Source organism: Salmo salar, chromosome ssa08, assembly GCF_905237065.1.
Source record: "Salmo salar chromosome ssa08, Ssal_v3.1, whole genome shotgun sequence".
NCBI lineage: Eukaryota > Metazoa > Chordata > Actinopteri > Salmoniformes > Salmonidae > Salmo > Salmo salar.
The window spans coordinates 20,217,680-20,289,768 of NC_059449.1; the positions used below are offsets into that span (position 1 = coordinate 20,217,680).

At 41.2% G+C, this 72,089-nt stretch overlaps 2 protein-coding genes across 2 annotated transcripts; both read right to left on the bottom strand.

Annotated features, from left to right (window-relative positions):
* Positions 1 to 2,006: 2,006 nt before the first annotated feature.
* Positions 2,007 to 9,108, bottom strand: LOC106610446 (CD209 antigen-like protein A). Its single transcript, XM_014209824.2, has 6 exons — positions 8,873 to 9,108; positions 6,455 to 6,556; positions 6,142 to 6,345; positions 5,882 to 6,024; positions 2,776 to 2,876; positions 2,007 to 2,501 (listed from the first exon to the last, which is right to left on the bottom strand). Exons 1-6 carry the CDS (start codon positions 9,012 to 9,014, stop codon positions 2,360 to 2,362), a joined length of 834 nt encoding a protein of 277 aa, XP_014065299.2. The 5' UTR covers positions 9,015 to 9,108; the 3' UTR covers positions 2,007 to 2,359.
* Positions 9,109 to 32,628: 23,520 nt separating this feature from the next.
* LOC106610443 (C-type lectin domain family 4 member M) lies at positions 32,629 to 59,068 on the bottom strand. Its single transcript, XM_045722960.1, has 6 exons — positions 58,867 to 59,068; positions 34,472 to 34,573; positions 34,102 to 34,377; positions 33,840 to 33,964; positions 33,657 to 33,757; positions 32,629 to 32,970 (listed from the first exon to the last, which is right to left on the bottom strand). Exons 1-6 carry the CDS (start codon positions 59,051 to 59,053, stop codon positions 32,823 to 32,825), a joined length of 939 nt encoding a protein of 312 aa, XP_045578916.1. The 5' UTR covers positions 59,054 to 59,068; the 3' UTR covers positions 32,629 to 32,822.
* Between the last annotated feature and the right edge of the window lie 13,021 nt (positions 59,069 to 72,089).

Consider the following 72,089-nt stretch of genomic DNA (forward strand, 5'->3'; position numbering starts at 1 on the left):
TACAGAGTACAGTATGTCTACGTATTCTCCTCTAAAACTAAAACTAACAATTATTTGTATTATTTTATCTCTCTTCCTCACGCTCTTAATTTTCTTCCCTCATCTATGTCTCTCTCTGACACGAAGGCTCTATCTCAATTAATTTTTACTAGAGTCCTCTCCGCCTATCTCCTCTCCTCCTTTCAACCCTAATAGAGAAGGTTCAAGGTCCATCCCCTTGGATTCTATTCTCCAATATGTTTTGAGACAGTGTCATACCACTATTTCACCTCTGTTGAGTTCATCTCTCACTTTAACCACTAGGTGGAATCACTTCTTCAGGCTAGGGGCCTTTTTCTGAATTTCTGCCTGACTGACGTGCCCAAAGTAAACTGCCTGTTACTCAGGCCCAGAAGCCAGGATATGCATATAATTAGTACCATTGGATGGAAAACACTTTGAAGTTTGTAGAAATGTTAAAATAATGTATGAGACTATAACACAATAGATATGGTAGGAGAAAATCCAAAGAAAAACCAACCAGAATTTTTTTTTTTGAGAGCTCATGCTCTTACAATGGAAGGTATAGGGTCATATACAAATCCAGCTCATAGATTGCAATTCCTATGGCTTCCTCTAGATAAACAGTCTTTGTTCAAGGTTTCTGGCTTTTTTCTTCCCAAACGAGGAAGAATTTTGAGTTTTAGTACTGGCAGTCTGAGTTGAAAATCAGTCTGGTGCGCGACGAAGAGGACACGCACCTGCTAATTTTGCTTTTCTATTGAACATACTTCTTTCCGTATAAAATATTGTAGTTTAATTACATTTTAGGGTACCTGAGGTTTCAATAGAAACGTATTTTTACTTGTTTTAAAGTTTAGCGGTAGATTTTTGGATTCCTTTCGCAAACCTTTGGATTGCAAATCAGAGGAAGATTTTCCAAAAGTAAGTTAATATTTAATCGCTATTTGTGATTTTACGAAGCCTGCGCTGGTTGAAAAATATTTTGATGTGGGGCGCCATCCTCAAACAATTGCATGGCATGCTTTCGCTGTAAAGCCTATTGTAAATAGGACAATGCAGTTAGATTAACAACAATTTAAGCTTTTAACCGATATAAGGTACTTGTATGTACCTAAATGTTTAATATATTTATTTGAATTGCGCGCCCTACAATTTCCCCCGGAAGATGTCGACAGGTGTCCAGCTAGCGGGATGCTTAGCCTTAAGTGTTAACCATTCAGGACCTTTTCCAACTATTAAAATAATAACTATATGTGAGAGAGAGAGAGAGAGAGAGTAAATCTGACAGTAAATCTCAGAAAGACCAAAATAATGGTGTTCCAAAAAAGGTCCAGTTGCCAGAACCATAAATACAAATTCCATCTTGACACCGTTGCCCTTGAGCACACAAAAAGCTATACATACCTTGGTCTAAACATCAGCGCCACAGTTAACTTCCACAAAGCTGTGAATGTTCTGAGAGACAAGGAAAGAAGGGCCTTCTATGCCATCAAAATGAACATAAAATTCGACATACCAATTAAGATCTGGCAAAAAGACATATCAGTTATAGAACCCATTGCCCTTCATGGTTGTGAGGTCTGGGGTCCGCTCACCAACCAAGAATTCACAAAATGGGACAAACACAAAATTGAGACTGCATGCAGAGTTCTGCAAAAATATCCTCCTTGTACAGTGTAAAACACCAAATAATGCATGCAGAGCAGAATTAAGCTGATACACGCTAATGATCAAAATCTAAAAAATATCCATTAAAATCTACAACCACCTAAAAGGAAGCAATTCCCAAACCTTCCATAACAAAGCCATCACCTACAGATAGATGAATCCGGTGAAGAGTCCCGCAAACTGGTCATGGGGCTCTGTTCACAAACACAAACAGACCCCACAGAGCTCCAGGACAGCAACACAATTAGACCAACCAAATCATGAGAAAACAAAAAGATGCCACAAGACAAGGGCAACTAGTGAAGAACAAGCACCATTGTAAATACAACCCATATTTATGTTTTTTATTTTCCCTTTTGTACTTTAACCATTTGCACATTGTTACAACACTGTATATATACAAAGTATGTCATTTGAAATGTCTTTATTCTTTTGGAACTTCTGTGAGTGTAACGTATACTGTTCATTTTTATTGTTTATTTCACTTCTGTAAATTATCTACTTCACTTGCTTTGGCAATGTTAACATGTTTCCCACGCCAATAAAGCCCTTGAATTGAATTGAACTGAGAGAGAGAGAGACACAGAGAGACACAGAGAGACACAAAGACAAACAGAGACACACAGAGACACACAGGGACACAGAGAGAGAGACAAAGAGAGAGAATGTTTGTTACTGTGCGTTATTGTTATACCACTTTCTCACATATCCAGTCATGATATTTGAGACAATTGTCATCATTCCATGTCTGTACAGGGTCATCTTGTCCATAGTATATCTCAGCACAGTCCTCTTGCCCATTATCATCAGGCTGTCCTCCCCTCCAGTACCTAAACAACACAGAGAACCAGACAGTCAGACAGTCAAACATCCTCCTCAATTATACACATAGTTCTACATATTAAAAGCACCCTCTGTAAAATGATCATACCATTATCAAGAATGGGCAATCAACACATTTCGATACCTCATTTCTATAATCTATAGTTCTCATGAATGACATTCATGATTGGAAATATACCTTTTTATGAACATGATTGGAAGCAATATATCTTTGTTGTTTTTTATCTCCATATCACAAGGTAAAATGGTAAAATATCTCACCCTGTGGTCAGTGATGTGCCGTCCACCCACTTCCAGGTCCCCTCAGTAACAGAGTCAGTCAGACCAATCCAGGCTCTCAGGTGGAGGTTGAAGAGAAATGTCTGTTGTTGAGAAAGATAAAAAACTGTAACTTTTAATATATTTATAAATACCGCACACATGTTATCCTGTTAGGACTAGGGGGCAGTATTTACACGGCCGGATAAAAAACGTACCCGATTTAATCTGGTTATTACTACTGCCTAGAAACTAGAATATGCATATTCTAGCTTTGGATAGAAAACACCCTAAAGTTTCTAAAACTGTTTGAATGGTGTCTGTGAGTATAACAGAACTCATATGGCAGTCAAAAACCTGAGAAGATTCTGTACAGGAAGTGCCCTCTCTGACCATTCCTTGGGCTTCTTGGCTCTGTTTATTGAAAACTTAGGATCTTTGCTGTAACGTGACACTTCCTACGGCTCCCATAGGCTCACAGAACCCGGGAAAAAGCTGAATGATGTAATTCCATCCCCTGGCTGAAAAACATTAGCGCCTTTGGTAAGTGGTCTATCAGAGGACCATCAGACTGAGGTGCGTGCACGGGGCGACACCATGTTTTTATTTTCTCTCTCTTTGAACGTCGGAATATTATCGCTTTTTTACGAGAAAAATGGCATAAAAATTGATTTTAACCTCTTATGGCTAGGGGGCAGTATTTTCACGGCTGGACAAAAAACGTACCCGATTTAATCTGATTATTAGTCCTGCCCAGAAACTAGAATATGCATATAATTATTAGCTTTGGATATAAAACACTTCAAAGTTTCTAAAACTGTTTGAATGGTGTCTGTGAGTATAACAGAACTCATTTGGCAGGCCAAAACGTGAGAAGATTCTGTACAGGAAGTACCCTGTCTGACCATTTCTTGCCCTTCTTTGTCATCTCTATCCATTACAAAGGATCTCTGCTGTTACGTGACACTTCCTACGGCTCCAATGGGCTCTCAGAGCCCGGGAAAAAGCTGAATGACGTAATTCAAAGCCCTGGCTGAAACACAGGAGCGCTTTTGCTAAGTGGTCTATCAGAGGACAAAGGGCTTAGGCTCGTGCACTGGCCGCCCCCGTCTTTCTGTTTTTCCCTCTATTTACCGAAACACAGATTCCCGGTCGGAATATTATGACTTTTTTACGAGAAAAATGGCATAAAAATTGATTTTAAACAGCGGTTGACATGCTTCGAAGTACGGTAATGAAATATTTAGAAATCTTTTGTCACGAAATGCGCCATGCGTGTGACCCTTATTTACCATTCGGATAGTGTCCAGAACGCACGAACAAAACGCCGCTGTTTGGATATAACGATGGATTATTTTGGACCAAACCAACATTTGTTATTGAAGTAGAAGTCCTGGGAGTGCATTCTGACGAAGAACAGGAAAGGTAATCAAACTTTTCTAATAGTAAATCTGATTTTGGTGAGTGCTAAACTTGGTGGGTGACTAAATAGCTAGCCCTGTGATGGCCGGGCTATCTATTGAGAATATTGTAAAATGTGATTTCACCGAAAAGCTGTTTTAAAATCGGACATATCGAGCGCATAGAGGAGTTCTGTATCTATAATTCTTAAAATAATTGTTATGTTTTTTGTGAACGTTTATCGTGAGTAATTTAGTAAATTCACCGGAGGTTTGCTAGTTCTGAACGTCACATGCTAATGTAAAAAAGCTGGTTTTTCATATAAATATGAACTTGATTGAACAAAACATGCATGCATTGTATAACATAATGTCCTAGGGTTGTCATCTGATGAAGATCATCAAAGGTTAGTGCTGCATTTAGCTGTGGTTTTGTTTTTTGAGACATTATATGCTAGCTTGAAAAATGGGTAGTCTGATTATTTCTGGCTGGGTACTCTGATGACATAATCTAATGTTTTGCTTTCTCTGTAAAGCCTTTTTGAAATCGGACAGTGTGGTTAGAGTAACGAGAGTCTTGTCTTTAAAATGCTGTAAAATAGTCATATATTTGAAAAATTGAAGTTTTCGGATTTTAGAGGAATTTGTATTTCGCGCCACGCCCATCATTGGATATTGGAGCGGGTGTTCCGCTAGCGGAACATCTAGATGTAAGATTAAACAGCGGTTGACATGCTTCGAAGTACGGTAATGGAATATTTAGAATTTTTTTGTCACGAAACGCGTTGGGCGCGTCACCCTTCTTTACCCTTTCGGATAGTGTCTTGAACGCACGAACAAAACGCCACTATTTGGATATAACTATGGATTATTTTGAACCAAACCAACATTTGTTATTGAGGTAGAAGTCCTGGGAGTGTATTCTGACGAAGAACAGCAAAGGTAATAACATTTTTCTTATAGTAAATCTGACTTTGGTGAGGGCTAAACTTGCTGGGTGTCTAAATAGCTAGCCCTGTGATGACGGGCTATCTACTTAGAATATTGCAAAATGTGCTTTCACCGAAAAGCTATTTTAAAATCGGACATAGCGAGTGCATAGAGGAGTTCTGTATCTATAATTGTTAAAATAATTGTTCTGTTTTTTTGTGAATGTTTATCGTGAGTAATTTAGTAAATTCACCGGAAGTTTGCGGATGCTAGTTCTGAACGTCACATGCTAATGTAAAAAGCTGGTTTTTGATATAAATATGAACTTGATTGAACAAAACATGCATGTATTGCATAACATAATGTCCTAAGATTGTCATCTGTAGAAGATCATCAAAGGTTAGTGCTGCATTTAGCTGTGATTTGGGTTTATGTGACATTCTATGCTAGCATGAAAAATGGGTGTCTGATTATTTCTGTCTGGGTACTCTGCTGACATAATCTAATGTTTTACTTTCGTTGTAAAGCCTTTTTGAAATCGGACAGTGTGGTTAGATTAACGAGAGTCTTGTCTTTAAAATGGTGTAAAATAGTCATATGTTTGAGAAATTGAAGCAATAGCATTTCTAAGGTACTTGAATAACGCGCCACGGGATTCCACTGGCTGTTACGTAGGTGGGACGAAATCGTCCCACTGGCCCTAGAGAAGTTATTGTACTGATGAAAAGTATTCTCTCTCTCTCTCTCCCTCTCTCTCTCACTCTCTCTCACACACTCACCTGTTCCTCTTTGCTGTTAATGATCACCAGGTCTGCTCCTCTGTCCAGACAGTCCTGTCTGCTCTCCTTCCAGGTTTTCTTCTCAGAGGAGAGGAAGTACAAACTGGAGTCAAAGTATCTCCATCCCTCCTGACAATGCTGCTCTGTTGAAGAGTAAAGTTGAACACATTGAGAAACTTAGCCAATATCTTTATACTCATAAACCCATTGATACATAATTATTGTTGATTTTACTTCTAATTTATCAGTTTATATCCCACCTATCACATAAAGCTTAGCCTGAATATGGCCTTTCTCTTTAGTCAGGTTGTTGTATCTGGTCTGTAACTGGTCTCTCTCTTCAGTCAGGTTGTTGTATCTGGTCTGTAGCTGGTCTCTCTCTGCAGTTGTGTTAGTCTTATAAAGGGAACAACTCTGTGACAAGTTGTTCCTTTTATCCTCAGAATCTTTGATGGCTCTGTTATCTACAAAGTATAAACATATAGTTACCAGCTAAAACACCAGTTAAATAGGCTTAGTAACCTACACTTCTTACAACTAGGTGATAAGCAATGAACTTGGACACAAACTCACAGTAGACAGACAGGCCTATGATCACAGCCAGTAGGAGAACACACAGCAGCCCCAGACACACTGCAGCAACTAGGAAGGGTCTCTTCCCTGAGCTATCAGGCTCTGTGGACACATACAATGTACTGTTATGTTTTGTGTGTGTGTCTGTGTGTGTGTGTTTTACCTGAGTGCTGGTCTCCTGGTCCATTATTAGGAGCAGTGTCTGCTGTCTCTTCTCTCTTGGTGCTGGTCTCACCGTCTCTCAGGGTGTCTGCACTGACGTAGATATGCACAATCCTCTCCTTCATCTCACCTCTGTCAAACTTCACCTTCTTGTTCATATCTTTCTCAGCATAGATGACCTTTTACATCTTTAACAATGCCTGGGTCTTTCTTTCTATGTGGGTCTACTATACATTAAGTCTCTGCTTCTAGAATTAATGTGGTGGTCTTCCAACATGGCTGCCAGGAGGCGTCGTTCGTCAACTACAGTACAAGCCCTCTGTACTTTTTCTGCTTATAGTGATGTCTCTGTTTCTGAGTCATCTGTGTGTCTCTGTCTGTGTGACTACTGTAGGTGTTAACTCTAAGGAAGTATCAACAAAATGACACGGGAAATTGTGGCTATGCTAATACAAAAATGTTTACAAGTTTGAAAACGTGTGTGCGTAGTTGTGTGCATAGTTGTGTGAGTGTGAGAGATTGTTACAGGGGTTATTGTTAAAGCATTTTCTGCAGCACAATATAAATCATTACATGTCTCTACATGGTCACCTTGTCCAGAGTATATCTCAACACAGTCCTCCTGCTCAGGGAACAGGACATGCTATTTGTGATGATGGACAGAACACTATCATACCAGGAAGATATAGATCATAGAGGGGAAATGAAGAACAAAAGCTAGCTTTTTACATATATTAAAGATAATATGGAACAGTCAAATATGAGCATTTGATATTGTCCTTATATGTAACTTGACAACAAAGACTGACTGTCAAAAATTATTAGAACACACAGCAGCCCCAGACACACTGCAGCAACTCCAGAGGGTCTCTTCCACCACTGAACATTTACTGAATAACACATTATTAAAGTAAGATCTTTGGTAATGTGTGTGTCACGTCCTGACCATAGAAAGATTTTATTTTCTATGGTAGAGTAGGTCAGGGCGTGACAGTTTTTCTCCTTCTATGTTTTCTATTTCTATGTTGTCAGGTTCTAGTTTTGTATTTCTATGTTGGGGTTTTGTTTGGGATAATCTCCAATTGGAGGCAGCTGGTCCTCGTTGTCTCTAATTGGAGATCATACTTAAGTAAGGGTTTTTTCCACCTGGGTTTGTGGGAGTGTCACGTCCTGACCAGCAGAGGGAGTAATTGTATTAGTTTTGGTCAGGGCGTGGCAGAGGGTTTGTGTTGTGTATGTATTTCTATGTTCTGTCTAGTTTAGTTTTTCTATGTTTAGGATTGGGTGTTGGACTCTCAATTGGAGGCAGGTGTTTCTAGTTGCCTCTGATTGAGAGTCCTATATAGAGGTGTGTGTTTGGTTTGGTTATTTTGTGGGTAGTTGATTTTGCACTGCTGTATGTAAGTACCTAGCCTGTAAAACTGTCGGTATGTCGTTCTCTTTTGTTTATTGTTTTTTCGTGTTCATGTGTATTGAATAAATTATCATGATGAGCACGCAACCCGCTGCGCCTTGCTCTTCTCTCCAGTACGACAACCGTTACAGGGAGATTGTTTTTGAGTATGTGTATGTTTACTCTGCGTCCCGGTTTGTTTTTGTTATTCAGTTTATATGTGTTGCATAGTTTCACAGTGTAAATAAAATGTGGAACGACACACATGCTGCACTTTGGTCCGCTTCTCCTTATGTCACGTTTGTCGTCGGTGAAGGAGGACCAAAACGCAGCAGGCATGCGGTTGTTCATTTTGAACATTTATTAAATCAAAAAGAACACTCCAAAACAACAAAACGAACAACGAATTACAGACAGTCTGGCCAGGCACAAGGCTAAACTCAGAACAATCTCCCACAATAAACAGACAAACACACCCAACTAATATAGGACTTCCAATCAAAGGCAACACCACACAGCTGCCTTCAATTGGAAGTCCACCCCAATTAACCAAACATAGACATACAACTAATTAGATCAACATAGAAATACGTGAAACTCAAAAAGTGCCCAAAAACCCCGTAATACTAAATCAAATGCCTTACAACAAAAACACCACCCTGAACCACATAAAACAAATACCCTCTGCCACGTCCTGACCAAACTACAATAACAATTAACCCTTATACTGGCCAGGACGTGACACCTTATGACAGTGTATTACTGTATCATCCAGGATTGAGACAAAAAAAGGTATAGAAATACTGAGTAATCTCACCTGTTTAATATATTGTGTGTGTGTGTGTGTGTTCGTGCAATCTTACCTGAAGCAACAATTCCATTACTTGGACTGGGCTTGAAGGCTCTTACATTGGAATACAATTGGCCATCGATGTCTGTGTTCTTCATTGCATCAGGCTCATTGTCTTCAAATCCATCTGGGATTTCATAGACTCCCTTTGACATCTTAACACACTTGTGGTCAAATACAGTAACTTCTACTTCTTACCTCAACTCTATATGTCTTTAGCTGTGTCGTCTCCCTGCACTGTCCTGGGTCTGTGTGACTTTAGGTAGTGAAACTCTATATCAGTCAACCACAGTGAACGGGAAATTGTGAAATCAACACACTGGCCACCATGTGACTTCCACCAGCCTTAGTTTGATAATATACTACATTATGTGACTATATCATGATGTATGTGTGAATTCACAGGGTCCCAATTGTTCATGTTCTAAAATAAATTGGTATCCTGTTAATTGACATATACACTACATATATCCTGACTGAGTTTAATAGCCTTCCCTGTAGCTCAGTTGGTAGAGCATGGTGTTTGCAACACCAGGGTTGTGGGTTCGATTCCCACGGGGGGCCAGCACAGGAAAAAAAAAAAAAAATGTATGAAATTGTATGAAATGTATGCATTCACTACTGTAAGTCGCTCTGGATAAGAGCGTCTGCTAAATGACTGAAATGTTTAACTCACCACCAGCCTTCAAATGGAGAACACATTATGGCTCTCACTCTATGACCGGTGGTGTAGGGAGAAGCCCTAGATGCTGATCTTAGGTTGGTTTTACATTTCCACCACTAATGGTTAAGGTTAGGAATGGGGGAGGGAAACATGATCCTAGATCTGTAGCTAGGGGAAACATCCCCCTGAAGTGTGATCGGCAACCGATGGCCATATATGGGTCTTTGTTCTATCTATGCTGACTGTGAAGAATTACTCAGAATGAAAAAGCAGAAGTTCTGACAATAGCTCCATAGTTTCAGTTTTAAGAGAACAGAAAGATGAATAAAAAGCCTGCAGCACAATATAAATCATTCCATATCTCTACATGGTCATCTTGTCAAGAGTATTTCTCAACACAGTCCTCCTGTCCAGGGAATGGGACTTGCTATTTGTGATGATGGACAGGACACTATCATACCAGGAAGATATAGATCATAGAGGGGAAGTGGAGAGCAAAGACTAGCTGTTAACATACACTGCTCAAAAAATAAAGGGAACACTTAAACAACACATCATAGATCTGAATGAAAGAAATAATCTTATTAAATATTTTTTTCTTTACATAGTTGAATGTGTTGACAACAAAATCACACAAAAATAATCAATGGAAATCCAATTTATCAACCCATGGAGGTCTGGATTTGGAGTCACACTCAAAATTAAAGTGGAAAACCACACTACAGGCTGATCCAACATTGATGTAATGTTCTTAAAACAAGTCAAAATGAGGCTCAGTAGTGTGTGTGGCCTCCACGTGCCTGTATGACCTCCCTACTACGCCTGGGCATGCTCCTGATGAGGTGGCGGATGGTCTCCTGAGGGATCTACTCCCAGACCTTGACTAAAGCATCCGCCAACTCCTGGACAGTCTGTGGTGCAACGTGGCGTTGGTGGATGGAGCGAGACATGATGTCCCAGATGTGCTCAATTGGATTCAGGTCTGGGAAACGGGCGGGCCAGTCCATAGCATTAATGCCTTCCTCTTGAGGGAACTGCTGACACACTCCAGCCACATGAGGTCTAGCATTGTCTTGCATTAGGAAGAACCCAGGGCCAACCACACCAGCATATGTTCTCACAAGGGGTCTGAGGATCTCATCTCGGTACCTAATGGCAGTCAGGCTACCTCTGGCGAGCACATGGAGGGCTGTGCGGCCCCCAAAGAAATGCCACCCCACACCATGACCGACCCACCGCCAAACCGGTCATGCTGGAGGATGTTGCAGGCAGCAGAACGTTCTCCACGGGCGTCTCCACACTCTGTCACGTCTGTCACGTGCTCAGTGTGAACCTGCTTTCATCTGTGAAGAGCACAGGGCGCCAGTGGCGAATTTGCCAATCTTGGTGTTCTCTGGCAAATGCCAAACGTCCTGCACGGTGTTGGGCTGTAAGCACAACCTCCACCTGTGGACGTCGGGCCCTCATACCACCCTCATGGAGTCTGTTTCTGACCGTTTGAGCAGACACATGCACATTTGTGGCCTGCTAGAGGTCATTTTGCAGGGCTCTGGCCGTGCTCCTCCTGCTCCTCCTTGCACAAAGGTGGAGGTATCGGTCCTGCTGCTGGGTTGTTGCCCTCCTACGGTCTCCTCCACGTCTCCTGATGTACTAGCCTATCTCCTGGTAGCGACTCCATGCTCTGGACACTACGCTGACAGACACAGCAAACCTTCTTGCCACAGCTCGCATTGATGTGCCATCCTGGATGAGCTGCACTACCTGAGCCACTTGTGTGGGTTGTAGACTCCGTCTCATGCTACCACTAGAGTGAAAGCACCGCCAGCATTCAAAAGTGACCAAAACATCAGCCAGGAAGCATAGGAACTGAGAAGTGGTCTGGGGTCTCCACCTGCAGAACCACTCCTTTATTGGGGGTGTCTTGCTTATTGCCTATAATTTCCACCTGTTGTCTATTCCATTTGCACAACAGCATGTGAAATTTATTGTCAATCAGTGTTGCTTCCTAAGTGGACAGTTTGATTTCACAGAAGTGTGATTGACTTGGAGTTACATTGTGTTGTTTAAGTGTTCCCTTTATTTTTTTAAGCAGTATATATTAAATATCATATGTAACAGCCACAAGATAATTCAGAGAGTTTCTAGAACTCCCGCTTCCTTTCACCTTTCTGCTGATTTGGACCCTCTGTTTACTCCCAAATATACATCAACATGTTCAGGAGGTCCAGGACTACAAACATGTGTCATTAGAATGTCCATACAATAGATATGACACTACAAACTGATCCAAGTGGATATTGAGGGTGGGTAGTCTTAATCAGTGAGGATGAGATGACAACTGAAACCACCAAGGCTCTCCACTCTCTTAATGAACCTGATTGGTTTAGTTTTTGAGTGACAGCTGGTTGAACCACTGAAAATATCAACTTCACTTCACTCTTTTGGGACCCATATAGGGGAACAACAGTCAAGTATGAGCGTTTGATATTGTGCTTATATGTAACTTGACAACAAAGACTGACTGTCAAAGATTATTAGAACACACAGCAGCCCCAGACGCACTGCAACAACTCCAGAGGGTCTCTTCCACCACTGAAAATGTACTGAATAACACATTATTAAAGTAAGATATTTGGTAATGTGTATTACTGTATCATCCAGGATTGGGACAAATAAAGGTATAGAAATACTGGGTAATCTCTGACAAAGAGACTGTCAAAGATTATTAAGTAACATCCTTTGATATCTCTACTACACTCGTTGATTAGTGATACAGTCAACTCCTATACAGTGTATGTAATGGTGGTTTGGTACAGTCTGGAATGTTTGCACCGGGCCTAAAATGGAGCATGTAAATATCTGTAGCAAGTGAGAAGAAGGTATTAGAATTGGAATTGATGAAATGTACTGCATACAGTGTGGACAAAGTCAAACGTACTAACTTCATGTTGACTCTGTTAAACAGGAAGCTACAATGTTGGAAATAGGTCAGACCTTTATTAATATACTAATACAACATGTGTGTCTTTGGTTTGAGAGAGAGAGAGAGAGAAGTTGTGTACACTGTAGGCTGCTGTATGTGTTACAGTATGCTGTCATTGTGATGTTAAAACACTTTCTCACAATCAAGTCGAGTTTACTGTCACATGACAAGTCATTCCATGCCTCCAGAGGACGCTGATCATTACGTATCTCAACACAGTCCCCAGTAGGACCTGCATTATCAGGCTGTTTGTCATACCTGTACCTACAGGGTTAACAACAGTCAGATACCATGGTTAATACCAGTACCTACGGGGTTAGCGAGAGTCAAATATCATGGTTAATACTAGTACCTACAGGGTTAAAAACAGTCAGATACCATGGTTAATACCAGTACCTACAGGGTTAAAAACAGTCAGATATCATGGTTAATACCAGTACCTACAGGGTTAATAACGATCAGACGTCACAGTTAGAACATCATAATCCTAAATAATATACAGAAATGTTTCATAGTTAATTGTCTTGACTGGTATAATCAATGACAGTATAGAAAGAGGTTGAATGGAGCCTTATTGATAGAATAGTTATCATCTCTCACCCTGTGGTCAGTGGGGTGTCGTCCACCCATTTCCAGGTCCCCTCATTAACAGAGTCAGTCAGACCAATCCAGACTCTCTTCTTGAGGTTGAAGAGAAATGTCTGTTGTTGTGAAAGATACATATATATTCATATCATTGATCATATCTACCCGTCTCTCTGTCTCTCTCTCTCTCTTCGAACCTGTTCCTCATCACTGTTTATGATCACCAGGTCTGTTCCTCTCTCCAGACAGTCCTCTCTGCTCTTCTCCCAGGTTTTAGTCTCAGTTGACAGGAAGTACCAACTGGATTCAAACTTCTGCCAGCCTTCAGGACAGGTTTGTTCTACAGAAGGTGGAAACATGAATTTCCTTCAACTTATCACCCTGGACACTTAATGAAAGAATACAGACACACTATCAAGTTTGTGGGATTAATTATAATTTATTACTGTAGGTTTACTCACTGCAATTGGCAAGCCTCCCGCTAAGAAAATCTCTCTCAGTCTGTAGCTGGTCTCTCTCTTTAGTCAGGTTGTTGTAACTGGTCTGTATCTGGTCTCTCTCTTTAGTCAGGGTGTTGTATCTGGTCTGGAGCTGGTCTCTCTCTTTAGTCAGGGTGTAATAACTGGCCTGTAACTGTTCTCTCTCTGCAGCAGATTTCTTTGGGACCTTGTTATCTGCAACAACAATAAAGAAATAGCTAACTGAAATAGATCACATCAGATCTACTAAAGCTGAACCGTAAGAACTATATATGCACTGAACCAAAATATAAACGCTACATGTAAAGTGTTGGTCACATGTATGTTCATACGCACAAAAAGCTTATTTCTCTAAAATGTTGTGCACAAATGTGTTTACATTCCTGTTAGTGAGCATGATCATTATACAGGTGTACCTTGTGCTGGGGACAATAAATGACCACTTTAAAATGTGCAGGTTTGTCACAACACACAATGCCACAGATATCTCAAGTTTTGAGGGTGCATGTAACTGGCATGCTAACTGCAGGAACGTCCTACAGAGCTGAATGTTCATTTCTTTACCATAAGCTGCCTCTAATGTCGTTTTAGAGAATTTAGCAGTACGTCCATCTGGCCTCACAAACACAGACCATGTGTATCCACGTCAGCCCAGGATCTCAACATCAGGCTTCTTCACCTGTGGGATCGTCTGAGGGTTGGGGGTGCTGAGGAGTATTTATGTATGTAATAAAGCCCTTTTGTGGTGAAAAACACATTTTGATTGGCTGGGCATGGCTCCCCAGTGGTTGGAATCTGGCTGCCAAGTGGGTGGACCTATGCCCTCCAAGGCCCACCCATGGCTGAACCTCTGCCAGTCATGTGACATCCATAGATTAGGGCCTGATTAATTTATTTCAATTGACTGATATGAACTGTAACTCAGTAAAATCTTAGAAATGTTTGCATGTTGCGTTTATATTGCTGTTTAGTATAGATATACTGTAGACTTACACTGGACCGACAGGCCTATGACCCCAGCCAGTAGGAGAACACACAGCAGCCACAGACACACTGCAGCAACTCCAGAGGGTCTCTTCCACCACTGACAATGTACTGTGTCACAAATGATTAAAGTAAGACCTTTGGTAATATATTTTACTGTATCATCCAGGAATGGAACACGTAAAGGTATAGTACTACAGGGTAATCTCACCTGTTTAATGTGTGTGTGTGTCATTTATTTGTGTGTGTGTGTGTGTGTGTGTGTGTGTGTGTGTGTGTGTGTGTGTGTGTGTGTGTGTGTGTGTGTGTGTGTTACCTGAGTGCTGGTCTCCTGGTCCATTATTAGGAGCAGTGTCTGCTGTCTCTTCTCTCTTGGTGCTGGTCTCACCGTCTTCAGGGTGTCTGCACTGACGTAGATATCCACAATCCTCTCCTCCATCTCACCTCTGTCAAACTTGACCTTCTTGTTCATATCTGGCTCAGCATAGATGACCTCAGACATCTCCAACAATTTACTGTGTTTTCTGTCCATATTCAGGTTCTGGTACTGTTGTTGACCCTCTGTCTGTGTCTGTCTGTTTCTGTCTCTGCTCTGAGTGTGAGACTAACTGTTTAAGATGCCATCCCCAGAATAAAAGGAAAATGTAAAAAGAGGAAGATCATGAAATAGTAACATGGTGGTTGAGGTTGGGACATTTTATTCTTCTTTAAATCTTGACACACAGGGTGCTGATATGTAGTGATTACATTAATATGTTCATACAAAAAAATAAAGTGAGTGAGTGTGTGTTTGTGTGTGTGGTTTGCTGTTGTGGCAGTGGCGTAGCTCAGTTTATAGCTAATCTCCACATTTTGCCATGAGGCTGAGAGAAAATGTTGCTGTTTTAGAGCTCAGGGATTCTTGAAAGACGGGACAATTACAACTTTCTTTCCACAAACATTTGTCTTAATATTAACCACCTTGCGGGGGCTGTGGGGGCGTGTGCTACGCCAGTGTGTTGTGGTCGCAAAATGGTCTGTTTTCATTGTTAAATCTAATCTGTTGAGTCTGCTGTACTGACTTCACTGACTTCATGTTGTGAAACATACTGGTAAACAGGAAGCTACAAACAGGAAATAAGTAGTAAACATGTTCATATGCAAATAGAAACCATGCAATGTGTGGGTGTCTATGTGTCCCCCCATTTCCAGGTCTCCTCTTCATCTATGTTAGTCAGGCCAATCCAGCCTCTCTTGTTAAGGTTGAAGAGAAATGTCTGTTGTTGACAAAGATGTTGTTAACTGAAATGGTCTGTATTTGTAAAATAAAATACACTACTGATCAAGGAATGTTAGATCAGAACTTTATCCCCCTCTCTGTCTCTGACACCTGTTCCTGTTAATGATCAGCAGAGGCCTCATTTATCAACCACAGATAGACACACATCTGTGTGTAAACCATGCGTAGCGTCATTTCCAAGCAAAGTCTGAGATTTATATGAACGTTTGCTTGAATTGATGCACAGCATGATCATCCATAGGAACAGTGAGTGCCAAGTGGTGGAATAAGGGAACTGCTTGCAATTGTGAAATTAATCATTTAATTTGATTTGCATTGTAAATGAATGCAGCAGATCTTGACAGGATGTGTGTAATCAAATCAAATCAAATTTTATTGGTCACATACATATATTTAGCAGTTGTTGTTGCAGGAGTAGTGAAATGCTTGTGTTCGTAGCTCCAACAGTGCAAAGATGTCACGTCCTGACCAGTATTAGAGATTATTTGTAATTGTAGTTTGGTCAGGACGTGGCAGAGGGTATTTGTTTTATGTGGTCCGGGGGTTGTGTGTATTGTAGAGGGGTGTTTTATTTATGTGTTCCAGGGTTTGGGTGTATGTTCTGGTTATTGGTATTATAGGGTTTTCTGGTTTGTGTATTTCTTTGTTGTCTGTGTGGCTCTCGATCAGGAACAGCTGTACTTCGTTGTTCCTGATTGAGAGTCATATATAAGGAGCTTGTTTTCACCTGGGGTTTTGTGGGTAGTTGCTTTTGCACTGCTAGTTGTCATAGCCTGCGAAACTGTCTTTCTGTCGTGTTTCTTTGTTTGTTGTTTTTTCGTGTTCACGTGTTTAATAAATTCATGATGAGCACGCAACCCGCTGCGCCTTGGTCGTCTCTACATTACAACAGCCGTGACAAAAGACTGCAATAATGGAATTAGAGATGCCTGATGTTGCTCTGTTAAAAGATTTGCCGCATGCTGCATTTTACAAACAATTTTTTTAGAGACCAATGGGACTTTTTTCCAGAAAGTACAGATTGGCTCATCAGATATCTTTTCCCAAAAGTAATTGTATAGAATTTTTGAGGATACAAGACCTACCTAAGAAAGGCAAAAACATGCCATTCTGGTGCACATCGAGGGGTTTTTATCAATGGGGACTTTTGAGTGGGAGCTTGCCAATTGGCATCTCACATCCCTCGATGAGCCAATGCTTTGGAGGCAATCATCAGCAAAACGAACTGTAACATACAATATCCATACACCATCGCAAACATGTTGAAATCAAGAGGGGTTTCTATCCCATCAATGGATTCCCAAATACAAACTGAGCATAGACGGCACCCACATCCCATTCAACATCCCAAAACCAGTTCAACTATGTGAACAGACAAGGCTTCCACTCTTAAAGTGCAGGTGATAGGTTATATGACAACAACAAAAACACTGCTGAATGTGGTTTCAAGGTGGCCCGTTGGAACCATGACTCATCCATTCTGTAGAACAGCAATGTTGGTCTATACACCTACAGGAAGGAGCTGTTGAGGATGGATGGCTTATTGGTGAGTGTTGACTACTCATTTCAAGTAGATTTGCCATTGCTAAAGCAACTTGAATTGTCCTAATGGTCCTCTCTTAGTTGTATATTCTCACAGGATTTAAAGGGATGATTTTAACCATAAATAGTAAATTAGGGACTTTAAAGGGATGATTTTTACCATATATAGTTAATTAGGGGCGTTTTGTAAGCGGAATAGCCAAAGTCCTGCACAAGCACTGAGGCTGAGAACAAATGGTATTCATCAAAGGTCATCTCCTACTGGTGTGCGTTCACACCTCCCCCCCCAGATAAAACAGGGCTTACACTATGATGGGCTAAGTAGTATATAATAATAATAAATTGATAAGTGAGGCCTCAATGCTGTTCCTCTGTTCATTCAGTCCTTTCTGCTGTCTCTCCAGTTTTTTGTCTTGGTCGAGATGTAGTACCAGCCCTCAAAATCATCTCTCTCCCTCTGTAGCTGGTGTCTCTCTTTAGTCAAGTTGTAGTAGCTTGCCTGTAGGTGGTCTCTCTCCTCAGTCAGGTTGTTGTAACTGGTCTGTAGCTGGTCTCTCTATTTAGTCAGTTTGTTGTAACGGGTCTGTAGCTGTTGTCTGTCTTTAGTCTACTTGTTGTAACTGGTCTGTAGCTGGTCTCTCTCTTCAGTCAGGTTGTTATAACTGGTCTGTAACTAGCCTCTCTCTTCAGTGAGGTTGTTATAACTGGTCTGTAGCTGGTCTCTCTCTTTGGTCAGGTTGTCGTAGCTGGTCTGTAGTTGGTCTGTTTCCTCAGTAAGTGTGTTGTAACTGTTATGTAACTGGCCATTCTGCAGATGTATCGTGGAGCTGATCTCACCGTTCCACCAGGGTCTCTGCACTGATGTAGATATCCACAATCCTCTCCTCCATCTCAACCTCTGTCAAACCTTATTGGTCATATCCGGCTTGGTATAGATGGACTCAGACATGTTCAACAATGTTTGTTGACTCTAGCTACAGTACCATAAAACCTCTTACATCTAGACGTTCCGCTAGCGGAACACCTGCTCCAATATCCAATGATAGGCGTGGCGCGAATTACAAATTCCTCAAAAATACAAAAACTTCAATTTTTCAAACATATGACTATTTCACAGCATTTTAAAGATAAGACTCTCCATTATCTAACCACACTGTCCGATTTCAAAAAGGCTTTACAACGAAAGCAAAACATTAGATTATGTCAGCAGAGTACCAAGCCAGAAATAATCAGACACCCATTTTTCAAGCTAGCATATAATGTCACAAAAACCCAGAAGACAGCTAAATGCAGCACTAACCTTTGATGATCTTCATCAGATGACAACCCTAGGACATTATGTTATACAATACATGCATGTTTTGTTCAATCAAGTTCATATTTATATCAAAAACCAGCTTTTTACATTAGCATGTGATGTTCAGAACTAGCATACCCCCCGCAAACCTCCGGTGAATTTACTAAATTACTCACGATAAACGTTCACAAAAAGCATAACAATTATTTTAAGAATTATAGATACAGAACTCCTCTATGCACTCGATATGTCCGATTTTAAAATAGCTTTTTGGTGAAAGCACATTTTGCAATATTCTAAGTACATAGCCCAGGCATCACAGGCTCGCTATTTAGACACCCGGCAAGTTTAGCACTCACCATAATCATATTTACTATTATAAAAATGTCATTACCTTTTGTTGTCTTCGTCAGAATACACACCCAGGACTGCTACTTCAATAACAAATGTTGGTTTGGTCCAAAATAATCCATCGTTATATCCGAATAGCGACGTTTTGTTCGTGCGTTCCAGACACTATCCGAAATAGTAAAGAAGTGTCACGCGCATGGCGCAATTCGTGACAATAAAATTCTAAGTATTCCATTACCGTACTTCGAAGCATGTCAACCGCTGTTTAAAATCCATTTTTACGACATTTTTCTCGTAGAAAAGCGATAATATTCCGACAGGGAATCTCCTTTTCGGCAAACAGAGGAAAAAATCCCAAAGGCGGGGGCGGTCGGGGTCACGCGCATAAGCTAGTGTCTCTTGATCGGCCACTTGAGAAAGGCGATAATGTGCTTCAGCCTGGGGCTGGAATGACGACATTCTGTTTTTTCCCGGGCTCTGAGCGCCTATGGACGACGTGGGAAGTGTCACGTTAGAGCAGAGATCCTTAGTAAATGATAGAGATGGAAAAGAAGTTCAACAAATGGTCAGACAGGCCACTTCCTGTAAAGGAATCTCTCAGGTTTTGACCTGCCATTTGAGTTCTGTTATACTCACAGACACCATTCAAACAGTTTTATAAAATTTAGGGTGTTTTCTATCCATATGTAATAAGTATATGCATATTCTAGTTACTGAGTAGGAGTGGTAACCAGATTAAATCGGGTATGTTTTTTATCCAGCCGTGTCAATGCTGCCCCCTAGCCCTAACAGGTTAATGTAACCACATTGCGTCACAAAAAACAGAAAACCAGCTAAAATGATGCACTAACCTTTGACGATCTTCATCAGATGACACTCCTAGGACATCATGTTACACAATACATGCATTTCTGTTCGATAAAGGTCATATTTATATCCATAAACCCATTTTACATTGGCGCGTGATGTTCAGAAAATATTTTGCCTCCAATACTGCCAGTGAATCAGCACAAAAATAAATAAAAAATACTCACCATAAACGTTGATAAATTTTAAACTGTTATTCAAAGAATTATAGATGAACATCTCCTTTATGCAAACGCTGTGACAGATTTCAAAAAAGCTTCACGAGGAAAGCACACTTTGCAATAATCTGAGTACTGCGCTCAGAAAAATACACTAGGCAATACAGATACCCGCCATTTTGGAGTCATCTAAAATATTAAATAGCATTAGAAATATTCACTTACCTTTGATGATCTTCATCAGAAGGCACTTCCAGGATATCCCAGGTCCACAATAAATGTTGCTTTGTTTGATAAAGTCCATAATTTATGTCCAAATAGCTCATTGTTGTTCAAATAGCTAATCCAAGTGTAGGAAGCGTGCGGAAAATGTCACGACGAAAAGTAAAAAAAGTTATATTTACGTTCGTTCAAACATGTCAAACGTTGTATAGCATCAATTTTTAGGGCCTTTATCACTTAGAACTTCAATAATATTCCAACCGGACGATTGCAATGTTTTGAAAAACGTTTTGGAACACAGTTAACTCTCACGTGAATGTGCGCCAATGAACGCCAGTACCTTCCTGAGTCAACAACTTCCAACTTCCTCTGTTCGCTCTCAGTTCATCATAGACGCCTCAAACAACTTTCTAAAGACTGTTGACATCTAGTGGAAGCCTTAGGAAGTGCAAAATGAACCCTAAGTCACCGTGTGTTGGATAGGCAATGACTTGAAAGGACTACAAGCACCAGAATTCTCACTTCCTGGTCAGATTTTTAAATTTAAATTTACGTCATTTAGCAGACGCTCTTATCCAGAGCGACTTACAGTAGTGAATGCATACATTTCAATTCATACCTTTTTTTCTTTTCTTTTTTTTCCCCCTCGTACTGGCCCCCCGTGGGAATCAAACCCACAACCCTGGCGTTGCAAACACCATTGCAAACACCATGCTCTACCAACTGAGCCACAGGGAGGCCATTTTTCTCAGGTTTTTGCCTGCCATATAAGTTCTGTTATACTCACAGACATCATTCAAACAGTTTTAGAAACGTCAGAGTGTTTTCTATCCAAATCTACTAATAATATGCATATTCTAGTTCCTGGGCCCGAGTAGTAGGCCGTTTAATTTGGGTACGTTTTTCATCCGGCCGTGAAAATACAGCCCCCTACCCTAGAGAGGTTAACTGGTATCTGTTCCTCAGTAACTGGTCTCTGTGCCTCTGTAACTGTTCTCCCTCACTCTTTAACTGTTATCTGTCTTTCAGTAACTGGTCTCTATCCTTCAGTAACTGCTGTCTCTCCCTCAGTAACTGGTCTCTCTCCCTCAGTAACTGGTCTCTCTCCCTCAGTAACCTCCCTCTGTAACTGGCCTCTCTCCCTCAGTAAGTGATCTCTCTCCCTCAGTAACTGGTCTCTCTCCCTCAGTAACTGGTCTCTCTCCCTCAGTAACTGGTCTTTCTCACTCAGTAAATGGTCTCTCTCCCTCAGCAACTGGTCTCGCTCCTTTAGTAACTGGTCTCTCTCACTCTTTAACTGGTTTCTGTTCTGCCTGCACTGATCTCTCTCCTTCAGCAGCTGGTTTCTGTCTGTACACAGGTCAGTGATACCACTACTGGTATCTGGCTGGTCTCTGTCATGCGCCAGGCCAGTGGTGTTGTAACAGGCCTCTACTTGGTCTCTCTCTTCTGTGGAGCCGGCTAAAATAACACATCTGGATTCGGGTAATGTTTTCCCTAGATGCTGATCTTGTGTCAGTTTTGCATTTTCCCCTGGTAAATGGTTAAGGTGAGAATTGGGGGAGGAGAAGTTGGTCCTAGATCTCAATTCTCTATTGATGATGTCTACAGTTTTATGTTTGTTTCAAACTACAGGTCCCACTAGCTATGTAACGTCAAGTCTCATCTGTAACTGGTCTCTTGTGATACTTTCTGTAGTGAGAAAATGAAATACAAGTTATGTTCCAAATTGCACCCTATTCCTGTCAGCCTATTCTGGTCAAAAGTAGTGTACTAAACAGAAATAGGGTGCCATTTGGGACACAGCGTCACTCACAGAAAGCCAGTCTCAGGGAGATGATGAGAGTGACTTGTAGAACACACAGCACTCCTAAACACACAGCTGCCAGCCTGTAGAGTCTTGTTCTTCCATCTGCAGAGGAACATGCACGAACACACACTAACACACCCACACGCACGCACACACACACACACACACACACACACACATATCTTACATCATTAACGCTGACAACTGAACCAAGTGTAAATCAAAACTAGATGTTGAACTGATGTCTGTGCCCAGTGGGATGATTTTACCAACTGAGACACAGAAGAAAATCTATCAAAACTTCACTAGTGTTGTTTTATTATATGGTTTTAGTGTTTGTCTAGTTATGTGTGTGTGTGTCACAGGAGGTTGGTGGCACCTTCATTGGGGAGGATGTGCTTGTGTTAATGACTGGAGCGGAATAGGTGGACAACACCAGAATGAAGGGTTGGATCATAAATCACCTTCCAAAAACATTAAAAAGAAGAAGAAAGATGTCAGGGAACAGAATAAACAAGGGATGGAGAGGACGTTATACACAACAGTCTGGTCTTTAACTGTGCGTCCCAAATGGCATCCTTTTTCCCTATGTAGTGCACTATTTAGAGAATAGGGTGCCATTAAGGACACATATCAAGTCTCCTTCTTATTGGTGGATAGAGCCTGGAAACATCCTGTCACCTGCTGTGGTCCACAGACAGAGAACAGAGAGGGAGAGGGTGGAGACCCCATTAGACACCATGATGAGTGTGTAGCAGACAGGTCCTCTGGTGCTTGGTGTTGCCATTGGTCACCTACACGTTGTACCTTGTACAGTGAAGGTTGTGAGTCATTCTCACCTTTCATTAGCATTGTTTTAGTTTGTGTGTATGAGTGTGCCCTCTCAGTATCCAATCACATTCAATCAGGAAGCTGGTAGACCTTGTTAAAGACAATTGTTCCTTTTTTATTCAAAAGTGACTTTGTTATTCTTATTATTAAAGTGATAAACATAGGTTCATAATTGGACCCACTTTTTTTGTACTAAGCATAAGCCTATGGCAAATCACATGACATGTTTCTAATAAAAATAATGAAAAATAATTTTCCAGAGTACAGTATGTCTACATACCCTCCTCTAAATCTAAACAAAATGATTTGTCTTATTTTTTCTCTCTTCCTCCTCTGTCTCTCTCTGACACTAAGGCTCTATCTCAATTAGGCAGAGAGGACTCTAAGAAAGATTATCTCCTCTCCTCCTTTCAACCCTATTAGAGGAGAAGGTCCAAGATCCCTCCCCTGTCATACCACTATTTCACCTCTATGTTGAGTTCATCTCTCACTTTAACCACTAGGTGGAATCATCACTTCTTCAGGCTAGGGTCCTTTTTTCTGAATTTCCGCCTGACTGACGTGCCCAAAGTAAACTGCCTGTTACTCAGGCCCAGATTCCAGGATATGCATATAATTGGTACCATTGGATAAAAAAACACTTTGAAGTTTGTAGAAATGTTAAAATAATGTATGAGACTATAAGAGATATATATGGTAGGAGAAAATCCAAAGACAAACCAACCAGATTTTTTTTTGGAGAGCCCATGCTCCTACAATGGAAGGTATGGGGTCATATACAAATCCAGCTCATAGATTGCAATTCCTATGGCTTCCACTAGATGTCAACAGTCTTTGTTCAGGGTTTCAGGCTTGTTTCTTCCCAAACAAGAAAGAATTTTGAGTGTTAGTACTGGGAGTCAGAGTTGGAAATCAGTCTGTGCAATTACGATGAAGAGGACGCGCACTTGTTAATTTTGCTTTTCTATTGAACATACTTCTTTCTGTATGAAATATTATAGTTTAATTACATTTTAGGGTACCTGAGGATTAAATAGAAATGTATTTTGACTTGTTTTAACAAAGTTTAGCGGTAGATTTTTGGATTCCTTTCTCTGCATGTTGAACGAGTGTATTACTCAAATCAGTGGCGCCAACTAAACATACTTTTTTGGATATAAAGAAGGATTTTATCTAATGTTGTAGCTGGGACCCTTTGGATTGAAAATCAGATTTTTTTTAAAAGTAAGTGAATATTTCATCGCTATTTGTGATTTTATGAAGCCTTGTGCTGGTTGAAAAATGTTGATGTGGGGCGCCGTCCTCAAACAATTGCATGGCATGCTTTCGCGGTAAAGCCTATTGTAAATCGGACAATATAGTTAGATTAACAAGAATTTAAGCTTTTAACCAATATAAGATACTTGTATGTACCTAAATGTTTAATATCCATACTTTTTATGATTATTTATTTGAATTGCGCGCCCTCCAATTTCACAGGAAGTTGTCGACAGCTGTCCGGCTAGCGCGATGCTTAGCCTTAAGTGTTAACCATTCAGGACCAATTCCAACGTTTTAAAATAATAACTATATGAGAGAGAGATCGAGAGAAAGCGAGAGAGGGCCTACAACAGCACCTAGATCTTCTGCACAGATTCTGCCAGACCTGGGCCCTGACAGTAAACCTCAGAAAGACCAAAATAATGGTGTTCCAAAAAAGGTCCAGTTGCCAGAACCACAAATACAAATTCCATCTTGACACCGTTGCCCTACAGCCCACAAAAAACTATACATACCTTGGCCTAAACATCAGCGCCACAGTTAACTTCCACAAAGCTGTGAATGTTCTGAGAGACAAGGCAAGAAGGGCCTTCTATGCCATCAAAATGAACATAAAATTCGACATACCAATTAAGATCTGGCTAAAAAAACTTGAATCAGTTATAGAACCAGTTGCCCTTTATGGTCTGGGGTCCGCTCACTAACCAAGAATTCACAAAATGGGACAAACACCAAATTGACACTCTGCATGCAGAAATCAGCAAAAATATTGTCCATGTACAATGTAAAACACCAAATAATGCATGCAGAGCATAATTTTGCCGATACCCGCTAATTATCAAAAAACAGAAAATATCCATTAAATTCTACAACCACCTAAAACGAAGCAATTCCCAAACCTTCCATAACAAAGCCATCACCTACAGAGAGATTAACCTGGAGAAGAGTCCCCTAAGCAAGCTGGTCCTGGGGCTCTGTTCACAAACACAAACAGACCTCACAGAGTCCCAGGACAGCAACACAATTAGACCCAACCAAATCCTGAGAAAACAAAACAATAATTACTTGACACACTGGAAAGAATTAACAAAAAACAGAGCAAACTAGAATGCTATTTGGCCCTAAACAGAGAGTACACATTGTCAGAATACCTGACCACTGTGACTGACCCAAATTTAAGGAAAGCTTTGACTATGTAGAGACTCAGTGAGGATAGCCTTGCTATTGAGAAAGGCCACCGTAGGCAGACCTGGCTCTCAAGAGAAGACAGGCTATGTGCACACTGCCCACAAAATAAGGTGGAAACTGAGCTGCACTTCCTTACCTCCAATTCCTAACCCCCTGCCAAATGTATGACCATATTAGAAACACATATTTCCCTCAAATTACACAGATCCACAAAGAATTTGAAAACAAACCAGATTTTGATAAACTCCCATATCTATTGAGTGAAATACCACAATGTGCCATCACAGCAGCAAGATTTGTGACCAGTTGCCAGAAGACAAGGGCAACTAGTGAAGAACAAGCACCATTGTAAATACAACCCATATTTATGTTTATTTATTTTCCCTTTTGTACATTAACCATTTGCACATCGTTACAACACTGTATATATACATAATATGACATTTGAAATGTCTTTATTCTTTTGGAACTTCTGTGAGTGTAATGTTAAATGCTCATTTTTATTGTTTATTTCATTTTTGTATATTATCTACTTCACTTGCTTTGTCAATGTTAACATGTGTTCCCATGACCATAAAGGCTGTTTAATTGATTTGAAATTAATTGAGAGAGAGAGACACAGAGATACACAGAGAGACACAGAGAGACACACAGAGACACACAGAGACACACAGAGACACAGGGAGAGAGAGACAGATAGAATGTTTGTTACTGTGGGTTATTGTTACACCCCTTTCTCACAGATCCAGTTGTTATTTGTGCCACATTTGTCATCATTCCATGTCTGTACAGGGTCATCTTGTCCATAGTATATCTCAACACATTCCTCCTGCCCAGAGAACAGACCACCATTATCAGGCTGTCCTGTCCCCCAGTACCTAAACAACACAGAGAACCAGACAGTCAGACACTGTGGTAAAAACATCCTCCTCAATTATACACATAGTCCTACGTTTTTACAGTTTTAAAGACACACTCTGTAAGATGATCATACCATTATTAAGAATGGGCCATCAAAACATTTCGCTACATTCATATGTAAATATTACCTAGTTTCTATAATACATCTATAGTTCTCTTCAATGACATTCATGAGTGAAAACATACCTTTTTATGAACATGATTGGAAGCAAAATATCTTTATTGTTTTTTATCTCCATATCACCTGGTAAAATGGTCAAATCTCTCACCCTGTGGTCAGTGATGTGCCGTCCACCCACTTCCAGGTCTTCTCAGTGACAGAGTCAGTCAGACCAATCCAGGCTCTCATGTGGAGGTTGAAGACAAATGTCTGTTGTCGAGAAAGATAAAGATTATTTCACATTTGATATATTTATAAAATACTGCACACATATTAGTGTACTGATGAAAAGTATACTTGCTTCACCTCTCTCTCTCTCTCTCTCTCTGCTGTTTATGATAACCTGGTCTCCTCCTCTCTCCAGACAGTCCTGTTTGCTCGCCTCCCAGGTTTTCTTCTCAGTAGAAACTGGAGTCAAAGTATCTCCATCCCTCCTGACAATGCTGCTCTGTTGAAGAGCAAAGTTGAACACATTGAGAAACTTAGCCAGTATCTCTATACTCATAAACCCATTGATATATAGTTATTGTTGATTTTACTTTTAATTTATCAGAGTTTATATCTCAAAAAGCTTTACCTGAATATGGCCTTTCTCTTCAGTCAGGTTGTTGTATCTGGTCTGTAGCTGGTCTCTCTCTTTAGTCAGGTTGTTGTATCTGGTCTGTAGCTGGTCTCTCTCTGCAGTTGTGTTGGTCTTATAAAGGGAAAAACTCTGTGACAAGATTTTCCTTTTATCCTCAGAATCTTTGATGGCTCTGTTATCTACAAAATATAAACATAAGGTTATGGTCCATTATTAGGAGCAGTGTCTGCTGTCTCTTCTCTCTTGGTGCTGGTCTCACCGTCTCAGGGTGTCTGCACTGATGTAGATATCCACAATCCTCTCCTCCACCTCACCTCTGTCAAACTTGACCTTCTAGTTCATATCTGGTTCAGCATAGATGACCTTTGACATCTTTAACAATGCCTGGGTCTTTCTTTCTATGTAGGTCTACTGCAGGGGCGAAAAGCTGATATCAACTTTGGATTGGACAATTACATGACATTTTTTCAAGAGCAATTCCTGAGGGGGACACCAAAAGTAGTGCTGTAACACATAGGCTACGTTGTAATATGTTAAATGTAATATGTTAAATGTATATTGAGGAACCATAATTACTAGAACTGGATAATTGATAGGTACAGTAGTTAATTGAAGGGTTGTCCCAACTTTTAAATCATTATAATACAACTACTAATAATAGTTATAGCAGTGTTCCTTATCAGTCCAGTATGTATGCAGGTATTTGTATTTACAACCAGCAATACCAAGAAAGGCCAGTAGGTGGTAATGGTACACTGTGTATGGGTGCAGTTTTCGTAAATACAATGAACATGGTGTGATCTCATCTAAAAGAATCTCTATTGAGAACCATCACAAAGTTGGACTCCATATTGAATTTACATTTATATTTATATTTTACTTTTTCTGATACATTCATATAGTCATTAAATATGTGCCACTGGCCTGAGTCTACTACAATAGCTTTACAAGAACAAAAAGCTCAAAATAAGTACAGTTGTAAAAGCAAAATAACTACTTCAGTGAATAACCCAATTTTATCAACCAAAATATCCTTCAAAAATACTTATTTATTGCTCAGTCAGTGCCTCAACTCTTCAAACAGCAGCTATGGACAAGTAAAGTAAAATAAAATAACATAAAATAAATAATTAGTAAGTGTACTGTCATGTACTAAAAACTGAAAACGACTAAACAAAAGCACAAATATCATTCTATACAGTAGGGGTTCTCAAACAGGGGTCCGTGGACCCCTAGGGGTCCCTGGTGTAATTGCAAAGGGCCCATGAAATAAAAAAGTGTAATGAACGTATTCAGCACCACAAGGATTCCAGTAACTTTACATATAATATAGAGGGGTTGGAGGTCCCTGAGGACCATTCTAAACGTTGCCCACCTTGCCTCAAAATATGCAGGGGTACCAGTACCCCAAAAAAGTTGAGAACCACTCCTATACACACTACTGAACAGAAGAAACAAACATATGTTGGTAGGTTTCAAAGGATCCAACAAATTGCTGGCAGATATTTTCCCTCAAGACTATCCAGCCTGTCTTTATGTACAGTACAGACAACTACGGCCGTTCAGTTTCTCTTGGTCCATGCTGGCCCGTAGCCAAGTCTTTAACCTGCGGAGTGCACTGAAACTCCTCTCAGCCTCACTTGAAGACACTGGCACCACAAACAAAATTCTGATCAGCACCTCAACTTGGTCAAACAACCCCCTGCACCTCCACTGGAAGCCTCCTGAGGACCTCTGCTGCCTTTCCACTGCTGCTACAGGGGTATTTGTTGCAAAAGAGAGGGATCTGCACTGAAAGACAATCTATGTTCAGCTCAGGGTACTGATCTAAAGACTCATCCAACTCCCCCGTGAGAAACACTCTTTCCAACTTTTGCAGGATGTTTAGACTGTCCTGGTCAAAACGGTCGCCAAACTGAACCTCCACACCGTCCAACACTTAAAAACATATTCTGCCCTATAGTGATCCACTGCTTTGCCAGCAAATCGTCTTGAGTGTGTCTCAATGGATTCAATAGAGTCAATCAATGTTGTTGCTTTCTCATACAGTGCAAGGTAGCTTTCGTCATTTCTGCTGTTTACCCCACCGCTGGATAACTGGGCACTGACTGGATTTAACTGGTGTGCTGTTACAGTTACAAAGTGGTGGTGGGTTTGGCAGTTTTGATGTGCTGTGAATTTTTCAATGGCTTTTATACCAGTTCCTAAATCCTGCACTAATGAAGGCAACATCCGCTCTTCAGCCAAAAGATGGCTGGCTTGAAAACCCTTGGCTACAGTGAAAACACAACACTCATTTTATTGATGGATTATAATGTAGCCAGGGGAAATCGCAAAACCATCTCTCTTGAAACCTCAACACTCTGTTGGCAAGAGTTTGCGGTTCTATAAATTGTGCGTGTGGCTCATATGGTTTTGTGCCATCACTGAGGTAACTGGACAATGCTGTGCCACTGTCCCTTATACTGGTGCTGCTGGCAACAAGGTTCACACCTGGTCCTGCCGTGGCTGTGACACTGTCCTCTGAAGTCTCTCTCCGTGGCTCTTTCCCTTTCACCACCCTCACTGACTCACAGTCTGTCTCCTAGAAAAGCAATAAGGTGTTTGCCATACTCCTAACTACTGGTACCCAAAACTACACAATTAATCACAACAGCAATACCATTGCCTTTAACAAATCTTAGTTCAGTCACCAGTTTAAGTTGAGAGTGGGGGTATCCATGGCATTTTCCAATTATGTCCCAATTTTACAAGTCTAAAAAAGAGAGAACCTTTCATAATGTTGCCAAACAAAGACTCAACAAACTTACCTGAGACTCCATGTCTCTGCCAGTCTGTTCCTGCCTGTTAGTCTCTGCCAGTCTGTCCCTGCCCATCTGTCCCCAGCTCTGCTGTCTGTGTGCCATCTGTTGCCTGCTCTGCCTAATGACATCATTATGAAACATGTCCATTATCATTTCACTTCTTTCTTATGAACATTTTATCAACAAGTCTTTGAGATATTAGGCTAGAAGGGGGTTCTTACTTTGCATTTTGGTGTACTGAATATACCCTTGATGTCTGTCTTTTTTCTGTCATTTTTCTACCTGGCTGGCTGGCTACACGCACACACACACACACACACAGTGTGCAGGTTATTTACAGTAAGAGATGGGCTTCTATCATCTATTATCTTCTATATGGGTTTCTATTATTTATTATCTTCTATTTGGGCTTCTATCATCTTCTATCATTCTATATGGGCTTCTATCATCTTCTATCATTCTAGATGGGCTTCGATCTAAAAGGTAGCTAGCTGGTCAGCTAGCAAATATGAAACGGATTGCAGTGACAAGGGTTGACAACTGTATGAGTTCACCATTTACACAACGTATGCTGCAACCTTTTGTAATTGTAATATAGTTTATGTTTTATATTGGCTGGCTTCCAACAATAGCTGAATTTGCAGAGCTAGCGAGCACCAATACCGTTTCTGTGGTGTTTGCTATAATCTTTGTTATCGTCAGTTTACTCCAAGATCGGCACACAGGTGCTTCAAAGTCCCCTAGCGTCAATTTAGTGTTTTGCAACGAGACCATTAAAGATATTTAAGACAATGGTAGAAAAGAGTGTAGTTCTGTTTGGAGTTCAGTTTATCGTTAACCTTATCACAGGGACTTCGAAGCACTACAGCTGCATGCTGATCTTGGAATAAACTGACGACTGCAAAGATTCCATCTTTGACCACGCCACATAAATTGAATAGGTACTAGCTAGCTTGCTAGCTAATGTTTTCTTTAGTTTGCCCGCTAGCTTTGCAAATGTAGCTATTGTGTGTGTGAACCCTGCCAACATAAAACAACATCGCTATGGTGAGATTGAGTGGGTCAACCTCACGTTAGTTATGTGCATTGAGGGCCTTTTAGACGGTAGACATGAACCCACTGTTACCTTACGAGCTAAGGAACACTACATTGCATTGCTAGCTTCTCTCATTGACTCAAATTCAAATAGCTGCAAAAACTGGTTGATGTTACTGTAGCTAGCTAGCAAACATAAGCTAACCGCTAGCTATCATAGAGAGTGATCTGTAATTTAATGCAGCGAAAATGAGGTCTGGTGACGGTTATAAATGTGTTTTCTTGTATTGAGTGGTAGAAGTAAAGAAATGTCTAACATATCCTTTGTTTGAACTACTTACTGGAGGTCAACCACCAACAACAGACTCTGTCAGACTCCCACACATGCACAGTACCTGCATCATGTGCCACTGCTGGGGGGTGGGAGGCAGTGGATCAAACCATTGTGAGGCAAAGGGCAGGGGGTCGCAATCTTTTGAAACTTAAAAACACACTATTAAGTGGTTATAATCTGCACAAGTGCTTTCATTGCGAATTATTAATATTATTGATATTACATAGTTATGTTTACAGTGATATATTGGGGGGACAAATCATATTTTTCCCAGGATGGGGGGGTCGTGTCCCCTCCGTCCCCCCTGGGATTTCCGCCTATGGTCTACTATACATTAAGTCTCTGCTTCTAGAATTAATGTGGTGGTCTTCCAACATGGCCGCCTGCAGGCGTTGTACGTCAACTGCAGGCCCTCTATACGTTAAGTTTATGCTTCTAGTGATATCTCTGTCTCTGAGTCATCTGTGTGTCTCTGTCTGTGTGTATTGTAGGTATTAACTCTAGGGAAGTATCAGCAAAATGACACGGGTAGTTGTGGCTATGCTAATACAAAAAATGGAACAAGTTTGCAAACATTTGTGCATACTTGTGTGCGTGCTTGTATGTGTGTGAGAGATACAGTGGTTATTGTTAAAGCTTTTTCTGTGGCACAATAAAAATGATTCCATTTCTCTACATGGTCATCATGTCCAGAGTATATCTCAACACAGTCCTCCTGCCCAGGGAATGGGACTTACTATTTGTGATGATGGACAGGACACTATAATACCAGGAAGGGGAAGTGAAGAACAATGGCTAGCTGTTAACATCTGTTAAATATCATATGTAACACCCCCAAGATAATTCAGGGAGTTTCCAGAACTCCCCCTTCCTTTCACCTTTCTGCTGATTTTAGCCCCTCTGTTTAGTCCCAAATATACATTAACATGTTCAGGAGGTCCAGGACTACAAACATGGGTCATTATAATGTCCAGACAATAGATTTGACACGACAAATTGCTCCAAGTGGATATTGAGGGTGGGTAGGCTTAACCAGTGAGGATGAGATTTTGAGTGACAACTGTTTGAAAATATCCACTTCACTCTTTTGGGACCGTTATATGGGAACAGCAGTCAAATATGAGGATTTGATATTGTATGTGACTTGACAACAAAGACTGACGGTCAAAGATGACTTAGTAACATCCTTTGAGATCCTTTGATAACTCTACTACAGTCATTGAATGGTGACACAGTCAACTCCTATACAGTGATTATAATGGTGGTTTGGTACTGTGGAGAATGTTTGCACCAGGCCTAAATTGGAGCATGTAAATATATGTAGATACATTTGAATTGAACATTATTTGTACGCACAAAGTCAAATGTCCTAACTTCATGTTGACTCTGATGATGTGTCAAACATAACTACTGGTACACAGGAAGCTACAAACAGGAAATAATTAGGACTTTTATTAATATGATACAACAAACAAATACAACAATAGGTGCATTTGAATGCGTGTGTGTACCTGCATGCATGTGTGCGTGCGTGTATGAAAATGTGAGAGAGAGAGAGAGAATGAAGAACAAAGTTGTGTGCAGTGTAAACTGCTGTATGGGTTATAGTATGTTGTCATGGTGATGTTAAACCACTTTCTCGCAAATCCAGTTGAGTTTCTTGTCACATGACATGTCATTCCATGCCGTAAGTGGAATCCAATCTTTATGTATCTCAACACAGTCCTCCTCCCCACTAGGATCTTCACTATCAGGCTGCTTGTCATTCCAGTACCTACAGGGTTAAAAACCATCAGATATAATGTTTAATACCAGTACCTACAGGGTTAACAACAGTCAGATGTCATGTTTAATACCAGTACCTACAGGGTTAAAAACAATCAGATAGCATGTTTAATACCAGTACATACAGAGTTAAAAACAATCAGATATCATGTTTAATACCAGTTCCTACAGGGTTAAAAACAGTCAGATATCATGGTTAATACCAGTACCTACAGGGTTAAAAACAGTCAGATATCATGGTTAATACCAGTACCTACAGGGTTAAAAACAGTCAGATATCATGTTTAATACCAGTACCTACAGGGTTAAAAACAGTCAGATATCATGGTTAATACCAGTACCTACAGGGTTAAAAACAGTAAGATATCATGGTTAATACAAGTACCTACAGGGTTAAAAACAGTCAGATATCATGGTTAATACCAGTACCTACAGGGTTAACAACAGTCAGATATCATGGTTAATATCTGTACCTACAGGGTTAAAAACAGTCAGATATCATGGTTAATACCAGTACCTACAGGGTTAACAACAATAAGACATCATAATACGAAATACTATGTAGACATTTGTCATCTGATAGTTAACTGTGTTGACTGCTATCATCAATATCAGTAACCTGCATAGAAAAAGGTTGAAAGGAGCCTTATTGACAGATTAGTTATCATCTCTCACCTTGTGGTCAGTGGGGTGTCATCCACCCATTTCCAGGTCCCCTCATTAACAGAGTCAGTCAGACCAATCCAGACTCTCTTCTTGAGGTTGAAGAGAAATGTCTGTTGTTGAGAAAGATAAATAAACAGATGTTTATGTTTGATCATATCTACCCCCTGCACACCCTCTCCCTCTCCCTCTCACCTGTTCCATATCACTGTTTATGATCACCAGGTCTGCTCCTCTCTTCAGACAGTCCTCTCTGCTCTCCTTCCAGGTTTTAGACTCAGTTGACAGGAAGTACCAACTGGATTCAAACTTCTGCCAGCCTTCAAGACAGGTTTGAAAATAATGATGAAAATACAAATTTCCTTCAATTTATCACACTGGACACTTAATGAAAGAACACAGACTCATGATCAGTTGTGTATTGTTAATGATAATTTATTACTGTAGGTTTACTCACCGAGATTGGTAAGCCACCTGCTAAGAAAATCTCTCTCAGTCTGTAGGTTGGCTCTCTCTTTAGTCAGGTTGTTGTAACTGGTCTGTAGCTGGTCTCTCTCTTTAGTCATGGTGTTGTAACTGGTCTGTAGCTGGTCTTTCTCTTTAGTCAGGGTGTTGTAACTGGTCTGTAGCTGGTCTCTCTCTTTAGTCAGGTTGTTGTAGCTGGTCTGTAGCTGTTCTATCTCTGCAGATGAGTTGGTCTTATAGGCTAAGAAGCTCTTAGAGACCCCATCATCTGTTATAACAACAAAGTGCATCAATAAAATAGATCATCTGGTGAATTGTAGGTGAATGCTAGTGAATTGTAGGAATTGTAACTTAAGACGTACAGTAGACAGACAGGCCTATGATCCCAGCCAGTAGGAGAACACACAGCAGCCCCAGACACACTGCAGCAACTCTGGAGGATCTCTTCCCTGAGCTATCAGGCTCTGTGGACACAGGTACTGTACATAGCATCAATGAGAAACAATCACACTTTAAAGTGATGTTTTCTCACCCCATCTCTCTTCCTGTTGAGGGGGACTTGTGGTTGTTAAAGATACAGCTTCACACATTAACAGGAAATATAGTGACCAGTTACAGTTATCTCCTAGCCTTGCTAACGTTAGCCAGCTAGCTAATGTTAGTAGAATACATATGTTTAGGACATTCGTAACATATTGTACCTTTTGCAAATTCGTAACATATACAAATTGTAATTCGTAACATATCATACAAAATGTAATTCGTAACATCATAGACATTGTAATTTATAACATACAAAATGGATCATGGACATCCACAAATTGATATATGTCATATGAAACCTATCATATTACACTAAATGGAGTGACTCGGATTTACGTTCAGAATAATAAAAAAATGCAATGAGACTAGGTTGGAAATACACAGTGGTGAGTTACAGTACATACTGTCGGACTTTATCAGCATAGTAATTACTAGACTACAAGAAAAACACAGAGAGAGAGTTTCCAATCATGTTCCTAAAAGTATATGTTTTGACTCATGGATGTCATTCCATGAGAACTGTAGATGTATCATAGAAGCCAAGTACTATTTGCATTTAAAAATGTAATGGAAAGAGAGAGAGAAAAAAAATGTGTTGATAATGGTATGCTCATCTTTGACAGTGTCTTTAATGCTGTAAAAACATAGGACTAGATGACCCTGTAAAGACATGGAATGATTACAATTGTGGAAAATATCAAAACTGGATCTGTGAGAAAGTGATGTAAAATCAACCTACCATGACAACGTTCTCTCTCTCTCTCTCTCTCTCTCTCTCTCTCTCTCTCTCTCTCTCTCTCTCTCTCTTCTCACCCCCCCTCTCTCTCTGTCATGTTGATGGTGGAATACAGTGCTGAAAGGTTAAGTGATGATTCCACCTAGTGGTTAAAGTGAGAGAGGAAGTCACCATAGAGGTGAAATAGTGGTATGACAGACTTACCTATGGGCTCTTTCTCAACTAATATTTCCTCAATTCCTCCTCACATCTTCTCTCCTCCCCTCCTACTCAAAACTCATTGGAGAATACAATCCTAGGGGGGTGACCTTGGACCTTCTGCTCTAATAGGGTTGAGTGTGTATTACCTGAGTACGGATCTCCTGGTCCATTATTAGGAGCAGTGTCTGCTGTCTTCTCACTGACGTAGATATCCACAATCCTCTCCTCCATCTCAACTCTGTCAAACTTGACCTTCTTGTTCATATCTGGCTCAGCATAGATGACCTTTGACACCTTTAACAATGCCTGGGTCTTTCTTTCTATGTAGGTCTACTATACATTAAGTCTCTGCTTCTAGAATTAATGTTGTGGTCTTCCAACATGGCCACCAGGATGCGTCGTACGTCAACTGCAAGCCCTCTATACGTTAAGTCTCTGCTTCTAGTGATATCTCCGTCTCGGAGTCATCTGTGTGTCTGTCTGTGTGACTGCTGTAGGTGTTAACTCTAGGGAAGTATCATAAATAAGACACGTGTAGTTGTTGCTATGCTAATACAAAAAATATAACAAGTTTGCCTTCTTGTGTCCGTGCTTGTGTGTGTGTGTATGTGAATGTGTGTGTGTGCGTGTGCGAGATTGTTACAATGGTTATTGATAGACCATTTTCTGCAGCACAATATAAATCATTCCATGTCTCTACATGGTCACCTTGTCCAGAGTATATCTCAACACAGTCCTCCTGCCCAGGGAATGGGACTTGCTATTTGTGATGATGGACAGGACACTATCATACCAGGAAGATATAGATCATAGAGGGGAAGTGGAGAACAAAGGCTAGCTGTTAACATATATTAAATATCATATGTAACAGCCCCAAGATAATTCAGGGAGTTTCCAGAACTCCACCTTCCTTTCACCTTTCTGCTGATTTGGACCCTCTGTTTACTCCCAAATATACATCAACATGTTCAGGAGGTCCAGGACTACAAACATGGGTCATTATAATGTCCATACAATAGATTTGACACTATAAACTGCTCCAAGTGGATATTGAGGGTGTGTAGTCTTAACCAGTGAGGATGAGATGACAACAGTAACCACCGTGGCTCTCCTCTACATTTACCCTTTAGTCATTTTTTAAAATGTTTTTTATTTAAAAAATGTATTTAACTAGGTAAGTATGTTAAGAACAAGTTCTTATTTACAATGACGGCTTACCCCGTTCAAACCTTCCCCTAACCCGGACGACACTGGGCCAATTGTGTGCCGCCCTATGGGACTACCGATCATGGTCGGTTGTTATCTTCTCAGGGCTACGTGGGAAGCTACCATCAGACCCACGGTTCACACTATTCAACAGCCAGTGAAAAATCAGAGCGCCAAATTCAAAACAACAAAATGTCGTAATTCAAAGTTCTCAAACATACGACTACTTTACACTATTTTAAAGATACACTTCTCCTTAATGTAAACACATTGTCCGATTTCAAAAAGGCTTTACGGCGAAAGCATAAAGTTAGATTATGTTAGGACAGTGATAACACAAGAAAAACCACACAGCCATTTTCCAAGCAGGAGAGGGGTCACAAAAACCATAAATTCAGCTAAAATTAATCACTAACCTTTGACGATCTTCATCAGATGACACTCCTAGGACTCAATGTTAGACAATACATGTGTGTTTTGTTCGATAAAGTTCATATTTATATCCAAAAACAGCATTTTACATTGACGCGTGATGTTCAGAAAATATTTTGCCTCCAATACTGGCGGTGAATCAGCACAACAATTTACAAAAATACTCATCATAAACGTTGATAAAATATTAAACTATTAAACTGTTATTCAAGGAATTATAGATGAACATCTCCTTTATGCAACCGCTGTGACAGATTTCAAAAAAGCTTCACGGGGAAAGCACACTGCAATAATCTGAGTACGGCGCTCAGAAAAAGACATCAAGCAATACAGATACCCGCCATTTTGGAGTCATCTAAAATCATAAATAGCATTATAAATATTCACTTACCTTTTGATGATCTTCATCAGAAGGCACTTCCAGGGATCCCAGGTCCAAAATAAATGTTGTTTTGTTCCATAAAGTCCATAATTTATGTCCAAATACCTCCTTGTTGTTTACGCGTTCAGTAAGCTACTCCAAATGTAGGAAGCGCAGCCAAAATGTCACGACAAAAAAAGTTATATTTACGTTCGTTGAAACATATCAAACGTTGTTTAGCACCAATCTTTAGGGCCCTTTTAACTTAAAACTTCAATAATATTCCAACCGGACGATTCCAATGTCTTGAAAAATGTTATGGAACATAGCAACCTCATCATGTAAATGCGCGCCAATGAACTCATGTCACCAAATTCCCGGCCTTCTTGTTCGCTCTGTGTTCACAGCAAAAGCCTGAAACTAGGTTCTAAAGACTGTTGACATCTAGTGGAAGCCTTAGGAAGTGTAAAATTAACCCTAAGTCACTGTGTGTTAGACAGGCAATGACTTGAAAAGACTACAAGCACCAGATTTCCAACTTCCTGGTTGGATGTTTTTCAGGTTTTTGCCTGCCATATGAGTTCTGTAATTAAAAAAAACAACATTTTTAGTCATTTAGCAGACGCTCTTATCCAGAGCGACTTACAGTAGAGTGCATACATTTTTATTACATTTTTACATACTGGCCCGCCGTGGGAATTGAACCCACAACCCTGGCGTTGCAAGCACCATGCTCTACCAACTGAGCTACATCATTCAAACAGTTTTAGAAACTTCAGAGTGTTTTCTATCCAAATCTACTAATTATATGCATATTCTAGTTTCTGGGCAGGAGTAATAACCAGATTAAATCGGGTACGTTTTTTATCCGGCCGTGAAAATACTGCCCCCTATCCCAAACAGTAATAGCGTGTTTTTAAGTTTCAAAAGATTGCGACCCCCCGCCCTTTGCCTCACAATGGTTTGATCCACTGCCTCCCACCCCCCAGCAGTGGCACATGATGCAGGTACTGTGCATGTGTGGGAGTCTGACAGAGTCTGTTGTTGGTGGCTGACCTCCAATAAGTAGTTCAAACAAAGCATAATATGCATATCCTACGTTCTGAGCCCGAGTAGTAGGCCGTTTAATTTGGGTACGTTTTTCATCCAAACTATTCAATACTGCCACCGGTCACAGAAAGGTTAAACAGCCTAGGATTGAACACAGGTCTGTAGAGACGGCTCTTGCACTTCAATGCAGTGCTTTAGACTGCTGCGCCACTCAGCCCCCCCAATTTAGCAGACGCTCTTATCCAGAGTGACTTACAAAAGCAATTATGTTTAAGTGCCTTGCTTAAGGGCACATCGACAGATTTTTCACGTAGTCGGCTCGGGAATTCGAACCAGCAACCTTTCCGTTACTGGCCTAGCGATCTTAACTGCTAGATGTCCTGCCGCCCTCTCTCTTCATGAACCTGATTGGTCGAGGAGATTTTGAGTGACAGCTGGTTGAATGACTGAAAAGATCCACTTCACTTCCCTATTTTGGGACCCATATGGGGGAACAACAATCAAATATGAGCATTTGATATTGTGCTAATATATAACTTGACAACAAACACTGACTGTCAAACATTATTAGGACACACAGCAGCCCCAGACACACTGCAGCAACTCCAGAGGGTCTCTTCCACTACTGAAAATGTACTGAATAAGAAATGATTAAAGCTAAATCTTTGGTAATGTGTTCTACTGTATCATCCAGGAACGGGACACATACAGGTCTAGTACTACAGGGTAATCTCACCTGTTTAATGTGTGTGTGTGTGTGTGTGTAATTTGTGTGTGTGTGTGTGTGTGTGTGTGTGTGTGTTCGTGCAATCTTACCTGAAGCAACAACTCCATCTCTTGTACTGGGCTTGAAAGCTCTTACGTTGGAATATAATTGGCCATCAATGTCTGTGTTCTTCATTGCATCAGGCTCATCGTCTTCAAATCTATCTGTGTTTTCATAGACTACCTCTGACATCTTAACACACTTGTGGTCAAATCCAGTAACTTCTACTTCTAACCTAAACTCTAATATACGTCTGTAGCTGTGTCTTCTCCCTGCACTGTCCTGCGTCTGTGTGACTTTAGGTAGTGAAACTCCTTGTCAGTCAACCGCAATGGATGATAAATTGTGAAATCAACAAAACACTGGCCACCACATGACTCCCACCAATCTTAGTGTGATAATATAATACATGATATGACTCCCACCAGCCTTCGTTTCATAATATAATACATGATATGACTCTAACCAGTATTAGTTTGATAATAAACTACATTGAATGACTCTATATCATGCTATATGATGTATGTGTGAATTCACAGGGTCCCAATTTTGGATGTGATGAAGTAAATATGGTATGCTCCCCCTGCCTTAATTTGATAATACACTACATATATCCTGTATAACGTTTCGTAGGGTTGAGACCCACAGTCGTAGCGTGATAATGTAATGTTACTCCATCTTCGTTTGATATATGTGAAGACATGATAACACCAACACCTTAGCTTGATACATATAACACAAATTCGAACTCCCACCAGCCTTGTCTGGCACACACAGCTAAACAAGAACAGATCTCCCACCAACCTATGATAATATACTACATATACCAAAAGCCTTAGTTTATATTACATAGCCCACCAGCCTAGGTGAGAATATACACAGATGACTCCAACCAGCTTGAGTTTGCAACCCCATGATATAACTCCACCAAACTTAGGTGAAATATAATCATGACTATGACTCGAACAGCCTAGGAAATACATTAACATAGAACACTGCCCAAACCAGCTTAATAATATAATCATGATCACTCCCACCCTTTAATATAATACAAACCACCCCGACCACGATAAAACACATTGAATACTTCCTGCTATGTGCTGACCAAACTTTAGAATAACAAATACCCTATTACTGGTCAGGACGTGACATCCTGACTGACTTTACAGCACCCCCAGCCTTCAAATGGAGAGCACATTATGGCTCTCACTCAGTGGCTGGTGGTGTAGGGGGAAGTTGCTCCGAGATGCTGATCTTAGGTTGGTTTTACATTTCCACTAATGGTTAAGGTTAAGATTGGGGAGGGAATCCTGATCCTAGATCTGTACCTAGGGGAAACATCCCCCCGACGTGTGACCGGCCACCGATGGCCATGTAGGGGTCTTGGTTCTATCTTTGCTGACTGTGAAGAATTACTCAGAATGAAAAAGCAGAAGTTCTGACAATGTCTCCATAGTTTCAGTTTTAAGAGAACAGAAAGAAGAATAAAAGCCTTCACATGTTTTATGATAAAAATACATTTCCACCCTGTCATTCACTACAACATAACATACACATACTGGTTACATCTAATGACACAACTCTCTCTGCACTGACTCCACTGTTCCACATGACATCTACCTACATGAACTATTATACAACTCTGTAGCTCTACTCTATTCCACAGGAGGAGAGTAAGCATCACACAGATCTGATCCTTTGATACAGGGACAGAGTCAAAGGTGGCCCTCTATTGGATGTAGTACTAACTACAGGTACAGCTGTAGTGTTGGTGACAGAGACCTGGGTGGATGTAGTACTAACTACAGGTACAGCTGTATTGTTGGTGACAGAGACCTGGGTGGATGTAGTACTAACTACAGGTACAGCTGTAGTGTTGGTGACAGAGACCTGGGTGGATGTAGTACTAACTACAGGTACATCTGTAGTGTTGGTGACAGAGACCTGGGTGGATGTAGTACTAACTACAGGTACAGCTGTAGTGTTGGTGATATAGACCTGGGTGGATGTAGTACTAACTACAGGTACAGCTGTAGTGTTGGTGACAGAGACCTGGGTGGATGTAGTACTAACTACAGGTACAGCTGTAGTGTTGGTGACAGAGACCTGGGTGGATGTAGTACTAACTACAGGTACAGCTGTAGTGTTGGTGACAGAGACCTGGGTGGATGTAGTACTAATTACAGGTACAGCTGTAGTGTTGGTGACAGAGACCTGGGCACAGTTTTCAAAAGCATATTAAGGCTAAGTTAATCTTAGAACAGCATTGAAACGATGGACTTTGCCTTAAGATTATTTTGGGAAACCGGGCCCTGGCCTGTAGAGCTCACAACCACCCCCACAGAGTCCTTCACTGAGCCCAGACACACATCCACGCTGCCTGCCCTGTCCACTACCACCAGCTCTACCTTCTTTGAACAGCTGGTAGCTCTGTAGGCCACCCGGGTCACATTCTTGGCCCTGGGGCCCACTTCTGTAGAGGTTTTGAGGGTCCCATTGCCCTGGCATAGGGTGACTATGACGAAGCCCGTCCCTTTGACATTTTCGGTTAGGTTGGCAGAGAGCTGCCAGTTTGTGGTAAGTCAGAGGAGACCACTGAGGTACAATAACAACTGGAGACTTCGTCCAAGATGTCCGCCCGTTGTTATCAAGGTAATCATGTTCGCATAATCAGATTCATGGGCGTCTATATCCCGGGTGCATCCGGTTTACACAGCCCAACATCACATGTTCACTAGCACTCAGTGCACAGGGAAAAGTGTTAGCAGCAACAACGTCATTAAGTCATCCAAAAACATGCCAGACATTGGATGAAGATGAAATGTTTTTTAAATATTGGTCTCAGAAACATATATTTGAATAATTCAATGGATGTTTTGTGCACAAATGTGATGACTAAAGTGTCTTATTTGGAATTGTCTAATTTGGATTCTCAATATGGCCGTGTATGGAAAATTGTCTTTCTGGGCTGAGCCTCCGTTAAACTGCAGTACCAAAACAAAACTGTAGGTGTAATCGAAACTGGGCTTCTAGACCGGAACGCTGGTACCTTGGAGGAGACGCCTGGTAGTCCGCACTGGGAGAGGTAAAATCTGTCACCTGGAGGGAGGAAGGAAGGGAAGGAGAAGGGGGGGAGAGGGAGAGGGATAGAGAGAGAGCAAGAGCTAATGTAGCTGATAACAACTGGTAGCTTACAGCCACCAATTCGTTCAAATCAGTGGCTGTGTAGGAGAGAGAATATGAGAAAAGGAGGCCATTTTAGAGTTTTGAAACAAGACCCTTACTTTGCTGCCAACGGACAGGGTTACATCCGTTCCTGACGAGGTGCTGGTGGGCGCCAAAAGGCTCACTGTACTGTTGGTGTCGTGGAAAATTGTCTTAAGAACATAATACTCTTACAAGAACTTGTGAATTCAATATAGACTTTAATACAGAGTAGCAAAGCCGAACCCTTCCATGGAAGGACCCTATCACACACGCAACAGGGCCGAGCCCCTCCATGAAAAATACTAAATTCTCATATTACAGAGTCCTTTTTTTATATTATTCTGTCTTTGCATAACGTATAGAGTCCCCTCCCTCTATATGAAAATAGCTTCCCTCGACCGTTCTTTACCATTATCTCTCCATATCCGTTGTTGCTGGTTGTCAGGTTGCTATGCCTCCCACCGTGGCCTGCTGCTCTATCAGAACCAGATGTCTTCTTCTCCTCCTATAGCCAAAATATTTCCTTCTTTCCCCTTCAGCACATCTGCTTATCTCCCACATTGGCCGCACCGCCCCAGTCACCATGGAAATGCTGGCAGGGAAGGAAGAAGTGAATCTGCGATCGTTGGTGGCTCGGATGGTAAAGGTTCCTCAGGTTCTGTTGGCCGTTTCTACGGTGAAGGGGACTGAAATGGTGGAAAACTATGGATAAAACAGGCCTTAGACTCTGATGGGTTAAGTAGTAGTAGTATTGATAAATGAGGCCTCAAGGCTCTGTTGGTACAGTCCTGTCTGCTGTCTGTCCAGTTATTAGTCTTGGTCGAGATGTAGTACCAAACTTCAAAATCATCTCTCTCCCTCTGTAGCTGGTCTCTCTCTTTAGTCAACTTGTTGTAGCTTGTCTGTATGTGGTCTTTCTCTTTAGTCAGGGTGTTGTAACTGGTTTGTAGCTTGTCTCTCTCTTCAGTTAAGTTGTTGTGACTGGTCTGTAGCTGGTCTCTCACTTCAGTCAGGTTGTTTTAGCTTGTCTGTAGTAGTTTCCTCAGTTAGGTTGTTGTAACTGTCATGTAGCTAGCCTTTCTGCAGATGTGTCGTGATGCTCATCTCACTGTTCCCCCACTGTGTCTGCACTGATGTAGATATCCACATTCCTCTCCTCCATCCCACCTCTGTCAAAACGTATTTGTCATATCTGGCTTGGCATAGATTGTCTCAGACATTTTCAACAATCTTAAGGATTAGCCCCTTTTTTCAAATTTCATCTAAAATTCATATCCTCAGGCACTGAGGATATGCATATGCATATTCTTGGTACCATTTGAAAGGAAACACTGAGGTTTATGGAAATGTGAAAGGAATGTAGTAGAATATAACACAATAGATCTGGTAAAAGATAATACAAAAAAAATATGTTATTTTGTATTTATTTGTACCATCATCTTTGAAATACAAGAGAAAGGCCAAAATGTATAATTCCACCGAGGTGCAATTTAGATTTTGGTCACTAGATGGCATCAGTGTACGTGCACACTTTTAGACGGATCCAATGTTGTATCAAGACTGCACAAATGTGCCTAATTTGTTCCTTAATAACTTTTCATGTTCAAAATTGTGCACTTTCGTCAAACAACGGCATGGTACTCATTCACTGTCATAGCTACCGTAAATTGGACAGTGCAGTTACATTTTTTAGAATTTAAGCTTTCTGCCAATATGAGATATGTCTATGTCCTGTGAAATGTTCTTGTTACTTACAACCTCATGCTAGTCGCATTAGTCTAAGATAGCTCAACCGTCCCGTGGAAGGGACACCATTCCCGAAGAGGTTTAAAAAAAAGCAGGGTTTCCTAAACTCGGTCCTGGGGCCCGCCTTAGTGAACATTTAGTATTTTACCCTAGCACTACACAGCTGATTCAAATAACCAACTCATCATCAAGCTTTAATGATTAGAATCAGCTGTGTAGTGCTTGGGTAAAAAACGAAATGTTCACCCAGAGGAGGCCCACAGTACAGAGTGTCTGAGTCTGAAGCTGACTGCTTTTGACCCTGTTGTAGATGGGGATTTGTGGAACAGAAACATGTCCTGGCTGGTTATACAGTAACATGTCATGACTGGTTATACAGTAACATGTCCTGGCTGGTTATACAGTAACACGACATGGCTGGTTATGCAGTAACATGTCCTGGCTGGTTATACAGTAACATGTCCTGGCTGGTAATACAGTAACATGTCCTGGCTGGTAATACAGTAACATGTCCTGGCTGGTTATACAGTAACATGTCATGGCTGGTTATACAGTAACATGTCCTGGCTGGTTACACAGTAACATGTCATAACCGGTTATACAGTAACATGTCCTGGCTGGTTATACAGTAACATGTCCTGGCTGGTTACACAGTAACATGTCCTGGCTGGTTATACAGTAACATGTCCTGGCTGGTTATACAGTAACATGTCCTGGCTGGTTATACAGTAACATGTCCTGGCTGGTTACACAGTAACATGTCCTGGCTGGTTATACAGTAACATGTCATGGCTGGTTATACAGTAACATGTCCTGGCTGGTTATACAGTAACATGTCCTGGCTGGTTATACAGTAACATGTCCTGGCTGGTTATTCAGTAACATGTCCTGGCTGGTTATACAGTAACATGTCCTGGCTGGTTATACAGTAACATGTCCTGGCTGGTTATACAGTAACATGTCCTGGCTGGTTATACAGTAACATGTCCTGGCTGGTTATTCAGTAACATGTCCTGGCTGGTTATTCTGTAACATGTCATGACTGGTTATACAGTAACATGTCCTGGCTGGTTATACAGTAACATGTCCTGGCTGGTTATGCAGTAACATGTGCTGGCTGGTTATGCAGTAACATGTGCTGGCTGGTTATACAGTAACATGTCCTGGCTGGTTATACAGTAACATGTCCTGGCTGGTTATACAGTAACATGCCCTGGCTGGTTATACAGTAACATGTCCTGGCTGGTTATACAGTAACATGTCCTGGCTGGTTATAGTTGGGACACTTTCTTCTTCTTTTCACCTTGTTATCTGATTCCTGAGGAACTTCCTGGTCTACTGGGGGAAGTTCCACCCAAATTATGTGAAGCAACACAAACATAGACACAGACACATGCAGACACACACACGATAACATAGGCACTATACACACACGTACACATGGATTTTGTGTTGTAGATATTTGGTAGTAGAGTAGAGACCTGAGGGCACACACTTAATGTGTGGTGAAATCTGTTGTGAATGTATTGTAATGTTTTTTAAATGGTAAAACTACCATAATTTTGCTGGACCCAGGAAGAGTAGCTGCTGCCTTGGCAGGAACTAATGGGGATCCATAATAAATACAAATACATACACCAGACACACACACCCTCTTATATGGTCTCTTTATACTCTATATCACTGATTAACATATTGAATATATACAGATTAATAATATCTCTGGATGCTTTAATAAATAACTAATATCCAGACCTGGGTTTAAAAACTATCTAATATCTGTAAAATACTTTGAGCATTTGGGACAATTCTATTGGTTCCATTAAGCCAGACAAGGTCAACCAAGCACAGCTAAAGTATGTGGGTCATATTCATTAGGCACGAAACGGAAGAAAGCAAACTGAAACAGGGAGGGACTAACTGTACCTGTCCAATAAGAATAATGTGTTTTCATTTGCTGTTCCTATGGTGTGCCCTAATACAGTGGCACAGGTCTGCTAATAACCACCAACCACTGACTGACAGACACACCTACAGGAAGCTGTTATTAAAGGAAGCCAGTGGAATGGCTAAATATGAATTGGCACAGCAAAGCATGCTGAATCAACTGAAATTACAATACAAATAGGTGTTCCAGCAAAAACATCCCTAAACTTACTGTATCCCAAATGGAACCCTTTTTCCTACATATTGATGGACTCTGGTCAAAAGTAGTGCACTATACAGGGAATATTGTGCCATTTGAGATGTACCCTTCATGTCATTATTCACATTCTATGTAGGCATTATTGTCTGCATCTGTCCTAAAAACACAGGCCACTTTTCATCCATGGATATAAGGTCACCACAAGTACAACAGGACATCTATAAAGGAAAATGCTTAATTTTAAACTTTAAGAACATCATTTTATTTAATCATACATTCATCATCTGTTCAGTTTCTGAATTAGTTCAAATTAGGTGAAGGTCAGGGTTAAGGTAGGGGTCAGTTTTAGGTTTTGTCTATAATCTGCTTGTCAATGTAATGCCTGTCAGAAAAGTCCCTCTTGTTGTGTATAAAACCTACTTTTATAAGTGTTTGTCTCCCCCTACTGGCTGTTTTCTACAAGCTCATTTTCTTCCTTCTATTACCGTGACCTTGACCCTTGGATAAAGATAGAGGATTCATCTTTATCTGTTCCATTATAGCAACAATCCATAGAAAACCCAACCCAGTTGACAACCTTGACTACTTTGAAATGGTGGAAGGATGGTGGAACCCCAGGTTTTCTTCTCAGAGGAGAGGAAGTAGGAACTGCAGTCAAAGTATCTCCATCCCTCCTGACAATGCTGCTCTGTTGAATAGCAAAGGTGAACACATTGAGAAAGTTAGCAAGTATCGTTATACTCTCAAACCCATATATATTCACACTATTGCTGTTGATTTTACTTCTAATTAACCACAGTTTATATTTTCATATGTAAATATTACCTCGTTTCTAATCTATAGTTCTCATGAATGACATTCATGAGTGGAAACATACCTTTTTATGAACATGATTGGAAGCAATGTATCTTTGTTGTTTTTATCTCTGTATCACAAGGTAAATGGTCAAATCTCTCACCCTGTGGTCAGTGATGTGCCATCCACCCACTACCAGGTCCCCCTCAGTAACAGAGTCAGTCAGACCAATCCAGGCTCTCATGTGGAGGTTGAAGAGAAATGTCTGTTGTTGAGAAAGATACATTTTTTTTTACTTTTAATATACACTGCTCAAAAAAATAAAGGGAACACTTAAACAACAATGTAACTCCAAGTCAATCACACTTCTGTGAAATCAAACTGTCCACTTAGGAAGCAACACTGATTGACAATACATTTCACATGCTGTTGTGTAAATGGAATTGACAACAGGTGGAAATTATAGGCAATTAGCAAGACACCCCCAATAAAGGAATGGTTCTGCAGGTGGGGACCACAGACCACTTCTCAGTTCCTATGCTTCCTGGCTGATGTTTTGGTCACTTTTGAATGCTGGCGTTGCTTTCACTCTAGTGGTAGCATGAGACGGAGTCTACAACCCACACAAGTGGCTCAGGTAGTGCAGCTCATCCAGGATGGCACATCAATGCGAGCTGTGGCAAGAAGGTTTGCTGTGTCTGTCAGTGTAGTGTCCAGAGCATGGAGGTGCTACCAGGAGACAGGCCAGTACATCAGGAGACGTGGAGGAGGCCGAACCCAGCAGCAGGACCGCTACCTCCGCCTTTGTGCAAGGAGGAGCAGGAGAAGCACTGCCAGAGCCCTGCAAAATGAGCTCCAGCAGGCCACAAACGTGCATGTGTCTGCTCAAACCCTCCATGAGGGTGGTATGAGGGCCCGACGTCCACAGGTGGGGGTTGTGCTTACAGCCCAACACCATGCAGGACGTTTGGCATTTGCCAGAGAACACCAAGATTGGCAAATTCGCCACTGGCGCCCTGTGCTCTTCATAGATGAAAGCAGGTTCACACTGAGCACGTGACAGACGTGACAGAGTCTGGAGACGCCGTGGAGAATGTTCTGCTGCCTGCAACATCCTCCAGCATGACCGGTTTGGCGGTGGGTCAGTCATGGTGTGGGGTGGCATTTCTTTGGGGGGCCGCACAGCCCTCCATGTGCTCGCCAGAGGTAGCCTGACTGCCATTAGGTACCGAGATGAGTCGTATGGTTGAAAGACAAGACTCTCGTTAATCTAACCACATTGTCCGATTTTAAAAAGGCTTTACAGCGAAAGCAAAAAATTAGACTATGTTAGGAGAGTACATAGCCAAAAACAATCACACAGCCATTTTCCATGCAAGCATATATGTCACATAAACCCAAAACACAGCTAAATGAAGCACTAACCTTTGATGGTCTTCATCAGATGACACTCCTAGGACATTATGTTATACAATACATGCATGTTTTGTTCAATCAAGTTCATATATATATCAAAAAACTGCTTTTTACATTAGCATGTGATGTTCAGAACTAGCATTCCCACCCAAAACTTCCGGTGAATTTACTAAATTACTCATGATAAACGTTGACAAAATACATAACAATTATTTTAAGAATTATAGATACAGAACTCCTTTATGCAATCGCTATGTTAGATTTTAAAATAACTTTTCGGCGAAAGCACATTTTGCAATATTCTGAGTACATAGCTCAGCCATCACGGCTAGCTATTCAGACACCCACCAACTTCGGGCCTCACTAAACTCAGAATTACTATTAGAAAAATTGTATTACCTTTGCTGATCTTCATCAGAATGCTCTCCCAGGACTGCTACTTCCAGAAAAAATGTTGTTTTTGTTCCAAATAATCCATTGTTATGTCCAAATACCTCCGTTTTGTTCGTGCGTTCAGGTCATTATCCAAAGGGTAACGCGCGAGGGCATATCGAGACAAAAAAATTCAAAATGTTCCTTTACCGTACTTAGAAGCTTGTCAAACCCTGTTTAAAATCAATTTTTATGGTATTTTTCTCGTAAAATAGCGAAAATATTCCAACCGGACAATAGTGTATTCATTCAAATAGAAAAAGAAAAACAGCATGCTCGCGGGACCGTGCATCTCCAATCTCTTAGTCACTGGGCAGACCACTGACAAACTGTGCTAGTATACTCTGCCCAGAGACAGGAGACGCCTCAATCCGCATTCTGAAGGCTTTAGAGAGCCAATGGAAGCCTTAGAAAGTGCAACGTAACCCCACAGATACTGTAGTTTCGATAGAGAATCAAAAGAAGAACTACAAATTCTCAGACAGGCCACTTCCTGCTTGGAATTTTCTCAGGTTTTTGCCTGCCATATGAGTTCTGTTATACTCACAGACACCATTCAAACAGTTTTAGACATTTCAGAGTGTTTTCTATTCAAATCTACTAATAATATGCATATTCTCGTTTCTGGGCAAGAGTAGTAACCAGTTTAAATCGGGTACATTTTCTTATCCGGCCGTGAAAATACTGCCCCCTATACCACAACAGGTTAAAAAAATCTTGGCAGGTAACATTTTCCTGTTCTGTTGGCAGATAATTTTGCTTATTTTAAGTAATATTTCCCTTATTTTATAGCTTTTTTTTCTTGTTTTTGAGAGCTGACTTTTTTCAGTGCACAGATAAAGTCATTGGGTCCAATGGCTAGACATTTGTGTATGTGGTTTGAGTCTAAACATTGTTTCTTTAACTTCTATGGGCTACGTGGGACGCTATCGTCCCACCCCCGGTACACACTATCAACAGCCAGTGAAATATCAAGGGCGCCAAATTTGAAAACTACTAAATGTCATAATTCTAATTTCTCAAACATACAACTATCTTACACCCTTCGAAAGATAAACATCTCCTTAATCTAACCACGTTGTCCGATTTCAAAAAGGCTTTACGGCGAAAGCATAAAGTTAGATTATGTTAGGACAGTACATTGACAAAACATTACATACAGCCATTTGCAATGGAAAGACAGGTGTCACCAAAAGCAGAAAACCAGCTACAATTATGCACTAACCTTTGACAATCTTCATCAGATGACACTCCTAGGACATTATGTTAGACAATACATGCATTTTTTGTTCTATCAAGTTCATATTTAAATCCAAAAACAGCATTTTACAATGGCGGTGACGTTCAGAAAATATTTTCCCTCAAATGCTGCCGGTGAATCAGCGCTACAATTGGTAAAACATTGGTAAAATATAATATTGTCATTCAAAGAATTATAGATTAACCTGTTAGGGCTAGGGGGCAGTATTGACACGGCTGGATAAAAAACGTACCCGATTTAATCTGGTTACTACTCCTGCCCAGTAACTAGAATATGCATATAATTATTGGCTTTGGATAGAAAACATCCTAAAGTTTCTAAAACTGTTAGAATGGTGTCTGTGAGTATAACAGAACTCATATGGCAGGCAAAAACCTGAGAAGATTTCACGCAGGAAGTGGCCTGTCTGACAAGGTGTCGTTCTTCTTGTCTCTGTTTATTGAAGAGTGAGGATCTTAGCTGTCCCGTGACACTTCCTACGGCTGCCATAGGCTCTCAGAAGGCGGCAAAACGCTGAATCGTGGCTTTGCAGGCTCTGGCTGAAACAAAGTAGCGCGTTTGGGTAGTGGCTGGTTACAGTACTGTGAGACTCAGGCTCGTGCCCGCGTCGACCGAAAGCTTTGTTTTCTTTCCTCTGTTTAGCTAAATGGACATTCCCGGTCGGAATATTATCGCTTTTTTACGAGAAAAATTGCATAAAAATGGATTTTAAACAGCGGTTGACATGCTTCGAAGTACGGTAATGGAATATTTCGATTTTTTTTGTCACGAATTGCGCCATGCGCACGACCCTGATTTACCATTTCGGATAGTGTCTGGGACGCACGAACAAAACGCCGCTGTTCGGATATAACGATGGATTATTTTGGACCAAACCAACATTTGTTATTGAAGTAGCAGTCCTGGGAGTGCATTCTGACGAAGACAACAAAAGGTAATCAAACTTTTATAATAGTAAATCTGATATTGGTGAGTGCTAAACTTGCCGGGTGTCTAAATAGCTAGCCCGTGATGGCTGGGCTATGTACTTAGAATATTGCAAAATGTGCTTTCACCAAAAAGCTATTTTAAAATCGGACATATCGAGTCCATATAGGAGTTCTGTATCTATAATTCTTAAAATAATTGTTATGCTTTTTGTGAACGTTTATCGTGAGTAATTTAGTAAATTGTTAGTGAATTCACCGGAAGTTTGCTAGTTCTGAACGTCACATGCTAATGTAAAAAGCTGGGTTTTTTATATAAATATGAACTTGATTGAACAAAACATGCATGTATTGTATAACATAATGTCCTAGGGTTGTCATCTGATGAAGATCATCAAAGGTTAGTGCTGCATTTAGCTGTCTTCTGGGTTTTTGTGACATTATATGCTAGCTTGAAAAGTGGGTGTCTGATTATTTCTGGCTTGGTACTCTGCTGACATAATCTAATGTTTTGCTTTCGTTGTAAAGCCTTTTTGAAATCGGACAGTGTGGTTAGATTAACGAGAGTCTTGTCTTTAAATAGCTGTAAAATAGTCATATGTTTGAGAAATTGAAGTAATAGCATTTCAAAGGTTTTGAAAATCGCGCCACAGGATTCAACTGGCTGTTACGCAGGTGGGACGAATTCATCCCGCCTGCCCCAGAGAGGTTAACATCTCGTGAATGCAACCGCTTTGCCAGATTTAAAAATAACTTTACTGGGAAATCACACTTTGCAATTAACGAGGTACTATGCTCAGAAAAATAAGATAGGCGATACAGACTAGCGCCATCTTGGAATCATCTAAAATCAAATATGGTATTGTAAATATTCACTTACCTTTGATTATCTTCATCAGAAGGCACTTCCAGGGATCCCAGGTCCACAACAAATGTTGTTTTGTTCGAAAAAGCTCATCATTTATGTCCAAATAGCTCCTTCTTGTTAGCGCGTTCCGATGGCTACTCAAAATGTACGAAGGGCGCAGAACATGTCGCCACGAAAGTACAAAAAAAATATATTTACGTTCGTTCAAACATGTCAAACGTTGTATAGCATAAATCCTTAGGGCTTTTTTCAATCAGAACTTCAATAATATTCAAGGCGGATGATTGCATTGTCTTATAAAACGTTTCGGAATGAAAGAGTCCACACATGCATGCGCGCCATAGCAGTAAAGGCCATCCGCCTGTGACCTAGTTTCCAGCCTTCTCGTTCGGTCAGTTTTTACCGGAGAAGACTCAAACAACTTTGTAAAGACTGGTAACATCTAGTGGAAGCCTTAGGAAGTGCTAAATGAATCCTAACTCACTGTGTATTTCAATGGCAAAGGCTTGAAAGTGATTCCACACATCAGATTTCCACTTCCTGTTAGGATTTGTCTTAGGGTTTTGACTGCCATATGTGTTCTGTTATACTCACAGACACCATTCAAACAGTTTTAGAAACTTTGGAGTGTTTTCTATACAAATGTACTAACAATATGCATATCCTAGCTTCTGAGTTTGAGTAGGAGGCAGTTTAATATGGGCACGTATTTCATCCGAAATTGACAGTACTGCCCCCTATCCCTAAAAGGTTTTAAACAATGGGCTTTCAAGCTCAATTATTTTAATATTTGCAAGTCTTTGATCAATCAGAACCAAATATATGAAAGCTGCAAAAATGTTGACAGTTCAATGCAAAGTCCATCTTGGGGATGTAATAGAATTGTACAACATTTCAAATGACTCATTGTCACAACGTCCACAGAAGGTGGCGCCTCTCCCCGTTCGGGCGGCGCTCGGCGGTCATCGTCGCCGGCCTACTAGCTGCCACCGATCCCCTTTTCTGTTTTGTTTGGTGATGTCTGTTTAGGTTAGCACCTGTTTTGGGTTAGGTCATTAGTGGGGTTATTTAGTCTGTCTGTTTTTGGTTTGGGGTTGTGCGGGATTCATTTTGTGTCGTCCCACATAGGTTGAGGATTTGATTATGCTCCACTGTGCTGCATTTTAGTCATGAGGGTCTGCTGGGCTGTGTCCCAACTCATTTTGGATTTTATTCTCATTGTTTTGAGTTTTGTACCCTGCCTTGGATTTTTGGAGTTATTCCATTAAAAGTGTGTTTCACGTAGTTCTGTCTCCTGCGCCTGACTTCACCCGTCCTACACATTAGAGACGGTTTCTTACACTCAGTGTGTTCCCCAGATATGAAAAGTGTACTGTCTTTGTTCTGTATTGTATTTTGTCTACATGATTGCTGTGCTGTGGGTAAGATTGACAATAAAACAGTAAATTCCATTTAGTCATTATCTGTTCTTAATAACCTCTTGGACTTACCCTAGGATAGGGGGCGCCACAGCGCATTTTGAAAAAAATTCGTGCCCATTTTAAACGGCCTACTAATCAAACTCAGAAGCTAGGATATGCATATAATTAATACCTGTGGATAGAAAACACCCTAAAGTTTCTAAAACTGTTTGAATGGTGTCTGTGAGTATAACAGAACCCATATGGCAGTCAAAACCCCGAGACCGATCGAAACAGGAAGTGGAATTCTGAATTGTGGACTCAACTTCATCTCGTTGCCTATAAATCACACCGTGAGCAATGGTTCATTGAGCACTTCCTATTGCTTCCACTAGATGTCCCCAGTCTTTACAAAGTGGTTTGAGCATTCTACTGTGGAAACTGACAGAATGAGAGTCTGTTGAAATTGGTCACAGGAGGAGGGCCATCACCATTATGATGCCGGCGGCCCTGTCTACCCCCTCCTTTCGAAACGTTTTGAAACACAATGCAATCGTCCCCCTCGAATCTTATTGGCTCTCTTGTTGAAACAGGCCCTGAAGATTTATGTTATACAACGTTTGACATGTTTGAACGAACCTAAATGGGGGAAAAATGTTTTTTTTTCGAAATTGCTGTCCCGCGGCCGACGATGGTTTTGGATACAGCCTTCAGACGCGCTAACAACAGCAAGCTAATGGAACATAAAGGATGGAATTTTTCGAACGAAAATACATTTGTTGTGGACCTGGGATTCCTGGAAGTGCTTTCTGATGAAGACAACTAAAGGTAAGGGATTATTGACAATATTATACAAGATTAGATGTGATATGCGATTGTTCCAAGATGGCGCCGAGCTGTATTTACTAGCTAATTTTCTGAGTATCGCATCCCCTTTTATCGCAAAGTGTGATTATCCAGTAAAGTTATTTTTAAATCTGGTATTACAGGTGCTTTCAAGAGATATTCATCTATAAATCTTAGAATGACAATATTACATTTTAAAAATGTTTTCGAATAGTAATTGAGTAAATTGTAGCACTGTTTCCCGGGATGCATTTGAGGGAAAATAGTTAGTCAACGTCAGGCGCCGATGTAAAATGCTGTTTTTATATATAAATATGAACTTTATCGAACAAAAGAATGCATGCATTGTGTAACATGATGTCCTAGGTGTGTCATCTGATGAAGTTTGTAAAAGGTTAGTGCTGCATTTAGCTGTTTTTTGGTTATTTGTGATGCATGTGGTTGGTCGGAAAATGGCTATGTGGCTACTTTTACCATGTACTCCTCTAACATAATCTAATGTTTTGCTTTTCCTGTAAAGCCTTTTTGAAATCGGACGATGTGGGTCGATTCAGGAGAGGTGTATCTATAAAACGATATGAGACAGTCCTATATTTGAAAAAAAATAAATATTACATTTCGTTATGCTAATGTCGCTAGGAGTTTTCCCTGGATTTTGATCCCGCATACGGGACGAGACCGTCAAGAGGTTTTAATATGTGAAGAGATTAAAAGGATAAGATGCTTGAAATAAGACATTCTGAATTTGACAGAGCAGTTTTGTACTTGTCAGTGTTGATCAAACAGCTTTATAATTCTAGTTTCGAGCATTAAGTTACTCAGTCATACAATCTCAGTAACAAGTTATATTATCATATTAAGATTATTAAGGACAAAAAAAAATTGAAACAAGTGAAATACTCCAACATAAAAACTGGCTTATAAGAAGAAATATATTGTCAGACAAAAAACAATAATATATTGTCTTGATTTAAGATATTTAATCTTACTTAGATTTTAATTTTGCAGTGTAGCTGTTAACATATATTAAATATCATATGTAACAGTCCCAAGATATTTCAGGGAGTTTCCAGAACTCCCCCTTCCTTTCACCTTTCTGCTGATTTGGACCCTCTGTTTACTCCCAAATATACATCAACATGTTCAGGAAGTCCAGGACTACAAACATGGGTCATTATAATGTCCATACAATAGATTTGACGCTAGAAACTACTCCAAGTGGATATTGAGGGTCTGTAGTCTTAACCAGTGAGGATGAGATAGCGACATAATTGGCCATAGCCCACTTCTCTCCTAATGAACATGATTGGTTGAGTTTTTGAGGGATAGCTGGTTGAACCATGGAAAATACCCACTTCACTTCCCTCTTTTGGGAGCCATGTAGGGGAACAACAGTCAAACGTGAGCATTTGATTATGTGCCTATATGTAACTTGACAACAAAGACTGACTGTCAAAGATTATTAGGTAACATTCTTTGATACCCTTTGATATCTCTACTACACTCATTGATTAGTGATACAGTCAACTCCTACAGTTGACTGTATCACTAATCAATGAGTGTAGTAGAGATACACTCATTGATTAATGATACAGTCAATACAGTGTATGTAATGGTGGTTTGGTACTGTCTAGAATGTTTCCACCTAATCTAAATTGGAGCATGTAAATATCTGTAGCAAGTAAGAAGAATGTATTTGAACTGGAAATGATTAAATGCACAGCATGCAGAGTGTGGACAAAGTCAAATGTACTAACTTCATGTTGACTCTGGTACACAGGAAGTTACAATGTCCGTAAATAAGTAAGACTTTTATTAATAAGTCATATAAAGAAATACAACATGTGCATTGGTTTGAGGGGGAGAGAGAGAATGAAGGAGGAAGATGTGTTACAGTATGTTGTCAAGGTGATATTGAAACGCTTTCTCACAAATCCAGTTGAGTTTGCTGACACATGACAAGTCGTTCCATGCCTTTAGAGGACTCTGATCTTCATGTATCTCAACACAGTCTTCCCCAGCAGTACCTGCACTATCAGGCTGTTTGTCATACCAGTACCTACAGGGTTAAAAACAGTCAGATATCATGGTTAATACCAGTAACTACAGGGTTAAAAACCGTCAGATATCATGGTTAATACCAGTACCAACAGGGTTAAAAACAGTCAGATATCATGGTTAATACCAGTACCTACAGGGTTGGTATCTGTCAGATATCATGGTTAACACCAGTACCTACAGGGTTAAAAACAGTCGGATATCATGGCTAATACCAGTACCTACAGGGTTAAAAACAGTCAGATATCATGGTTAATACCAGTACCTACAGGGTTAAAAACAGTCAGATATCATGGTTAATACCAGTACCTACAGGGTTAAAAACAGTCAGATATCATGGTTAATACCAGTACCTACAGGGTTAAAAACAGTCAGATATCATGGTTAATACCAGTACCTACAGGGTTAAAAACAGTCAGATATCATGGTTAATACCAGTACCTACAGGGGTAACAACAGTTAGATATCATGGTTAATACCAGTACCTACAGGGTTAAAAACAGTCAGACATCACAGTTAGAACATCACAATCCTAAATAATATACAGACATGTTTCATCTTACAGTTAACTTTGTTGACTGCCATCAATGACAATAACCTGTATAGAAAAAGGTTGAGACTATTGACAGATTAGTTGTCATCTCTCACCCTGTGGTCAGTGGGGTGCCGTCCACCCATATCCATGTCCCCTCATTAACAGAGTCATTCAGACCAATCCAGACTCTCTTCTTGAGGTTGAAGAGAAATGTCTGTTTTTGAGAAAGAGAAAAATATATTCATGTTTGATCATTTCTACTCGTCTCTCTCTCTCTTTCGCTCTCTCACCTGTTCCATATTGCTGTTTATGATCACCAGGTCTGCTCCTCTCTCCAGACAGTCCTGTCTGCTCTTCTCCCAGGTTTTAGTCTCAGTAGACAGGAAGTACCAACTTGATTCAAACTTCTGCCAGTCTTCTGGACAGGTTTGTTATAAAAGATGAAAACATGAATTTCCTTCAACTTATCACCCTGGATACTTAATGAAAGAATACAGGCACACTATAAAGTTTGTGGGATGAATGATAATTTATTACTGTAGGTTTACTCACTGCAATTGTTAAGGCTCCCGCTAAGAAAATCTCTCTCAGTCTGTAGCTGGTCTCTTTCTTTAGTCAGGTTGTTGTAACTGGTCTGTAGCTGGTCTCTTTCTTTAGTTAGGTTGTTGTTACTGGTCTGTAACTGGTCTCTCTCTTTAGTCAGGTTGTTGTAACTGGTCTGTAGCTGGTCTCTCTCTTTAGTTAGGTTGTTGTTACTGGTCTGTAACTGGTCTCTCTCTTTAGTCAGGGTGTTGTAACTGGTCTGTAGCTGGTCTCTCTCTTTAGTTAGGTTGTTGTTACTGGTCTGTAACTGGTCTCTCTCTTTAGTCAGGGTGTTGTAACTGGTCTGTAGCTGATCTCTCTCTGCAGATGAGTTCTTTGAGATGTTGCTGTCTGCAACAACAATAAAGAAGAAGTTTCTCACTAAAATAGATCACATCAGAACTACTAAATCTGAATCATAAGAACTACTTAAACAGTGAACAAAAATATAAATGCAACATGTGTTGGTCCCATGTTTCATGAGATGAATTAAAAGATCCCAGAAATGTTCCATATGCACAAAAAGCTTATTTATCACAAATGTGTTTACATCCCTGTTCATCAGCATTTATCCTTTGCCAAGATAATCCATCCACCTGACAGGTGTGGCATATCAAGAAGCTGATTAAACAGCATGTAACCACGCAAGCCCATGACCTCCACATCCGGCTTCTTCACCTGTTGGATCGTCTGAGTGTTGGGGGGTGCTGAGGAGTATTTCTGTCTGTAATAAAGCCCTTTTGTGGGGAAAAACTCATTCAGATTGGCTGGGCCTGTTTCCCCAGTGGTTGGAATCTGGCTGCCAAGTGGGTGGACCTATGCCCTCCAAGGCCCACCCACGGCTGAACCTCTGCCAGTCATGTGACATCCATAGATTAGGGCCTGATTAATTTATTTCAATTGACTGATATGAACTGTAACTCAGTAAAATCTTAGAAATGTTTGCCTGTTGCATTTATATTGCTGTTTAGTATAGATAAACTGTAGACTTACACTGGACCGACAGGCCTATGACCCCAGACAGTAGGAGAACACACAGCAGCCCCAGACACACTGCAGCAACTCCAGAGGGTCTCTTCCACCACTGAAAATGTACTGAATCACAAATCATTAAAGATCTTTGGTAATGTGTTTTACTGTACCATCCAGGATTGGGACAAATTAAAACTGTAGTACTACATGATAATCTCACCTGTTTAATGTATTGTGTGTGTAATTTTTTTGTGTGTGTGTGTGTGTGTTACCTGAGTGCTGGTCTCCTGGTCCATTATTAGGAGCAGTGTCTGCTGTCTCTTCTCTCTTGGTGCTGGTCTCACCGTCTCTCAGGGTGTCTGCACTGACGTAGATATCCACAATCCTCTCCTTCATCTCACCTCTGTTTAACTTGACCTTCTTGTTCATATCTGGTTCAGCATAGATGGCCTCAGACATCTCCAATAACTTACTGTGTTTTCTGTCTGTACTCAGGTTCTGGTACTATCGTTGACCCACTGTCTGTGTCTGTTTCTGTCTCTGAGTCTGTGTCTGTGTATGTTTCGGTCTCTGCTCTGAGACTGAGACTAACTATTTATGATGTCATCCTCGGAATAAAATGGAAATGTAGAAAGAGGAAGATAATAAAAGTGTAACATGGTGGTTGAGGTTGGGACATTTTCTGCTCCAGTTCATCTTTATAGCTGACTCCTGAGAACAGTGGACTTACTTATCAGGAGAAACTGTATAACCTCATGTTGTGGCTACTGTACTGACCTCATGTTGTGTCTACTGTACTGACCTCATGTTGTGTCTAATGTACTGACCTCATGTTGTGTCTAATGTACTGACCTCATGTTGTGTCTAATGTACTGACCTCATGTTGTGTCTACTGTACTGACCTCATGTTGTGTCTAATGTCCTGACCTCATGTTGTGTCTAATGTCCTGACCTCATGTTGTGTCTAATGTCCTGACCTCATGTTGTGTCTAATGTCCTGACCTCATGTTGTGTCTACTGTACTGACCTCATGTTGTGTCTAATGTCCTGACCTCATGTTGTGTCTAATGTCCTGACCTCATGTTGTGTCTACTGTACTGACCTCATGTTGCATCTAATGCACTGACCTCCATGTTGCGTCTACTGCACGAGACTCATGTTGCGTCTAATGTACTGACCTCATGTTGTGTCTACTATACTGACCTCATGTTGTTTCTACTGTACTGACCTCATGTTGTGTCTAATGTACGGGCCTCATGTTGCGTCTAATGTACGGGCCTCATGTTGCTTCTAATGTACTGACCTCATGGTGTGTCTACTGTACTGACCTCATGTTGTGTCTAATGTACGGGCCTCATGTTGCGTCTAATGTACTGGCCTCATGTTGCGTCTACTGTACTGACCTCATGTTGCGTCTAATGTACTGACCTCCATGTTGCGTCTACTGCATGGGCATCATGTTGAGTCTAATGTACGGGCCTCCATGTTGAGTCTAATGTATGGGCCTCCATGTTGAGTCTAATGTACAGGCCTCCATGATGTGTCTAATGTACTGGCCTCATGTTGCGTGTACAGTACTGACCTTATGTTGCGTCTACTGTACGGGCCTCATGTTGTGTCTAATGTTCGGGCCTCATGTTGCATCTAATGTACGGACCTCCATGTTGCGTCTAAAGTATGGACCTGCATGTTGCGTCTAATGTACGGACCTCATGTTGTCTAATGTACTGGGGGTGGGGGGGTTTGGGGTGCTATGGCAGTGTGTTTTCATTGTTGATTGAAAACACATTTAACGATGAGTCTGTTGTACTGACTTCATGTTGTATCTGATGATGTGTGAAACATACAGTAACTACTGGGACACTAAAGCTACAACCAGGAAATAAGTAGGAAACATTTTCATATGCAAATACAAACCATGTAATGTGTGGGTGTCTGTGTCCCCCCATTTCCAGGTCTCCTCTTCATCTATGTCAGTCAGGCCATTCCAGCCTATCTTGTTAAGGTTGAAAAGAAATGTCTGTTGTTGAGAAAGATGTTGTTAACTGAAATGGTCTATATGTGTAAAATAAAACACATTACTGACCAAGGAATGTTAGTCCAGAACCCCATCCAGCTCTCTGTCTCTGACACCTGTTCCTGTTCTCTGTTAATGATCACCAGAGGCCTCATCAACCGCAGATAGACACACATCTGTGTGTAAACCATGCGCAGCATCATTTCCACGCAAAGTCTGAGATTTATATGGACGTTTGCTTGAATTTACGCACAGACATGACCATTTGTAGGAACAGTGAGTTCCAAGTGGTGGAACAAGGGAACTGCTTGTCAAGCATGGGGAAAATATATGTTGAAATTGTGTGAGTAATAATGTAGTTCTACTTCCATTGTGAATTAATGCAACAGATCTTGACAGACTATATATAATTTCACCACATCAGTGCATTTGTTACGATAATCATCAATATAAAGTAGGGTAATATGTTCAATTAGAGACACTTGTTGAAGTGAAACCATTGTAGAAATAATATAAAAGACTGAGATAATGGAATTAGAGATGCCTGATGTTGCTCTGTTAGAAGGTTTGGCACATGATGCATTTAGCAGAGCGCATTTTTGGAGACTTTTTTACAGAAAGTACAGAATGGCTCATCAGATATAATTTCCCAAAACCAATCGTATTGTATGTTTTAGAGGATTTTAAGACCTACCTAAGGAAGGCAAAAACATGTCAGTCCGGTGCACATCAAGTGCCATCCAGCCTCAGGTTTTTGGCAACCGGCACTTTTCAGTGGGAGCTTGCCGTTCGGCATCTGACATCCCTGTATGAGCCATTGTTTTGGATTTAGTCATCAGCAAAATAAACTGTAACATACAATTCCCATAAGTCATCGCGCAACAGGTTGAAATCAAGAGGGGTTTCTTTGCCATCAATGGATTTCCAATTACAAATGGATCAATAGACGGCACCCACATTACCATCCCAAAACCAGTTCAACTATGTGAACAGAAAAGGCTTCCACTCTTAATGTGCAGGTGATAGGTTATATGACAAAAACAAAACCTGATGAATGTGCTGGCAAGGTGGCCAGTTGGAACGCACGACTTCGTTCATTCTGTTTATGGTGGCCTATTCACCTACAAGAGGGAGCTGTTGAGGATGGATGGCTTATTGGTGAGTGTTGCCTACTCATTTCAAGTAAATGTGCCGTTGCTGAAGCAACTTGAATTGTCCTAATGGTCCTCTCTTTGTAGCTATGTTTTTATTTTTCCTGGTCAAACCACAACTGAGTGAGACAAATAAAACCTGTTTTGTACTCAATATCTGACACTAGCACCTGTATTGCAGTCTGGATTATTATCATTCCAAGGTTCTTTTGGTTGTGCCTTTATAGCCAATATCATGGTATGGCGTTGTATATTCCCACGGGCTTTAAAGGGTTTATTTTGACCATATATGGTTAACCTGTTGTGGTATAGGGGGCAGTATTTTCACGGCCGGATAAAAAACGTACCTGATTTAATCTGGTTACTACTCCTGCCCAGAAACTAGAATATGCATATAATTAGTAGATTTGGATAGAAAACACTCTAAAGTTTCTGAAACTGTTTGAATGGTGTCTGTGAGTATAACAGAACTCATATGGCAGGCCAAAACCTGAGAAGATTCCATGCAGGAAGTGCCCTGTCTGACAATTTGTTGTCCTTCTGTTGCATCTCTATCAATATTACAGCATCTGTGCTGTAACGTGACACTTTCTAAGGCTTCCATTGGCTCTCTAAAGCCGCCAGAAAGTGGAATGGGGTGTCTGCTGTCTCTGGGCAAAGTACAGCAGCAGAGTTTGTAAGTGGTCAGCCTGGGGACAGTGAGACTGGAGATGCGCATTCACAAGACTTCTCCATTTTTTTCTTTCAGTCTTTGAATGAATACAACGTTGCCGGTCGGAATATTATCGCTATTTTACGAGAAAAGTAGCATAAAAATTGATTTTAAACAGCGTTTGACATGCTTCTAAGTACGGTAATGGAATATTTTAAATTTTTTGTCACGAAATGCGCTCGCGCGTTACCCTTCGGATAGTGACCTGAACGCACGAACAAACAGCGGTATTTGGATATAACTATGGATTATTTGGAACCAAAACAACATTTGTTGTTGAAGTAGAAGTCCTGGGATTGCATTCTGACGAAGAACAGCAAAGGCAATCCAATTTTTCTAATAGTAATTCTGAGTTTAGGTGACCCCGAAGTTGGCGGATGTCAAAATAGTTTGCCGTGATGGCCGAGCTATGTACTCAGAATATTGCAAAATGTGCTTTCGCCGAAAAGCTATTTTAAAATCGGACGTAGCAATTGCATAAAGGAGTTCTGTATCTATAATTCTTAAAATAATTGTTGTGTAATTTAGTAAATTCACCGGATGTTTTCGGTGGGTATGCTAGTTCTGAACATCACATGCTAATGTAAAAAGCTGTTTTTTGATATAAATATGAACTTGATTGAACAAAACATGCATGTATTGTATAACATAATGTCCTAGGAGTGTCATCTGATGAAGATCGTCAAAGGTTAGTGCTGCATTTAGCTGTGGTTTGGGTTTATGTGACATATATGCTTGCTTGGAAAATGGCTGTGTGATTATTTGTGTCTATGTACTCTCCTAACATAATCTAATGTTTTGCGGAGAAAGAGAAGTGTATCAATAAAATGGTGCAAAATAGTCCTATGTTTGAGAACTTTGAATTATGACATTTTGTGGTTTTAACCTGTTAGGACTAGGGGGCAGTATTGACACGGCTGGATAAAAAACGTACCCGATTTAATCTGGTTACTACTCCTGCCCAGTAACTAGAATATGCATATAATTATTGGCTTTGGATAGAAAACACCCTAAAGTTTCTAAAACTGTTTGAATGGTGTCTGTGAGTATAACAGAACTCATATGGCAGGCCAAAACCTGAGAAGATTCCATGCAGGAAGTGGCCTGTCTGACAATTTCTTGCCCTTCTTGATTATCTCTATCCATTACAGAGGATCTCTGCTGTTACGTGACACTTCCTATGGCTCCCATGGGCTCTCAGAAGGCGGCAAAAAGCTGAATCGTGGCTTTGCAAGCTCTGGCTGAAAAAAAGTAGCGCGTTTGGGTTGTGGCTGGATACAGTACTGTGAGACTCAGGCGCGTGCCCGAGTCGACCTCATGCTTTGTTTTCTTTCGTCTGTTTACTTAAACGCAGATTCCCGGTCGGAATATTATCGCTTTTTTATGAGAAAAATGGCATAAAAATGGATTTTAAACAGCGGTTGACATGCTTCAAAGTACGGTAATGGAATATTTAGAATTTTTTTGTCACGAATTGCGCCATGCTCGTGACCCTTATTTACACTTCGGATAGTGTCTTGAACGCATGAACAAAACGCCGCTATTTGGATATAACAATGGATTATTTTGAACCAAACCAACATTTGTTATTGAAGTAGCAGTCCTGGGAGTGCATTCTGATGAAGAACACCAAAGGTAATCAAACTTTTGTAATAGTAAATCGGAGTTTGGTCAGGGCTAAACTTGGTGGGTGTCTAAATAGCTAGCCGTGATGGCTGGGCTATGTACTCAGAATATTGCAAAATGTGCTTTCACCGAAAAGCTATTTTAAATTTGGCGCTCTGATTTTTCATTGCCTGTTGAATAGTGTGGGACGATTTCGTCCCACCTCCCCTAGAGAGGTTAACACAACAGTCACCTGGAGGAGGAGGAGGAGGAGGAGGAGGAGGAGGAGGGTTAATACACAACACATTATATGCGTTGAGGTCGTTGTTAGGATATACAGTGAGAGTGACTTACTGAACACTGAGCTGGAGGACATTGGTCAACAGCCTGTAAGTCAAGAAAGTACCATACCTGTGCTGCAGAGGAGATGCCCTCGATGACGCTGGTGGATCGGGGCAGATCCTCCTTGGTGACCTCAATGGCCTGGCGTGAATGGCCTGACTCCACCCACGGAATGCCTACGACAACGACAACTGGAGCGTAGGTTATCATTCAACATGAAGGTCACCCGAGAAGAAAAGGTAGAGAGAGGAGAGGCAGAGAGAGGAACCGAGAGGTAGAGAGAGGAGAGGTAGAGAGAGGAAACGAGAGGTAGAGAGGAGAGGTAGAGAGAGGAAACGAGAGGTAGAGAGGAGAGGTAGAGAGGAGAGGTAGAGAGAGTAGAGGAGAGGTGGAGAGGTAGAGAGGAGAGGAGAGGAGAGGAGAGGAGAGGAGAGGAGAGGAGAGGAGAGGAGAGGAGAGGAGAGGAGAGGAGAGGAGAGGAGAGGAGAGGAGAGGAGAGGAGAGGAGAGGAGAGGAGAGGTAGAGATAGGAGTAGAGATTGGAGAGGTGGAGGGAGGAAAGGAGTGGTAGGAGAGGAAAGAGTAGAGGAGTGGTGGAGAGGAGTGGAGAGGTAGAGGAGAGGAGAGTTAGAGAGAGGAGAGGAGAGGAGAGGAGAGGAGAGGAGAGGAGAGGAGAGGAGAGGAGAGGAGAGGAGAGGAGAGGAGAGGAGAGGAGAGGAGAGGAGAGGAGAGGGAGGAGGAGAGGAGAGGTAGAGAGGAGAGGTTGAGAGGAGAGGAGAGGACAGGGAGAGGGAGAGGTAGAGGGGAGTGGAGAGGTGGAGAAAGGAGAGGAGAGGTAGAGATAGGAGTGGAGAGGTGGAGAGGTGGAGGGAGGAAAGGAGTGGTAGGAGAGGAAAGGTAGAAATAGTAGAGGAGTGGTAGAGAGGAGAGGAGTGGAGAGGTAGAGGAGAGTTAGAGGGAGAGGAGAGGAGAGGAGAGGAGAGGAGAGGAGAGGAGAGGAGAGGAGAGGAGAGGAGAGGAGAGGAGAGGAGAGGAGAGGAGAGGAAGACGGAGGAGAGGAGAGGTAGAGAAATGTTCATGACAGAATAAAGGATGGATGTGTAGGAAAGTAATGAAAAGACGGGAGAATGGAAAGAAGATACATTGAAATGCAGAGAGCGAGCGAGAGAGAAAGAGAGAGGGAGAGAGATAAAGAGAGAAAGATAAAGGAAAGATAGAGATAAACAGTAGTGAAAGCCCTAGTACCACAGACTTGGTTCTCTCTATGAAGCTGGTGACAGTCAGGGGAGGCTGGTGGGAGAAGCTATAGGAGGATGGGCTCATTGAAATGGGGTTTCCATATATTTGATGTCTTTGGTACTGTTCCATTTATTCCATTCCAGCCAATACAATGAGCCTGTCCTCCTATAGCATCTCAGTCCAGCCTCCAGTGGTTTGTGTGTGTGTGTGTGTGTGTGTGTGTGTGTGTGTGTGTGTGTGTGTGTGTGTGTGTGTGTGTGTGTGTGTGTGTGTGTGTGTGTGTGTGTGTTTTTGTGTGTTTGCGCGAGTGCACTCTTTAGTGCATTGTCTTTAGCAGGAGCATCAGTGAACACATAGATCTCAGAGGAGGTGGCGCCACTGTGAGGGCCAGCTGGGAATTACAAAACACACATCAGAGAGTCAGACCACACTGGGATCAAGTACTGGAACTCTATGGGAAATAACATGTTCAGTCCACTGGCAAACTAACCAGCTCTGGCAGAGTTACCAAAACAGGCAACCACATTTCAAATGCAGCCGTTGAAATACAGCCTTCATATTGGGAATGTGAAAGTAACTTTTGCTCATCAAATCAAATCAAATGTATTTATATAGCCCTTCTTACATCAGCTGATATATCAAAGTGCTGTACAGAAACCCAGCCTAAAACCCCAAACAGCAAGCAACGCAGGTGTAGAAGCACGGTGGCTAGGAAAAACTCCCTAGAAAGACCAAAACCTAGGAAGAAGCCTAGAGAGGAACCAGGCTATGAGGGGTGGCCAGTCCTCTTCTGGCTCTGCTGGGTGGAGATTATAACAGAACATGGCCAAGATGTTCAAATGTTCATAAATGACCAGTTTGGTCAAATAATAGTAATCACAGTGAACAGGTCAGGGTTCCATAGCCGCAGGCAGAACAGTTGAAACTGGAGCAGCAGCACGGCCAGGTGGACTGGGGACAACAAGGAGTCATCATGCCAGGTAGTCCTGAGGCATGGTCCTAGGGCCTCCGAGAGAGAGAGAAAGAAAGAGAGAATTAGAGAGAGCATACTTAACCTCTCTAGGGCAGGTGGCACCAAATCGTCCCACCTACGTAACAGCCAGTGTAATCCTGTGGCACGTTATTCAAAAACCTAAAAAATGCAAAAACTTCTATTTTTCAAACATATGACTATTTTACACCATTTTAAAGACAAGACTCTCGTTAATCTAACCACACTGCCCGATTTCAAAAAGTCTTTACAACGAAAGCAAAACATTAGATTATGTCAGCAGAGTACCCAGCCAGAAATAATCAGACACACATTTTTCAAGCTAGCATATAATGTCACATAAACCCAAACCACAGCTAAATGCAGCACTAACCTTTGATGATGTTCATCAGATGACAACCCTAGGACATTATGTTATACAATACATGCATGTTTTGTTCAATCAAGTTCATATTTATATCAAAAACCAGCTTTTTACATTAGCATGTGACATTCAGAACTAGCATACCCCCCGCAAACTTCCGGGGAATTCGCTAACAATTTACTAAATTACTCACGATAAACGTTCACAAAAAGCATAACAATTATTTTAAGAATTATAGATACAGAACTCCTCTGTGCACTCGATATGTCAGATTTTAAAATAGCTTTTCGGTGAAAGCACATTTTGCAATATTCTCAGTAGATAGCCCGGCATCACAGGGCTAGCTATTTAGACACCCAGCAAGTTTAGCACTCACCAAAGTCAGATTTACTATAAGAAAAATGTTATTACCTTTGTTGTCTTCGTCAGAATGCACTCCCAGGACTTCTACTTCAATAACAAATGTTGGTTTGGTTCAAAATAATCCATAGTTATATCCAAACAGCGGCGTTTTGTTCGTGCGTTCAAGACACTATCCGAAAGGGTAAATAAGGGTGACGAGCACGGCGCAATTCGTGACAAAAAAATTCTAAATATTCCATTACCGCACTTCGAAGCATGTCAACCGCTGTTTAGAATCTATTTTTATGCCATTTTTCTCATAAAAAGCGATAATATTCCGACCGGGAATCTGCGTTTAGGTAAACAGACGAAAGAAAATAAAGCATGGGGTCGACTCGGGCACACGCCTAAGCCCATAGTACTCTGATCGGCCACTTGCCAAAAGCGATAATGTGTTTCAGCCAGAGGCTGCCTCGATATCATTCAGCTTTTTCCCGGGCTCTGAGAGCCTATGGGAGCCGTAGGAAGTGTCACGTTATAGCAAAGATCCTCAGTCTTCAATAAAAGAGCCAAGATGAAACACAACTTGTCAGACAGGCCACTTCCTGCATGGAATCTTCTCAGGTTTTGGCCTGCCATTTGAGTTCTGTTATACTCACAGACACCATTCAAACAGTTTTAGAAACTTTACGGTGTTTTCTATCCAAAGCCAATAATTATATGCATATTCTAGTTACTGGGCAGGAGTAGTAACCAGATTAAATCAGGTACGTTTTTTATCCGGCCGTGTCAATACTGCCCCCTAGCCCTAACAGGTTAAATTCACACAGGACACTGGATAAGACAGGAGAAATACTCCAGATATAACAGACTGACCCTAGCCCCCTGACACATAAACTACTGCAACATAAATACTGGAGGCTGAGACAGGAGGGGTCAGGAGACACTGTGGCCCCATCCGATGATACCCCCTGGACAGGGCCAAACAGGCAGGATATAATCCCACCCACTTTGCCAAAGCACAGCCCCCACACCACTAGAGGGATATCTTCAACCACCAACTTACCATCCTGAGACAAGGCTGAGTATAGCCCACAAAGATCTCTGCCACGACCGACACAACCCAAGGGGGGGCGCCAACCCAGACAGGAAGACCACGTCAGTAACTCAACCCACTCAAGTTACGCACCCCTCCTAGGGACGGCATGGAAGAGCACCTCTATGCCAGTGACTCAACCCCTGTAATAGGGTTAGAGGCAGAGAATCCCAGTGGAGAGAGGGGAATCGGCCAGGCAGAGACAGCAAGGGCGGTTCGTTGCTCCAGAGCCTTTCCGTTCACCTTCACACTCCTGGGCCAGACTACACTCAATCATAGGACCTACTGAAGAGATGAGTCTTCAATAAAGACGTAAAGATTGAGACCGAGTCTGCGTCTCTCACATGGGTAGGCAGACCATTCCATAAAAATTGAGCTTTATAGGAGAAAGCCCTGCCTCCAGCTGTTTGCTTTGAAATTCTAGGAACAATTAGGAGGCCCGCGTCTTGTGACAGTAGTGTACGTGTAGGTATGTACGGCAGGACCAAAACGGAAAGATAGGTAGGGGCAAGCCCATGTAATGCTTTGTAGGTTAGCAGTAAAACCTTAAAATCAGCCCTTGCCTTAACAGGAAGCCAGTGTAGGGAGGCTCATGACATTGCCTGAACACACACACAGTGACAGGCACAGCTCTGGCATATCTCCTCCTCCTGTTGCTGTCACGGCATCAACACTCTGTTTGAAAATATCTGCATTTTGTTGTGATGATCAGAGGCCCAAATCCTGCAAACACAAACACACACACACACGTACACACACACACACGTACACACGTACACACACACACACGTACACACGTACACACACACACACACACACACACACACACACACACACACACACACACACACACACACACACACACACACACACACACACAGGTATCTCCTGTCTAGGTGACTCTTTCCCAGGTGAGTCAACAGCGGACAGTTTCTCCACCTTGTTAATTACATTGTCGTTTTTTATTTGTCATGGATCCAGCCCTGCTTGAGTCAGAGCATTCAGAACATAGTTCCACAGTCCTGAAACAATATATAAACAACCAAACTAACTGCCATGTAAAGACCTTGGAACAACACAGTACTGGAACAAAATAAAACAGGTCTCTGTTGTAAAAGATATCCCAACAAGAATAACCTGTAGAAATAAATGTTAAATACAATTAAATACACAAATAGACTACCAGTTACAGGAACAGAGTGGAGAATCATGACTGTATCCTGACAACACAATATCAGGAACAGAGTGGAGAATCATGGCTGTAGCCTTGACAACACAACATCTGGAACAGAGTGAGAATCATGACTGTATCCTGACAACACAACATCAGTAACAGAGTGGAGAATCATGACTGTATCCTGACAACACAATATCAGGAACAGAGTGGAGAATCATGGCTGTAGCCTTGACAACACAACATCTGGAACAGAGTGAGAATCATGACTGTATCCTGACAACACAACATCAGTAACAGAGTGGAGAATCATGACTGTATCCTGACAACACAACATCAGGAACAGAGTGGAGAATCATGGCTGTAGCCTTGACAACACAACATCAGGAACAGAGTGGAGAATCATGACTTAGCCTTGACAACACAACATCAGGAACAGAGTGGAGAATCATGACTTTATCCTGACAACACAACATCAGGAACAGAGTGGAGAATCATGACTGTATCCTGACAACACAACATCAGGAACAGAGTGGAGAATCATGGCTGTAGCCTGACAACACAACATCAGTAACAGAGTGGAGAATCATGGCTGTAGCCTGACAACACAACATCATACAGTACCTTTTTGCATAGTACCACATGAAAGTTAAACATGTCTTCCAACAAGGTGATATACAGTATTGTTACATGCTGTACTCTACACACTGTGGTTGAATCAGGACTGGTAGTGTAGGTGATATACAGTATTGTTACATACTGTACTCTACACACTGTGGTTGAATCAGGACTGGTACTGTAGGTGATATACAGTATTGTTACATACTGTACTCTACACACTGTGATTGAACCAGGACTGGTACTGTAGGTGAAAATACGTTGTTTTTTCATGATTACCTTTAACGGAAGTCTGTGAACATAACAATATTAGAAACCTCTTTAACCTGTTAGGGCTAGGGGGCAGTATTGACACGGCTGGATAAAAAACGTACCCGATTTAATCTGGTTACTACTCCTGCCCAGTAGCTAGAATATGCATATAATTATTGGCTTTGGATAGAAAACATCCTAAAGTTTCTAAAACTGTTTGAATGGTGTCTGTGAGTATAACAGAACTCATATGGCAGGCAAAAACCTGAGAAGATTCTGAACAGGAAGTGGCCTGTCTGTCAAGTTGTTGTTCATCTTGGCTCTTTTTATTGAAGACTGAGGATCTTTGCTGTAACGTGACACTTCCTACGGCTCCCATAGGCTCTCAGAGCCCGGGAAAAAGCTGAATGATATCGAGGCAGCCCCAGGCTTAAACACATTATCGCGTTTGGATAGTGGCCGATCAGAGTACTCTGAGACTCAGGCTCGTGCACGAGGGCACGAGATGTTTTTATTTTCTCTCTCTTTGTACGTATACACGCTTTCCCGGTCGGAATATTATCGCTTTTTACAAGAAAAATTGCATACAAATTGATTTTAAACAGCGGTTGACATGCTTCGAAGTACGGTAATGGAATATTTAGAATTTTTTTGTCACGAAATGCGCCATGCTCGTCCCACCTAGCCCATAGAGGTTAATCCAAAGTGATTTACAGTACAGTGAGTGTATACATTTTGAGTTTAGGGTATGTGACTCCAGCGGGAATCAAACCCACCACCCTTACACTGCTAGGACCACGCTGTTATCAACTAATCCAAACCGGACCTCAATTCTCAACCCAGGAAGCACCGTCAATGTGTTTCACCTTTGCTAGATTACATAGCACTAGCAATACTGTATGATTGGATGACTACAACATAAATTATTGTAACTTTAGTGACCCAGGTCAGATGTACAATAATTTTATCCAAACACATCAGAATGTTTGCTGAACGTTTCTGGAATGCAGACATCCAGCATTCTGTTCTCCAGAATTCTTTAGATAACATTGACCTCACTTCAGAATCTGTAGAAATATGTGACTGTGTGCCAATGTATCCTCCTTCTCAAGCCATCTGCTGTTTCGACACAGTCACCCACAGGGGAAACTCTTAACATTCACTGTGTGTGCATACCATAGCAGCACCCACTCGTAGCATGCGCTCCAGCAGGTATGTCTCACTGGTCACCCCCAAAGCCAATTCCTCCTTTGGTCGTCTCTCCTTCCGGTTCTCTGCTGCAAATGACTGGAACGAACTGCAAAAATCTCAGAAGCTGGAGACTCATATCTCCCTCACTAGCTTTAAGCACCAGCTGTCAGAGCAGCTCACAGATCACTGCACCTGTACATAGCCCATCTGTAAACAGCCCATCTATCTACCTCATCCCCATAATGTATTTATTTATTTATTAATCTTGCTCCTTTGCACCCCAGTATCTCTACTTGCACATTCATCTTCTGCACATCTACCATTCCAGTGTTTAATTGCTATATTGTAATTACTTCGCCACCATGGCCTATTTATTGTCTTAACTTACCTCATTTGCACTCA

What these genes read in the sequence shown, in the direction of transcription:
- LOC106610446 (XM_014209824.2), bottom strand. Translation starts at nt 9,014, where the DNA reads ATGTCAAAGGGAGTCTATGAAATCCCAGATGGATTTGAAGACAATGAG. An exon ending in TAATGGAATTGTTGCTTCAG is followed by an intron (nt 6,557 to 8,872) that starts GTAAGATTGCAC and finishes ATGTGTCCACAG; the next exon opens with AGCCTGATAGCTCAGGGAAG. An exon ending in TTAACAGCAAAGAGGAACAG is followed by an intron (nt 2,877 to 5,881) that starts GTGAGTGTGTGA and finishes TCTCAACAACAG; the next exon opens with ACATTTCTCTTCAACCTCCA.
- LOC106610443 (XM_045722960.1), bottom strand. Translation starts at nt 59,053, where the DNA reads ATGTCTGAGGCCATCTATGCTGAACCAGATATGAACAAGAAGGTCAAG. An exon ending in CATAGGCCTGTCTGTCTACT is followed by an intron (nt 34,378 to 34,471) that starts GTACGTCTTAAG and finishes TTGTTATAACAG; the next exon opens with ATGATGGGGTCTCTAAGAGC. An exon ending in CAGGTGGCTTACCAATCTCG is followed by an intron (nt 33,965 to 34,101) that starts GTGAGTAAACCT and finishes CCTGTCTTGAAG; the next exon opens with GCTGGCAGAAGTTTGAATCC.